The sequence below is a fragment of the Blennius ocellaris genome (assembly GCF_963422515.1).
Source record: "Blennius ocellaris genome assembly, chromosome: 20".
In the NCBI taxonomy this organism is placed as follows: domain Eukaryota; kingdom Metazoa; phylum Chordata; class Actinopteri; order Blenniiformes; family Blenniidae; genus Blennius; species Blennius ocellaris.
In genome coordinates, this window is record NC_137669.1 from 20,617,604 (window position 1) to 20,687,938 (window position 70,335).

A 70,335-nucleotide genomic window follows, 5' to 3' on the forward strand; every position below is an offset into this window, starting at 1 on the left:
ACCGCCCCACTTCTGCAGCAGGCCTAGTCTCTCCGTCTCAGTCCCCACCTCCGTCTCAGTCCCACCTCCGTCACACACTCACCTCCGTCACACACTCGCATCTCCGGCCTGATTTAAAGCATTCGCAGAGGCTAAAATCTCGCCGCCCTGCGTCTCCCGACGAGACCAGCCGCCCCTCAACGTGCAGAATTCGCCCTACATTTCTCAACACACACTCGTCTGGAGAGCGAGACTGCGGCGTTTCACTATGGAGGGTGGAGGAGATGTCTGGATGTCTGGAGATCCCACTCACGCTACACTTACATGTGTGCGTGTCTGTGTGTGGGCGTTTTTCACACATTTATGGGTGTTACATATTATGGCTGTGAAATGTGTACAGTAAATACACGAACGCCTTGCTTGTGTAGAGGCAGTGTGCAAACTAACACCAGTGATAAACCTGTAAGTCCTCTACCTGTTGTGTGTGTGTGTGTGTGTGTGTGTGTCTGTGTGTCTGTGTGTGTGTGTGTGTGTGTGTGTGTGTGTGTGTGTGTGTGTGTGTGTGTGTGTGTGTGTGTGTGTGTGTGTGTGTGTGTGTGTGCGCTCCAGTACACGTACAGCTTATGTAACACCCAGGCATGTTAGAACTTCTCTGCACCTGCTTTGTGTGCTTTGTGTGTGCGTGTGTGTGCACGTGTGTGTGTGTGTGTGTGTGTGGTGTGTGTGTGTGTGTGTGTGTGTGTGTGTGTGTGTGTGTGTGTGTGTGTGTGTGTGTGTGTGTGTGTGTGTGTGTGTGTGCCGCAACCAGCCATCTCTCTATCATTGACCAAACTCGCCATCTGTGCCTGTAAGCTATAGAAACAGCACGTTGCACTGCTACACAGCAACCATTAGTGTCTTACGAAACCACAACGGGAACACTGCCGTGTGTGTGTGTGTGTGTGTGTGTGTGTGTGTGTGTGTGTGTGTGTTTGTGTGGTGTGTGTGTATATGGGTCACTCTCTCAGGATTTGGACTAACTCACTCACTGGGGCTTTCACTGATGGCAACAAGCACGATGACCTCACCGCAGCACGCGGTCATTGGCCTGCGGACCCCGAGCCTCTTGGCCAATCACACGCTGCTCTGTGACGTAGAGCACGGAGGGGACGTTCTGATTGGCTGCGGGGGGCGGGACTACGGCTGCTGCGTCGCTTCGCGTCTCCCTGATTGGCCGGAGACGGCGAGGCTCTGGGAGTTGTAGTTTTCTGGGGATTTTTTATTTTTTTTCGACTCCTGTTGAAACTACATTCAACCTGTGGCTTAACGTCGATCCTCGCGGGGATTCATACTGACTCTTAAATAGCACAGTCAGCAAATTACTTTTGCTGAAGCGGTTTGACGAGAGCGGGGCGAAGTTAAACGACAAGAGATTGTTTATGCGCGGATATTATATTCATCTTTCACTAAATGGCGTCACGCCGCCGCTATTAAACAGGTGTAAGCGCGCGCGGAGGCGCACACGGCCCCTCCTCCGTTTCTGTGGTTGCAGACAAATGAAGAAGGGATGAAAGGAGCATAAAGAGAGACGGGCAGACGGAGGAGGAGGAGAGGGAGCCTTCGTCCCCGTCCTGCGTGCCTGTAGGAAGTCGCAGTCAAGCCCACAGAGCGGCTCCATTGGCCGCCGCGGCCTCGCTCTCCGAACAGCTGTTCACTGTTTTCCCACACCGCGATTGGCCGGCGCGCGCCGCCACTCAAGCCCGCCTTGACGCCCGGCCCCGCCCCCTCGGCCCCTGCGCGCCATCCCATTGGCTACTGTACGCAGACGTGCCTCGCGATTGGCCGCGCCGGCTGGTTGTCAAGGCTTCGGGGCTTCATTCACCATTTTGCGACTGTAGAGTAGAATTGTCCAGGGCACTAGTTTTTTCCTCCCTCACGTCGCTTCGGCCGGAGGAGCATGAGCCGCCGCTGACTGTCCGCCTGCGGACGACTGGCCCTCCTGCCGGACGAGAGCCGGGCGGACCGAGACGCAGGAGCCCGGCGGGGGGAGCGACAGCCGCTCCCGGTGAGTAGACGAGCCTCACCAGCCGCCTTCCTGCAGCACTGCAGCGGGGCTTGTTGTGCCTCCCGAGCCGCCGGCCTGGTTCCTGTTTACCGTGGCCGTGAGCGGTTGTCATCGTCCGGGGGCCGAGCGGCGGACTGTCCCCGCGTCGGTGTCCCGCGGAGGGCGGCATCCGCTGTGTGTGTGTGTGTAAGTGTGTGTGTGAGTGTGTGTGTGTGTGTGTGAGTGTGTGTGGGGGAGAGAAAAGGGAGCGGTGCGGTTCACACACAGCTACAAAACTTTTCCACTAGAAATAAATCCAACGCCATTAACTGCCACCGGACTTCCCACAGCGATTCTCGCGTTGAAACGTGGACGAAGTCCCGGTGTGACATCCCTCCTCTTCCTCACATTTTCTTATTCTTTCTCTCTTTCTTTCTATTTTTTTTTATGAATCAACGTGGCTGTTCGCAAGGTTTTTGATGCGTATTTTGCGGCTCTCCGGGGCCTCCTCCGTGTATTGACACTTTGCGCCTCTCGTAACGCGGTTTACAACCGTGTACAAAAAAAGAAAAGAAAAAGAAAGAAAGACGGGACGTCCGCGGCCAATGCCAGCTTTTAACCCGGGCGGCTTCAAGCCGGGTCACCCGCCGACCGTCACTCCCGGACGGGACGGAACGATCCACTTTTGTGCGCAGTTTCTCCCGGGTCGTTGCCCAAAGTTGCGATGTCGCGTGCGCTCGGACAATTACGCACAAGTTTACGCTGCACGGAGGAGATTTTAGTGTTAAACGTGCGGCCGGACGCGTCGTTTCTCCCCCCCCCCCTCCACCCACCCCGTCACCACCACCACCACCGGTTCCCCGGGAGTTGCAGGATCCTCCAGCGGCCTTGCTGCGTTCAGCCGCGGCCTGGTCGCCGCACGGCCTGCTGGTGTTGTGGAGTAAAACTGGTAGTAAACTGGTACTACGAGGGCTCGACACGGTCCCACCCGGCTCACCGTCCCTCATCGGCCTTTTGTCCTTAATCAAGTTTAACAGCTGTTGTTTTTTACATTTTATTTATTTATTTATCCTGTGTGTGTGTATCGGTGTGTGTGTGTGTGTATTTATACACCCAGCGGCCCGTCCTCAGTGCAGCTCCATAGTAATCCTGTTATAAAGTTTTAAAGAGCTGCTCCTCGAATAACAAAACTTTCGACGCGTGTATCGGCCGATTACACGTCAGGGAGGTTATCTTCACGTCTCCACGTCGATTCTCGTGGGTCCACCGAGCTTATGTATGGAACTGGAAATACAACATTTATTGGACTTGGAAGAATCGTGTGTATTGTGGTTGAAACAAGGAACTTCTCTTTTCTCTATTTTTTATTTTTGTATTTCTTCATTTCAGACGTGTGCACTGATGTACCCTATATCCATATGCTCCATATACACACGTGCATCTGCATATCCTTATATAAACCCCTTGGTGATAATATGCATAATTGAATTCATATTTTATGAAAATGCATTCAGACAAACTGGATTACCGATATTCAAGTATACCAACACATACTTCATATATCTAGTTATCTTAGGCTCTTCAATAGTCACATTTTATAATTCTCTTTCTACTTCTATATACAAAAAAGACAAGGTTGACAACACACATAGACTATAATAAACTCACGTCAGTCACATTTTATTTGTACATGACGAGGCGATAATGACATAGTTCACGCTTGTTTTCCGATTTTAATTCTTGAATGGTGAAACCCGGTTTAAATGATTTCAGTGTCTATAGGTTCCCAGTAATCCACTTTAAGTTGCATCATGACACGTTTTAGTGAGCCAGCCACAGTTCCACTGTACTTTGTCTTCATAGGTGAAGTTATTATTCCTGTGTGCTATTTGCTCCTCCGCCGGGTCGTGACAGTAGGTCTGACCTGCATGTTTGATTTGGCAGCAGAGTTTCAGGCCAGATGCCCTTCCTTACGCGACCCGAGTGGTTCGGGAGGTCACGGCTTTATTCACAGATCCCCAACGGTACTCGTCGATGACGGTATTCAAACTGGGGAACTTTTGTTTGAAGTCATTATTACTAAAAATGATCGTTATTGCTTGAATTTAAAAAACAAAAAAAAGGCGAGATAGCAATTATAGTGTAATGCACATACAACAGTTTTATTATCACACAAGTGACGTGAAATGAACATTGAGTTTTAGATGACAAATAGCAATTAAACAAACGGTCACAGTAGAAAAACTCACAAGACCATATCTGCTCGCCTGCAGTTTACCACGTGTTCATCTCGGCTTCTAAAATGGAGCAAATGCTACTCTGCAAATAAAATATGATTGCACTTGTTACACTGTGCTTTATGTATACTTTATGATCGCTGAATGTGAAACACAAGAGGCACAGGTCCTACTTGAGCCGGGATACGGTGCTTCCTCGCCCCATATTTCACCGCCAGGCGCGTGCATTGCATCAGTTTTGCCTTTAAGCAGTCGTCGTACGGCCCATGACTGTGACACCAGCTGTTGTACACAGCGCACGACTGAGTAAACACATGTACGCATACCTCTATCGTGACCAAGTAGGGTCAGCTGCCAAATTATTTTATGTTTGCTGCCCTACGCTTGTCTGTCCTAAATGGGGATTTGCGTAGTGTCACAATGATGGCTATGAGCTCCCCGGCTCTCTATGCGCACTATCAACTATCACCGTGTGTGCGTGTGCGTGTGTGTGTGCGCGTGTGCGCGTGTGTGTGCGTGTGTGTGTGTGTGTGTGTGTGTGTGAGCGTGTGGCCTTGAGACAGGCTCCACTCATCTCGCAAAATGGATTTCTCTCCAGCCTTTCTGATGTGGCAGATATTAAAAGGGCTTGAATGAATGCAAGCCTTCGCAGACGAGCAGGAAAGGAGTAGACGCTTGCAGACAAGAGGAAGAAAGAGACTGGTGGGAGGACGGCGGATGTAGAGAGACGCGGACAGACAGGCGAACATGCAAGTTAACTGACAGCCAGGCAGCCGGTGACAAGTAGACATGCCTCGTGGAAGGTTGACAGACGTCAAGACAGAACATTTTGACAGTGAGTATCACTGCTGGAGTGAGAAATCCCCCCCCCCCCCCCCACCACACACACACACACACACACACACACACACACACACACACACACACACACACACACACACACACACACAAAGACGACAAAGCATCCAAGAGTTGTGTGGAGTCTCTCTCTTACATCTTTCTGGCTCCGTGTTGGAGACGAAATGAGGCAGAGCTCCACCCGAGGCGAGGCCCACACCTATCAGCCACACAGTCAACACGCCAGTCGAATGGCGACCGGCGTCGGCGAGAACGCTCCGTTTTCGCTCGCTAAATGAAAGGCCAAAGGGGTGCGAAAGTGTCCGGTGTGGAAACGGCAAATATTCTGAATGACCCTGGCGCGGCGCGGAGCTCCAGCGAGTGATCCTGGTGTGGAATAACAAGTGCTCTCAACAACTTTGCTCTCTCTCTGGGCGACGGCAGAATAAGAGGGGGCAGCAGGGAGGTGAGAGGCAAAAATGTATAAAAAAAAATCAATAGTGGAGAAAGAACGCGGGCAGGGAGCGAAAGTCTGGCAGTGGCAGAGAGATGGAGGAATGAAGTAACGGGAAGTTAGGTAAATGGGCTTCCACAGGAAATGGAGTTTGTAGGGGCGGATTGACTCCACTTTGAAATACGTAGATAAAGGTAGCCACAGAGAGGGAGAGAGAGAGAGACAGAGAGAGAGAGAGGGAGGGTTTCAGTATGTGAGCAAAGAAGGAATTCCCCCGCCTCTACTGCCCCGGCCAAGAAGTAGTGTGTGTGAGCGTGTGTGTGTGTGTGTGTGTGTGAGTGTGTGCAAAAAAGGCTTGTCTGGGCAAATTGCTGAGCACTTCTCACTATTTCCATGCTGTGTTGTAAGGCTGCATTGTGTTTACCCTACAATACGGCCTCCTGTTTTTAATATGTACCTGGTATGGATGCAGGCCTTGTGTAACGTGAGTGGAAGTTATGTAATGAATTAATGTGTAATGAAATTGTGGATGAGTCATGTTACTTACTACTCCCGTGGTGTGGTGGATGGTTTGGGAGGGAACACCTACCATGGACTGATGTTTAACTCCTCATTGTTTTGTTTTGTTATTTATTTATAGGTTGTGATCACACGCCCCTCCTCTGCTGTGCTTTCATTTTGAATTACCGTCACGCCACTTGAATATCTTCATAGAATTTCGGGTTGAACTCAGTCGGTCGCTTTTCTTACCAGTGCAACGCAATTAGTCGCTGTTGTTGTGCAGTGATTAGAGCTTGTTGCAGGCCTGAATGCGTTTGGCCACTTGACTAACCCACACTCCCGTTTGCTTCACTTTCAGAGTCTCTGGAATAAGGTGGACATGACAGGATGAGAAAACAGAGGCCCTGAAAATAAAGACAACTGAAGATAACGGACAGGAGGGGGAAGCAGATGAAAAAAAACGAGGCAGAGCAAGAGAGAGGAACGCTAAAGAGAATCCCTCGGATAAATACATACAGTTGTTGAGGGGTGGGGGGGGGAGAAAAACGCAAAGTAAATGAAAAGATGAAGCCGATAAAGAAGCAGGGCCGGCGCTCTCCTCCATCCACCCGGGCCAAAGGGGGTAAGCGGCGTGGAGGAGGAGACGCCTCGGATGGAGGAGAGAGAAGAGACTCGGATGAGAACAGAGAAAGCAGCCGATCCCCACAAAACTCCTCCTATTCATCAAATTCACACTCGGAGTCCTCTCAGGTGGAATCGCTGGTGAGAGACTCCTCGGAGGGGGAGGGTCTGCACCGAGAGAGCCTGTCGGAGTCGATTGTGATGGATTCTGGGAAGCTGTCGTCGTCCTCAGATGACAGACTGTGCAGGCCGGTGGTGAGCGGCAGCAGCCACTGTGACAGCGGCGGCAGCAGCTCGAGCAACAGCAGCACGCCGAGCGCCAACAACAGTCCGAACCCTGCCGCCAGCCGAAAAACCGCCACCTTCAAGGCCCGTGTTCCTAAGAAGAAGTATACATCTGAACACTGCTCGTCTACTACTGCTGGTAACCATAGCAACCCTGCCTCCTGCACGCCCCCTCCTCTTCCTCTGAGCGGCGGCGTCCTCAACCAGGGGTCAACGGGTCCAGGAACTGACATCAGCATCTCACATTCTGATGGCAACAGCCAGAATAGGAGCCTGATGGATGACTTCCACAACAGGACAACTGGCAGGGAGGGGCCTCAGGGATCACCAGGACCCCCCACCCTGTCACTGGGAGGGGAGAGGGAGAGGCCGGGAGCAGGTGAAGGGGGTGCAGATGCAGAGCGGATATCACCGAGTCTGCCCCGCTGCTCCTCAACGGACACCGCCAGCGAGTACTCGGCCGACCTGGAGGTGGTGGGCGACACGCACGCGCTCGCGCAGATGTCCGCTCACATGGTCCCCAGTCTCCCCGACGCACTGTCCGACGCCCTGGCCAAAGGTTTGAAGAATCAGCGCGTCTTGGCTCGCCAGCTCAAGAGAAGGAGTGACGAGGAGGGAGGGGGTGAGGAGGGAGGACTGATGGGCCGAGTTCAGACCTGGTGTTCAGGGCTGGCGTGGTCCGCAAGGTCAGCGGCGAATTCGGAAGCCTGGAGGTGCAACTGAATGGCGAAAAGACACTGTGCCGTTATCCGTATCGACACGACAGCCCCCCGGGAGTCGTGGACATTATCCTGGATGCTCCACCACCCGGTGTCCACGGAAATACCTATTGGCACTCGTGTCTGTGTGCCGTTTGGTAATGAGGAGGGTAACGAGGGCCACTGGCAGTGGTATCGAGAGGGTGTGGTGACCCGGGTGGATACACATCCCGCAGTGGCCAACCGCTACCGTGTCCTGCTGACTGAAAACAGACCGCAGTCTATGGAGGAAGAGGACGAAGGCAGAGGTGCTCCTCAGGCTGTATGGGTCTCCCGACAAACGCTCCGGCTCTTGGTACCACCGTGGGACTTGGACTTGCCTTCCGGTGGGGGACAAGAGGGAGAAGAGGGCTCAGGGATAAAGAAAGAGAGCGGGAGGAAAGGGAAGAGATAGATGTGGAGCAGGAGGTGTGTCGCTTGAGCCGGGGAATGACTCCTGGCATGGGGTCAGTGCTAGAGAGAGGGATGCTCTACCCAGGAATGGTCCCCGTCTCCTCCACATCAGTTCACATCACTTCTCCGGTAACTCCAGCTTCAGTCCTCAGTCTGGCTCCCCGGCCGAGAGTGGGAGATTGAAAAAGACCTGGAGAGAGAGAGGGACCTCCTGCAAAAACAGGAAAGAGAGGAGGGGAAAGAGAGAACAGTGTGAAGCAGCAGCAGCAACCAACAGCAGCAGCAGCAGCACCACCCATACATGCCACTTACCCCCGACGAAGACATGGAGGTGTCCCATTTCAGCATGATCCCGATGGGGGCCATCACCCTCTGGGGCCAAACCCATGACAATTCCTCAACACCGCCATATTGTTTCTAAGCCCCCACATGGCTACCTCAATCCCCACCTGTCTGTGGTGCGGGGCATTGGAATTCCCCCCACTCACCTGCCCTTGAACCCCCACCCCCCCTCCGTCCCCCGTTCTGTTGGGCCTTGACCATGCAGCAGTCATCGCCGCCCCTCAGCTCCCTCCCTCCCTCCCATCTCCTCCTCCAGCACGCCCTCCTCTCGAGTAGAGAAGGCCTCAGGGGGAGGTGCTTCAGGCGGCGGATCGGCTGGTGGCGGCGGATCCGGATCGGGCTCGACATCGTCTTCGTCACGCTCCCGGACTCCGCTGACGGCCCGCTCAGCAGAAGTACAAGAAGGGCGACGTGGTGTGCACGGCCAACAGGCATCCGCAAGAAGTTCAATGGAAAGCAGTGGAGGAGGCTGTGCTCTCGGGAGGGCTGCTCCAAAGAGTCCCAGCGGAGAGGATACTGCTCCAGACACCTCTCCATGAGGACCAAGGAGATGGAAGCCAGTGGGGGCGGCCGTGAAAGGGGGGGAGCCAGCAGCACGGGGACCCTGACGCCCTCTGACCTCCGGCTGAGCGGCGGCAGGGCCAGCTCGGAGTTCGACTGGGACGAGACGTCCCGGGAAAGCAGCGAGGCCAGCAGCCGCGGGGGAGACTCTCGGCCTCGCCTGGTCCTGCCGTCGCTGCTGCCGCAGGATCTCTCTCGCTTCGATTTTGACGAGTGCGAGGCAGGCGACGATGCTGGTGTCCCTGGGGGGCTCTCGTTCCGGCACGCCATCATTCTCCCCCATCTCTAACCAGTCGCCTTTCTCCCCCCACCCCTTCGCCATCGCCCTCTCCTCTCTTTGGCTTCCGCCCTGCTAATTTCAGCCCCATTACTGCTCCGTCTCCACTTACCCCGCGGCGCCCCCGGCAACTCAGTGGCACCAAGATGGGCACGGCGGGTGCCGAGAGGGAGCGTCACCTGTCGGGCATCGTGCCCACTTTTCCTACCAATCTTACATTCACGGTCCCTATGAGCCCGAGTAAGAGAAAGCTCGACTCTCACCCGCCCCCCCCACTGCCTGCAGTCCAGGACTAATCAGACCAAACCCGACCAGCAGCAGCTGGTGAGCATCGGCGGTGGGCTGGTGGGCGACCCCAGCACTGGGCCACAACCCTGCTGCCTTCAGAGTTCTCTCCCCTCAGAGTCAGCCCACAACCCCATCCTCGCTGTCCTTCTCCCGCCCTCGCAGCGCCACCAGCAGGCCCCCGTCCTCCGCCGCCTCCACGCCTCCACCCATGCTCGTCTCCCCCCACGCCCCCTTCACCTCTCTACCCCAGGATCCTTCCCCGCGCCGCATCGTGCCTCTCCGCGACTCCCCCGTCATCGTCCGCAACCCCGACGTCCTCTGGCCAAGTTCTCGGACGGCCCGTTGGGCAGGAGAGAGAGGAGCCGGTCGAGGGAGCACAGCCAGCCACAGCACGCCGCCCTGCAGGCCTGCAGGCTCCCCGTTCCCATCAACGGGGCCACCACCAACGGAGCGGTTCTCCTACGTAACCCCACATCCACGCTCGTCCTCGTCACCTCCAGTTCGGTAAGGAATCATCTGTTGTCATGAGTATCTTGCAATTATACATCGTATTGATCGATGTACGGTAATGTAACTTCGTGTTGTTCAGGTCAGAATTTGTGGAAGATTACTCTTTTTTTTTTGCATAATCAAATATACTTCTTCATAACCCGCTGGGGTGATTTGGCGCAATAAATAGTTTTTACTTAGTACTTTACAGTGGATATCTTTTTATATGGAACCAAACAACCCAATTCAACTGCAAAATTTCAAATGCTATTTCACTGTGTCTTGCGCAGTCCCTGACTCCAGCCACGGCGGGCCACGCCGCCCTCTCCAGCTCCTCCACTCCCGGGTCCATGTCGGCCTCGCTCGGCTCGGTCTTGTCCTCGTCCGGTTCCGGGGGCAGGGAGAGGGAGAGAAAACCGGAGGGGCACCTGGACGCCTCCGGAGGGGCGCTGCCGCAGCCGGTGGCCTGTCACCCCACGCCGACGGCCCTGCTGCCGCTCATACTGCCGGCCGAGTCGCCCCACCCGGCTCCACGCAAGCAAATCATCATGGGACGCCCGGGGACAGGTAGGGACCTTCGCCGAACCAACCAAAGCGAGGCAGTGCAAGCTGTCTTATCCACCCCAGTACTCGTTCTCCCCACACTCATTATCTCCCTCGGGGTTACGGCGCTTTAACTGTGACTCGTGTACACCTCGCTATTGTTTGCTCACAACTCCCCAAAAAATATTGTTCAATTTCCTTGCTGAAGTTTTCAGAATTAAGATGATGATTTTCCACTGCTTTGGGCTGCATACAGAGAACTCGCTTGTTTTCCAACAAACGCTGTTTGTTTTGCCGACTGCACACATGAAAAACAGTCACTTTATGAAATCAGCTGCAGTGGACGAGATGGGGGTGAGGTCATTGCTCTTCGAGCGTTTTATGTTAAACAAAAAAAAACAAAAAAAAACGAGGACTCGCAGATGAAGTTCTTGGAATTTATTGAATATTCAAACTCAAACCCGCCTCAGGCCTCACGTGTAGATCTTGCTTTGTTTTTGGGAAACGCAGTGTGATCACCGTTTTGCGGGTTATTCGAGTTGACAGCGAACAGAAGCGACAATCCAACAGCTTGGTGGGATGGAAGAAAATTGGACGGTGAGAAGTAGAGGCGTTCGGGGTTTATCATATACGGCGCGCTTGTTTCCATGCCAACTTCTTGTTATCACGCTCCGAGCTCGCTCGCTCGCGACTTTTACTTTAAATGTATGAATAACAAGAAGACGGCTTTCAGTTTCAGTGCATGATTCCCCCCCCCGTTGTGGTCTTTAAATCTGAAGCTTGTACGTGTTGCAGGACTTTGTCTTTGGTTTCATGGTTGATACAGACATGTGAGGTAGATATATGGGGCTTATATGTGTCTGCAGGGAACAAATACGCGGTATAATAATTGTGGTTTGAAGTCAGAACACGAAATTAGCCGGTTCACCTCTGGATTCCTGATGTGAGTATTTCACTGCGTAAGGATCTGACTGGGTCGGGACGATAAATATGACTTTTTAAATGTGAAACGTTATTTCCGAGGTGTGAATACCAAACGCTCGGATATATATCAGCCGCTCAGGCAACCACCCAGACATACTGCTCGCTGTGTGTAATCTGTGACTCAGTGTGTGTAGTGTCAGAGCTATCGAGAGTGCTTGTGTGTGAGTGCTCAGGGGGGGTGTCGCCCTTTGTGTGTGTTTGAGTGTGTGTGAGAGACAGAGAGAGAGAGAGAGGGAGAGGGAGAGAGAGACAGTGCGATCAAGGGTGTTTCACTAAACTAAAAGGGCGAGAATATTGACATGTCTAGACATGTAAGACGAAGCTGAGAACAAGCGAGCAGAGTGCAACAAGGACATTCATGGCTTCGCCGTCTCTCTCACACACACACACACACGTACGGTTATTTTCCCGTACCCTACAGGAACATTACATTGATTTATTTTCTACAGGAAACCTTCAGCCTTAACTGTTTCTCATTTAACTTTTTTTTTTTTTTTTTTATCAAAGTCAAGTCTCACTTCGTTTGTCCTGTCTCTTGTCTTCCTCCGACGTCGTTCCGACGTCGTTAACTTCAAGATTGTTCCCACGGCAGCGTCTGTTTTCATTGGTCAGTGTGCATTATCAAGTTGATATCCCCGCCAATATATAGAAAGAGAAAGCCACACACACACACACACACACACACACACACACACACACACACCACACACACACACACACACTGGTGTTCCAGACAATCAACAACCTCAGACGGGGCGTTAAGGGCAAGTCCGGCGTGATGTGAATGTGTTTCATTGCTCTCAGCAGTAAAGAGGAGTAATCGTATTGCTGGCGCGTTGTCATGGATACGCCGCTTCCGACCGGTAGAATTAGTGCAGTAAAGCGTTCAGGCCTGAGCTGATTACCGGCGCTCGCCTTTTCTTTTCCCCCGTCAGCCTCTCGCGACCCTCCAGCGGCGCCCGCTAACAGCCACCTGCCTCTGCGGCGTAACAACCCCCCCCCCCCCCCCCCCACCCCTCGCCATACATTTTTAAAAACACCTCGAGTCACAGCGAGCCCAGAAACAAACACGCAGGCAGAAGGCGGCGCGCCCCACGGCTGAGTTCGCTCCTAAATATAGCCCGGCTCCAGCGCCGCTGCATTAACATCACAAGTTTCATTACGGCACCATTGGAGTACATCTGCAACCTTCAGCGGCGGAGAAGGAGGGATCAGGGCCCTTCCAGAGCTCAGGTCGCAGGAGGGGCTATTAGAGAACTCTGTGGGGTGCCGACGTCTGCAGTTATGTCGGGTTTTTTTCCTGCTTTATCTGCGCCGCCTCGCCCCCCCCCCCCCGTCACTCTCTGCACTCCCGAGTAAACCAATGGAGACGCAGTAGGAACTCCTCGCCTCTCCGGGTCGTCAGCAGGTCCTTCAACACTTCACATTCTCTCACACTTGTTTATTTGGAGAGCTAAATGTTGGGTCAGCTTGCCTCCAGGCCATCTCTTCTTTCATGAACAGTGATTTTCCAGCTCACCTGGGGGGGGGGGGGCATAAGGAAGTGCACTTCAGGAGGCGGCACCATCAAGAGAAATACATGTAAAAAAAAATAATAGTAATATGGATTTTTATTACCATATTTTATTCATTAAAAAGAAAAATGTGTTGCAAAAGCTTCTTCGAACCACAAACTCTTACAACCAGGTTCATCTTGTGTTTGTAGATTTGTGGATCATGAAGTTTGATGCTCCACCGCCACAGTGTTTTCTTTTACAAAGGAAATGAGAACTAACAAGTGTCTTCGAAGGACACCGCTATAGCAAGCTATATTTACTGGAAAAATAAATAAATAAATAAAAATCTGATTTTTTAATGGTAAATATATTAATGTAAGTAAGGCAGGAAAAAGTTCCGCCAGTTTACGATCAAATGGTGCTGCACGGTGAAAACTGAAGGTTTTGAAGCTGCGACGAGTGTTTTGGCCGCCTGATGGTGTGACTCAAATACAAAGTTGTGTTTTACTGTCATGAACCTACAAGTCATCTCTTTCAAAAATGTGGCACTTCAATGCATTTGAAAGCCTTCGAGTAACAGCTGAGGCTCCATTACGCATTATTTATACCTCTCACACACACACACACACACACACACACACACACACACGCACACACAGACACACACTCACAGTCCTTTAGCAATCAGTACATTGAATTCAGCATTTTTATTGTTAATTTGAAAAGAAAAAGTTCAGTTTTCAACAGAAAACGATTAAATGAGTCTGAACTGGAGGAAATCTTGTGTTGTCTTTGAAGAACAATCAAAACTTTATAGCTTTTAAAACCCTCCACATATTGCAGACAGACCAAATTAGTATAAAATCAAGCACCCAGTGGTGTGACAACGTGTGAATGAGTGCCTTTAAGCTGGAGCTCCTCATGCAAACATCGGTGCGACCTGTAAGCAGCGAGCAGTGCAAAGGTCCCGGCGCAGTGATAACATGCATGTGACGGCGAGAACCGGCGTTCCAGCGAGTCCACGAGCAGCTGCAGTGCGTCCAGGAGCGTTCTCCAGCAGGATCTGGACCTCCACTCCAGCTTCACTATATATAGGCCGTTTTAAATACTTTATTATAAGATTATTAATGGCGACGGGGAAACTGGTCATTTCAGCGCTGCGGCACTGGGATTGAGCTCACGGTCCGGGCTGGACCTCAGCCGGGAGGAGCTCGGTGCTCAAAATGTTTATAGCTCGGCCTCATGGGGCGGTAATCTTTATCACAGAGAGAAATATTTAACTCTTTCACTGGCCGTGACTTGTGACGACATGAACGTACCGTTCTCACCGTCATTGTGTGGATTATTCAAGTTGTCCTCACGCGTATCAGCTGATAAATACGTCGTCCTGTTCCATACAGAATGAACTGCCGGCTGCGCGAAACGCCAAAATACTACTACGGGGAATCAGACCGGTTGTATTTGCGTTTTTCCTCCGTCACGTTGAACCGGTTTCTGCTGGTTCACCATGAGCACACATGCTTTTATTCACACTGAGAGGAAAAAACAAGGCACCATCTGGGATCTCTGGTGTTTTTGCCATGAGCGTGTGATGCGGCTCATCGTTTTTTTTTTTTTTGCTCCCCGCTACATTTATTTACCTCAAAATTACAAAAGACTACATTTATTTACCTCAAAATTACAAAAGACTTTTCCAGTTTCCTTCATGATGTCAAAGAAGCTCCATGAGCTGCTACACTAGTGGCCGATATCATTTCCCAACGTGACTTCCTGGTGTTTTTCCAGGAAGGCGTTTGTGACGTCGTGGAGACTCCGGGCTACATTTTGCAAGCGTTTAGTATAATTATTACATATTGCTGGTTCAGTGTGTCTCTGTCCAGTTCCTCCTACATTTTGAAACTTACACTGGAAAAAAAAAGTAATTCTCAGTAATTTCCACAAACACAAGCATGATTTGTTGAGTTAATGTGATTTAATCACGTCACACGTTTCCGTCAATTCATATTAAGTCGATCGAATCACATTTATTCACGCTATCGGAACAACTTGTATTAGAATGAACCATTCAGCAACAAGAAACTCAATATGCTCATGTTACTCCAACATATTTCTGATATGTAAACTGAAAAACTGCATAGTTCTTAAAGACTGACCTTCTAAAAGCGGACAAGTAAAGTTATGGTCAGTTCAACGAGCCGGGATCTTTCAACAATAATCTTTATTATTGTTCCTGCCTTTTATATGTGAAATTCCCAACGTCTGAGACGGGAGCGTTCCGAAATCACACTAGGAAAAAGTATTGAGTGAGCTCAAGTTTGTTTTTTTGGATCTCTCTCTCTCTCTCGCTCTCTCTCTCTCTCTCTCTCTCTCTCTCTCTCTCGCTCTCTCTCTCGCTCTCTCTCTCTCTCTCCTCTCTCTCCTCTCTCTCTCTCTCTCTCTCTCTCTCGCTCTCTCTCTCGCTCTCTCTCTCTCTCTCTCTCTCTCTCTCGCTCTCTCTCTCTCTCACTGGGAACTTCCCATTACCTCAGCCAACAGCTGTGTTACTCTTGCTTCCGGGAAATGGGAACTTTACCACTTCCCAGTTACTCGTGAATGCACTGTTACACACGGAGGACAAACAAATTGTGTGTGCGTGTGTGTGTGTGTGTGTGTGTGTGTGTGTGTGTGTGTGTGTGTGTGTGTGTGTGTGTGTGTGTGTGTGTGTGTGTGTGTGTGTGTCAGAGGTTGTTGTACAAGTGGCCACACAGAGTGTCTTTGTACTCTGCTGTCTTGCCGGAGCCGCCCGGCGGGCGGCGGCGGCGGCGTGACACTCGTGCGGCGAGCGTTCTGGAGCCTCCGTGGCGTAAACAACAATAATTCCCGTCGTCGACGCCACGTGACCTTTCAACATCCCAGAATCGCCCCGGAGGGCGGCGTCCTCACACCGCAAGCGTACGTGGACGTGGTTTTCCCCGAGCCGAGGTGGTTTTCCGTGTAGTTTTTTTTTTTTTTTTGCGTAAGTGCTTGAGCTGGCTGACAGTCACACAGGCCTTCACATGCTGCCAGAGGGCAGAACGCTGCCTTCTGTCTGCAGCTCGCGATACTGGGAGAGATAAACATGATGACATTTCACTTTTTTCTTTTTTTTTCACTCTCCCTCTCTCCTTCCCTTCCCACAGTTTGGACCAACGTGGAGCCTCGCTCGGTGCCCGTGTTTCCCTGGCACTTCGCTCGTCCCTTTCCTGGAGCCCAGCCAATCAGGAGCGGCCGCCCAGCCTGCCGACGGCCAGCAGCTTGTCAATCAGAGTAAAGGTAAAAATGATCCCCCCACCCCGGATCCTCCACCCTCCGGACGTGACATCACGAATTTCCTCCCCCAGTGTCTGGAACGACTTATATAAACAATATAACGAGTGTGTGTGTGTGTGGGGGGGGGGGGGGGGGGGTGTCCGGGGCCGCGTTCACGACTGACGGCTGCCAAAACACTCGAGAACAAACCGGCGGCCGGGCCGGTGTTTCCCAAAACTGTCGCAACAGAATTGCAAATGGCAACAGTTGGTGTTCACACCAATTTAATTCCAGCAACATTGTTGATCACACCACCGCTGACATGGCGGCGAAGTGTGTTCATCCACTGAATCCGGCTGGTTCGGACAGTCGGGGAGCGAAAAAGCAAATTAGAAGACGCGGTGTTCGTCTCGCTCGTGTGTGAATGGCTGAATGTGAATGACATTATAAGGGACACTATAAGGGAGGAGGCTGCTAAATGCAGTAGATAAACAAACAAATAAAAAACGACCACATGATGAGCATGCAAACTGTAAAGAACAGCCCCTTAATCCCAACTCGGACCAGGGACTTTCTTGTTCTGAGGCAAGAGAATTATTAACCTCTCCACCTCTTTTCCTGTTGGGACCGACGTGTGTCAGGTCTTCATATACAGCCTGCAACCATTTTCCATTCGTTCAGTTTCCATTATATTAATTTCTGAAAGTCTTGAGAGTTTTTAATCCTCAGTTTATTCATGTTTTAATGATCATTCTTTCCCCCCCCCCCCCAAAAAAAAACAAACAATCGTCACAAGGAAGAAAGCATGCTGGGAATCTTTCCCTCATCCACACAGATCTCAGGTCTTTTTAATGTCAAAAGGCGTTTCAGCTGCTCCCTGGTGTGGTCGCACATCCTGATCCGCACGCTTGACTTGACTCGAGTGAGGATTTCATAACGTTTGCATGTTGTTAAAGATGTTTGTAAAAGATACCCAGTTTTTGGTATTTTTCCATCTGCTTTAAAAAAAAAAAGAAAAGATGGCTGCTCAGTATTAGTGGAAGGATTAAAATGAATCTCCGATCAGCCAGTTTGACTCGATGCTACAATGAGCCGTGTGACCAAAATAAACACGAGGAGAAAAAAAAAACAGCTTTATAATGAAGATTTAGAGATGAAAAGCTTCACAGATTTAACCACTAAACCCTCCTCTTTTCTCAGCGTCTTTGTCCTCGGTAGATTCTACCATGTTAGACTGTATTCAGAGCTCGTCTCGCCTCCCACAGCGAGTTGGCCACGGCGCCGGCCGGCGACACGCCGCACGCCGAGTCGCCTCGTGTTCACACATCCGGCGTCGTTACCGACGTCCACGGAGACTTTCACTGACCGCCACCAAAAACCTTCTTCTCGTTTGTTTTTGTTTTTTTTCGTCTGTTTTTCCAGAGCCTCGCTGTGGCGTGGCGCTGGTGAGCGATGGCCGCGCCGGCCCCCCGGACCTGGAGAGGGGCTCGCCGTCGTGCCCTCCCCCGACCAATGACAATCCTCCTGCGGAAAGGGGCGGGGCAGACAGCGAGACGGAGAGCGACACGGACGACCCGTAAGTACAAAGTGTCCAAATGTGGAGAAAAAAAACAGTCGAAAGAAAAGGCGGAATTTAAATTCCAGCGAGGAGGGCTGCGTCGACCACGTGGTGAAACGAGGCTCAGGCAGGCAGCCGGACAACTGTTGATCCAGTTCGCCGCTTGTTTACACGCCAGCGGAGCAATTTATAGCCGCCTGCTGTTCGCACGCGGAGCCACTGACGTGAAACCGTGGTAAACTTTTATGTGCTCGCTTTTTTAGTTTGTTCGGCCTCTCCGTCTGCTCAGATGTAAAGTTTCGAGTCTCGTCTAGAACCGTCGTGATGTTTTATAGCTAAAGTAAAATGTATATGCGTATATAGAAGTCGGGACAAGCGGGGACTCCAAATGGTGTCGACTCATTTCAAGCAAAACGCTTCTTACATTATGTTGACTTCCTCTGTGCAGCTCTGGCTATGAGTCATTAGAGAGCAGGTAGTAACTGTAGTTCATGTTAAAATGCAGTTTGAAGATGCTGCTTCAAACTGGCTGCTTATAAAAAAAAAACAACAAAAAAAGAACTCTCAAGGATGTCACACTCCAAACAGGTGCACTGAATTCCACCTCTGCAAGCACGATCCAGAAGAAACACACAACTCCGTGTGTGTGTGTGTGTGTGTGTCTGGGTTATTGCTCTTTCAGAGTGACTCAGACAGGCTGTCTGGCTGCCAGTGTGGTTATGAATGTTTCAGGGTCACTCGCTTCACAAAAGGCCGTCGCCAAGCGAAAAGAAACGCATCGGCGGCACCTCAACGCCGCCGCCGATTACACGGGTTATCAGGCAGGCAATCTTTAACGGCAGTGAAATAAATTAAAATAGACGCCGTTGACAGGATGTGGGCTCTGCTTTTTCTGCCCTTTTTCTTCCCCATCAGCCGGTTTATATTCAGACACACTTCTTAATTAATTTGCATTCTTTCTCTATTCATTTTATAACGCAAACAAAAACGTGCCTCACATGAACACATCCACGATATGAAAATAAGAAAAAAAAAACACATCCGACTGAATAGCAGGCGAACTCACTCACACTGTGGAGTTTTTTTTTTTTTCGGTTTTTCTTTCCCTTATTGACGCAGTGATTGTCGTCTTTCGTCCGCGATACCGGCTGGACATCTACCGATGTTTGAAAACTTCTCCACACGGAGCGGAACCCGGGTCAGCAGGAAGAATGCAATTTGGCGGCCGTAGAAACAGCCGCTTCCGTTGGAATCAACTGGATAAATACTGCGTGCTTATCAGACTCGGAGGGCAGCGGCGGCGGAACAGATAGAATAAACTGCAGCCAGTAAATGAAAGAAAATGAGGAACGGAAAGCACAACGATGTGGCTGCTGTTCTCACACACGAGAGGTTTCAGAACACAATGATCCTTTTTATATTGTTAATTACAGGACGGCGTGTTTGCATGTGTTGAAAATGTGTTCTCGCCGGTTCATAGTGTCTCACATGTCCCTCCCCCCCCTCAGATTTTCCCCGGGTGTGGCCAACGATCCAACGCCTTCCTCTGGACCCATGAAGCGACGCACACAGTCCCTCAGTGCCTTGCCCAAGGACGGAGACAGGAAGGTCAGTGCGCGGCGCAGGGAGGAGGGGTAACTTGTGGGGGGCGAGGGTTTTGTGTCTCACACTTCTTCTGTCCCCCCCACCAGAGGGAGAAGGACCACATTCGCCGTCCCATGAACGCGTTCATGATCTTCAGCAAGCGCCACCGGGCGCTGGTGCACCAGCGACACCCCAACCAAGACAACCGCACCGTCAGCAAGATCCTCGGGGAGTGGTGGTACGCTCTGGGGCCCAACGAGAAGCAGCAGTACCACGACCTGGCCTTTCAGGTGCTGTCACCCTCTTCGACTTGCAGACGAATTTAATAATAATGAAAAAAACAAACTACGATCTCAAACAGCCTTGACTCCAGCAAATATGTCGTTTTTAGCCAATCAGAAACCAGCCGATCGGCTACGCTGCTGCCGTTTTCTTGATTTGTGTCTCAAAAAAAAAAAAATGGATTCGAGGCGGCTGATCATAGTTAATCAAAATGTTAAGATAAACATCGACGCTCTAATCCGGAATCTTTCGCTCTGAAGAAGATTTGCAAAGTTCAATAACATTATTGTGCAAATTTCCTTAAATCTGTTTGTCAACATACGTTTTTCATGTTCTGTCCTTATAGATAGAATAGAAAAATGCAATAATTTCCTCTGTACATCAGCCAAATGCGGTTTTAATGCCGTGACTTTGAATAGCTGAACATTGTTCCTTTGTTCTGGGCCACGGTTTATCATTATGGGATGGCGGCGGGCCTTAAAGCCAGCGCCTGCTCTGTGTTGATCATAGGATGTGAATGTGAGTGTGTGTGATTCGCTGCGCCTCCGTTTGCTCTGTGATAAAGCGGCGAAGCCACCGACAGTCAGCTGGAATAAACCTCCAGCCCCAGAATCGGAGCGCTGACTGTAACGACGACGTCAACCGAGACGTAGAAAGCCCCTCGCTCCTGTCTCACCCCCGCCCCCCCTCTCTTCCTCTCTTTCAGGTGAAGGAGGCCCATTTCAGAGCTTATCCCGACTGGAAGTGGTGCAACAAGGACCGGAGGAAGTCTCTGTCGGAGGGCCGCGGGACCCCCAAGGAGTCACGTGAGCGGAGCATGTCAGAGAGCACAGGTCTGTCAATGTCTCATGATTTATTCACTCCTTTTTTTCTATTTCAGGCTCTTTAATGACATAGAATACATTTAGTGCACTGCAATATATTCTAGCATTATAATGCACAATACTTGGACTTACACGTAGCAGAACATTCTTTGACTGTGAGAAATACAAACTGCGTTGTTTTTTAACATTGATTTATTTTCCTCTGCATTTCACCAGATGCTCATTCAGAGTCCCAGGTGGTGGAAGGAAGGGGCGGGGCCTCAGGCTGGCCGGGGGGATCGGAGCGTCGAGGGGGGCTGTTCGGGGGCCAGCACCCCCGGCCCCGAGCCTTTTCCCAGAGCGCGGTGCACACCCTGGAACAGAGGGAGCGGGAGAGAGACCTGGAGAAGGTACCGGGTCGTTAAACCGTAGCTGCAAGGCAGCAAAAAAAAAAAAAAAAATAAAAAACCTGCTTCACATCACAAGCTCACGCCAAGTGGTTACTCACCCAACAATGTACCTTCTCAAGAGAACAACTTTTACATTTTGTTGGCGCATTAATAATACGGTTTGACTTTACTGCTGAAGTTCACTTTGAAGGTTTTCTTTTCTTCTTTTTCTTTATTGAAAAATGCATTCAAAGAGGTTAAAGAACGGCTGAAGGGAACAACAGTATCGACAATATAACAGTGACAGTGGAGCAGACTGCAGGGATTGCTCATGAAAAGGCGGCAGAGTGTGTGTGTGTTCCAGTGTGTGTGTGTGTGTGTGTGTGTGTGTGTGTGTGTGTGTGTGCGTGTGCGTGCGCGTGTGTGTGTGTGTTCAGGATGTGTGTCCTTCACACAGCTTCACCTCAACTCAACCACTGGAAGCAAACAGTTCAGAATCAGTTCAAATGGACTCACTTGCTTCTTTATGTGAGGGTTTGAATTGTTTCTACTAAAAAATAAATAAATAAATAAATAAAAGAAGAAGAAGAAGAGAAAACTCTGGGGGAGCTCAGCCTTCAGCTTCAAAGCTTTTACTTTATACTTCTTTGGTTCCTTTGAAGGTACAAGACTCTTTCAGTACAAATCACAGAGGAGTAAAACAGCATCTGGGCTCTCCGAGGCTTCAATAATGACTGTGTATTATTATTATTATTATTGTTGTTAGTTTCCATCCACCCATCTTCTATACCTCTTTATCCTGCTCAGGGTCGCTGGAGCCAATCCCAGCTTACCACGGCCAAGAGCACGATAAAAGAAAACCCCCGCACACACGAAAAGAACATGCGAACCCCTTACAGAAAGACTCCAGCCGCCATCTGAACCCGTGACATTCCCGCTCTGACCGCTGTTGCGTTTTTCTTTTTCGTTTGTTTGAACTGAAGCTTTGATCCTGACACGATCTGAGCAGTTGAGGGTTAAAGGTCCCCCTCGGGGACTTGTGGGATTCGAACTTGCAACTTATTACAAGTTGGCTTGCAATAAAAAAGCAAATTCTTCCTCCATTTTTAAATTTTTTTTTCATTTGTCATCATTTAATCTTGTATCCACGCTGACCTCATTGGTCTTGTACTCCCCCCCCCGCTCTGTCAGGAGGATGGGGCGAGTTTGTTTCGCCCCCAGCCCCCGTCTCAGTCGCTGTACCCGGGCGGAGTCTGCGAGGACGTGACCAGCGACGAGGAGCGCATGGTCATCTGCGAGGAGGAAGGCGACGACGATGTCATGGGTGAGTTGGGGGGGGGGCGCCGCAGGGCGGTCACGGCGACCGGCTCATCGGTACCACGGCGACGGTTTCACTTCCCGCCTCCGTCGGCGCGTCTTCCAAAGAACGACCTTGTCACTGGCCGCGTCAGCAAAAACACCCAAATCACCAAAAATAATGTTGATATTTAGAGCAACAGTTTCACACCATTTATAATTTCATGGCGATTTGATGGCCTTTCCCTAAGTAAATGTGGACGCACACCATTATATACAATCATTATGATACGCTGTGTGTTTATCTCTGTCTGGTCAAAAGCCGTTGAAACAAAAACCTGTTTTTTTTTTGTTTTTTTTCCAGAGGATTCATGCCCCGAAGGCTCCATCGACCTCAAGTGTAAAGAGAGAGTGACGGACAGCGATGAGGACGAGCCAGACGGACAGGTCGGTGACGTGAAAAGAAATTTTTGAAAGGAAAAAAAAAACAAAACACTTTTTCTTTGTGGTTTTCATTTTAAGAGGCAAACCTATGTACTGGACACGAAAGTGTTTTTGTCATGAGTGTGTAGAAAGTCCTCTACACTCTGGAGGGTCTCGGTGTCGTGCTGTGACCTCGACTCCTAAGACATTTGTTTGTTTATTTTCAATTTTGACTATTTGCTTGGTGATTTGTCTGGATCGGAGCCGTTTTTTTTGGATCATTGATCTGATGTTTGACACTCCTGTTCTCAGGCCTCGGTGCTGTTGTGATGCAGAACTCGGCACAGGAGCTTAATTTTAGATGAATTGTTTCCCCTCGGGAGAAATCGGCCTTATAGAACAAGATCGTAGTTGTAATGAGCCACGTGCAGACCTCGAACCTCGATTCAACATTTTTGGGCAGATTTGATCGTAAAACATTTATGACTAAACATTATTTTGTTGAATGTTTTTCATGTCCGTGTTGTTCATTCGTCTCCCTCACAGTGTGTAAAGGCCTTAGGATTTATTAAGTGAGCTGTACTGAAAAGAAAAAAACAAACTGTGGGGTTTACAGATAAGGCATCGTGTTTTCATTTGTGTTAAAGCTTTAAAACCTGCAGGTTTTTCCCACAATGAAGCCGTTTCTTCATAAAGGAAAGATGAACTTCGCATTGTAACGTCTCCTCTTTGATCTGTGTGTCTCTGTCTCCCCTCCAGCATGGCTTCAAGCCAGTGGCTCGCTCCTCTCTCTCCTCCTCTCCCTCCATCCCTCAGTCCGACTCCACATCTTCTAAAGGGACTGGAGGCGGAGGTGGCGGAGGAGGAGGAGGAGGAGGAGGTGCTGCTGCTGAAGACGGGTCTGAGAAGAAAAGGAGGAGAGGACTGGATGGAAGAGAGGAGGGCGGTGAGGGAGGGCTGAAGAAAGAGGAAACGGTGACGAACGGCGGAGGAGGTGGGCCGGGCGTCTCCTCTCTGTCCGTCGCTCAGCAGGGCTTAACGCAGCTCGGCGGCGTCCGCATGGCCTCCACAATGGTGACCAACGTTGTTCGCCCCGTCGCCAGCACGCCCGTCCCCATCGCCAGCAAGCCCGCGGAAGGCGCCGTCGCCCTCAGCTCCCTGCCACAGGACCAGAAAGCCACTCTCCTGATCGGAGGAGGCGGAGCCCAGCAGCTGCCGATCGCAGCAGGTGGTGGGTACCTGTCGTCCTCCTCCCCCGGCGCCGTCGGTGTCACCCCAGTGGGGGGCGGCGGCGGCGGCGGCCTGGTCACTAGTCTAGTTCTGGGAGGGTCCTTCCCTGCCGCGCAGCCGGTGCAGCTCCTCACCCCGCAGCCGCAGACCCCCCTCCCCGTCCTCCAGCCGCAGCTCCACCCGTCCGCCGCCACCTCCGCCCTCGCGCCCGCCGTCTGCCCCAAGCCGCTAGCGCAGGTCCAGTACGTCCTGCCCGCCGAGGGCCCCTCGGCCCCACAGCTCGCTCACCAGCAGATCCTCTCCCCGCCCATCAATGCCGCCCTGGCCAATGGCGTGCACCCGGGGGCAGGAGCCCGAGGCGGCCCCGGGACCAGAGGTGAGACCGAGAGCAGCGATTGGCCGGGGGGGAGGGGGGGGGGTTTCTTCTCGGTGACAAGTGACGCATTTCTTTGAGCCGTAGCTTCTCCTCTGAGTTCGGTAGCTCTGATTGGATTACGTAAGATGCATGATTGACAAGAGGAACGCTGTTGACTGGAGTTATGGGAGCCCGCCGCCCACCCGCCGCTCTCCCTTCGTAAGCGCGTGAAGCCGCGGGACTCTGTTCCACCTTGTCATCAGCGAGGAGTTTCTCTCCGATCAGTCTTTGAAATGTTCTCGGTGTGTCTCCACCCGCCGCCGCTCCTCCGCCGGCTTCACCTCCTCCTTTGACTCCATTCGTCTGTTCCTCACACTGACTGATGTGACTCTCTCTCCCTCTCTCCCTCTCTCGCTCATTAGTCCAAACTCAGTCGCCTGTCTCGCAGAGCAAGATGTTGGTTCCCATGGCAACAGTGAGAACAGGGTCTACTCCTCCTCATCCCTCCATCTCCCTCGTGGCTCCGCCTCTTCCTGTGCAAAACGGCCCTGCAACAGGAAACAAGGTGAGTCCAAGTTACTCCAGCACATCCCAACAACAGGACCAGGTTGCAGGTGTTTACAGTGAAAAGATGTAAACAAACTATATGTGTGTGTGTGTGTGTGTGTGTGTGTGTGTGTTAACGTTCACGGACAGACAGGTGAGGTAGGGAGGTTACGCCGCAGCAGACTGTATGACAGGAGGTCGCTGAAGTGAAAGGAATAGTTCATGTTTAGGCTTTCTACGATGTGCAGCAGATCTGAGGAACTCCTAAGTAAAGTAAAGTAAAGTGCCTTGACCTGTCGTGACTCAGTAACACGTTCACTCCAGCTTAAATGCAGATTTTTTCAGTCGGACCGTCAAGTGGCAGACTCACGAACCTGAAAGTTTCTCTTTCAGAACGTTTCTGTCTGATGTAAACGTTGTTCAGTGATGTGACTGTTTGTCGAACCAGTAAAATGATATTTTATTTGCTAGGGTCCATTTTCTGGTTCAACATTCGAGTGAATCGAGTGAAAATGAGTCGTAGTTACAGCTCTACTGCTCCGCTGACCATTTATTTCGACGGCTCTCCAAATCCTCAAGAACATAAAACCACACTTGATATTTTTAAGTTGACCTCACTGGAGACGTAACACAGCGCAGAGGAAAATTGGGGGCGTTTTCAGTCGGTGGTGAGACATTCATTTTGTTTATGTTTTTTTTTTATTTTTTTTTATTTGTTTTTTTATTTGCCTGCCCACACAGATCATCCAGATTGCTCCCATGCCTGTGGTGCAGACCAACGTACATCCAGGCGGCGCAGCGGCGGTGCACCCTGGGAGTCCCTTTCCAGTTTCCGTGGCAACGGTGATGGCTCCCGGAGCGGCGCCCCCGCAGACCGTTCTCCTGACCTCCCCTCCTGCCAGGTCACTACTCACACAGCAACCGACGCCGCCCCCGAACGGCGACCGTGTGTTCTGATGCGTCGGGCCGTCGGGGGGGGGGGGGCTCCTTTAGCTCCTTTAGCTCCTTTAGAAACGACGTCACATTTAAATATTGCGTCGGCCAAAGTGTTGCCGTCGCTACCGAGGACGAGTGGGCAGCGGAACCGAAAGCAGAGGCAGACGAAGATGTAATGAACAAAATGCGATCGCCAAGAATAACATTTGGTCACACACACACACACACACACACACACAGAGTAGGGAGGTTAGTGAGGTGAAACTAACAGCAGTGAAGGAGCAATCAAGTGAGACGCAATGAGGGTGGAGCTGAGGTCAAAGAAGGACAGGGTGAAACCTTAACCTGTTCAAACCCTGGTGACCCAACCTCAAACATGAACAAGAACAACAACATGACAAACTGGAGCAGCCGGGAGGGAATAAACCAGACGGGGCAGCACACTGGGAAAACACGCGGCGGCATACAGAAACAACACAAACGCCTTGACGATTAATGTGTAGCAAGTGGAAATGAAGGAAGTCAATGATTTGCATAGTAAATGGGATCAAGAGACGGAAATTGGCAGCGAGTCAGTTTACTGACAGTTTCTAAGAGGAACCCGTGATGAAACGCAGCCAATAGAAGTGAAGGTAGTGACTGTAGAAGCATCGATATAGAGCAGGCCGTCGGTGCTAAACAAGGCGTATTCTGACTCCACCCATTGTCGGAGTATTTCAGACTCATAGATTTGAGTGACTCATATGCAATACAAATTTCGTAATCTCAAGTCTCTCGTCCCTCAGGATCACCTACGTTCAGTCCGGTCCGGGAGTCACCGCGGCGTCGCCGCAGCCTCCGGGCCCCGCGTACCTCCCGTCGTCCCTGGCAACGCTGGGCTTCACCGCCATTGCCCCCGCGGGCCAAACCCTGGTTCAGCCGCTCGTAGGTCAGCAGCCGCTGCTCGCTCCGGCTCCGCCCCCGAGCCAGTCGCAGTCCCCGCCGGGCCAGACCGCGGCCACGCCGGCTCGTCAGGTAACGCAGGTCCACGGCAATTTAAATTTCTGACTTTAAAGATGTTTAAAGTCGGGAAATTAGGGGACTGAATGACAGTAATGATCTTAAGAGGGATTATCCGATTGAATTAGATTGACATAAGGAGCCAACCTTCAGACATCCTGTTTTATATGAATCATTTCCTTTCAAAATAAAAAAAAAAAAAAAGTAGGCTACTGCAGCAGAGCCGAGCAGCAGCTGACTAATGTGTGTGTTTTTGCAGTCTTGGGTCGGTAAACACGGGCAGAGAGAAAGTTCAGACAAACACTGCAGATTTTTCCTAATTTCACAATATAATCTGTGCAGCGATCAAATCTCTGCACGCTTTGTTTTCATCTGCAATTCCACTTCCTCTTTTCTTCTTCTCGCAGGTCCTAACTGCCATCTATCCTGCGCCGACCGTCACGCTGGCCACCGGCGTCGTGTCCGTGACGTCCGTGCCGCCGCCGGCGGCGCCAGACGTGGCGAACCCCCCCTCTCCCGTGGCGTTGGGGCTGCAGGGCTCGGCGGTGGTCACCCCTCCGGTGGAGGTGAAACGCGAGAGCCAGGCGGAAGACGGCGCTCAGGAGACGTCGAACTGTTTGAGCTCCTCGGCGGCGTCCTGCAACAGCGGCGGTGGGGCTGTTAAAGGTAACGGCTCCGGTGGCCCGGTTGACGGTTCACATCCCGAGATCAACTGCGATCATCGTTAAAATGTCAACTTCACTGCCCGAGGGCCAAATTCTGACCGCTGATTAAATAAAAAGGACTGACGACGTCCATGTGTGGGAGAGTTTACATTGAAATACACTGTAATTCGGTGTAAATTAAATTGATAACCGGTTCGCTTTTGCTTTACTTATATTACTAACGATTTATTAATATTTGGAAGTTGCCCCAGACTGATCTAGAGTCAGAAAACGTCCCATCGTGCCATGTTGGGAGGAATCGAGAGCAGCTGGGGAAAAAAAAACCCACAGAGAGGAAGAACATGTAAACTCAACGCAGCAATGCCTCACTCAAAACTATTGATAGCCATTAAAAAAACTATAATAGTATGAAAACAGCAATGTCCTCCGTCCTGTGGTGTGTAACGAGAAGAAGACGTTTCACAATCATTCTGGTTTCCTGTTAATGTTTCCACAAATAGAATGTGACGAAGCTGGTCCTGTATTTGCTCTGGGCAAATATTAAGAAAAAAACACTCTTTTTCATGTTGTATTGATTTGTGTCTCTTTTAGTGAAAAAAGAGGAAGAAGTTATTCTGCACATCAAAGAAGAGAACATGAGGGACGGACATTGTAAAGAGAATCCGGGCGAGGAGGAGAAAGAGGCGGCGGAGGGCAGCGACAAGAAGAGAGGGGAGAGGCAGGACCACGGCAAAGAGGTGAAGAATGAAGTTAGTTTTGAACTTTCAGGTCTGACTTTTTATTTCTTTAGTGACAGATTGCAAAATCTGTGACATTTACAACTTCTTACTTTCAGTTAATTTAACGTCAAATCGGCAGGACAGAATAGAATAGAATCAAAGCCTTTATCATCATTGTAATATGTATATATTATATATATATGTGTATAGCAGAAATATTCCAGATTATAGAGCAGTCATTGTACATAAAGGAGGCGGTCTGGTTGCAGAAGCGTTGCCATCGCCACACAACAGGAGAGGTGCTAAAAACGTCCCCTCACACACAAACAAGCTTGTCCTGAAGTGACTTCACACTCCAGCTGCAGCCTCTTATAACTTTGATCATAAAGAAAGAAAGAAATTTAAAAAAAAAAATTTGCTCCCACTCTCTTTCCCCAAGGCGGGCCCTTCGCCGCCGGCCTCGGGCCTGGACCCCCCTCCCCCGCCCCCGGCGGAGAGGGACCCCCCGACGTCCTCGAAGAAGATCAAGTTCCGACCGCCGCCGCTCAAGAAGACCCCCGACTCTCACGACAAGTAAGTGTGAGGCTGCGAGGGAATATACCCGGCAACCTCAACACGAGGCGGCACTGTAATGTTGTGCAGGGTGACCCCCTAGGGGGCGCTCTCCGGGGGGCACCCACTGGGTCACACTTGGTCACAACCGACTGTTTTACTATTTCTTTGAAAAGCTTTTTAACCCTCTGATGCATGAATTATGAAAACCTTATTTTTATTCTTCCGAGGACATGAAAAAACTTTTTTTTTTTTCGACGATCCTCAAAAGTTGGCTTGTCGAACTGAAACTTGAGCCAAGTCATGAATTGTCACGTCGTCCTTACCGCATCCTCGGCCGGGACAAAACTTTTTTATTTTTATTTTAATGAAATTAAAGCAGAGCAGAATCAGTCTGCCGGCTCCTTCTGGCTAAAACAACAATGCTCTCTTCATTTTAACACTCTACATCCTCTCAAGCTGAGCTCGCTCCGACAACAGGAGCTCATCTTATGGGATTTTTAGCGGCGAGCAGCTTGAAGACGAGCACCCCGGACAGGCCTCTATGAACAAACTCTTTTATTTATTTATTTATTTTTTAATACCAACGTCCTGTTGCATTGCGAGCTCGCAGCCAAATCCTCCAGCTTCACAAACGGATGGCGCAAACTCTTGTTTAGCGAACGTGAGTGGGCAGAGGTGCTTCGCCTCGATAGTCCTTATTCACACTGCAGGAGAGGAACGACGGAAAATGTTTTCAGAGGCCATTTCCCTCCTCTCTCTCTTTCTTTTTCTTTTAAAACTCCCGCGCCTCTTTAGCGCAGGACTGATGCTGTGTTTTCCCCTGCGCTCAGGGTTTTATCGGAAACCTACTTCGAGGAGCGTTTCGCCGAGCTCCCGGAGTTCAACCCGGAGGAGGTGCTCCCCTCGCCCACCCTGCAGAGCCTGGCCACCTCGCCCAGGGCCATCCTGGGCAGCTACCGCAAGAAGAGGCGCAACTCCACCGGTGAGTCGGGTCAACTAATTATCGCTAACACATTAAACTGCCAGAGTGAAATCAATCAAATATCAAATTTTAAAAAAGAATTGGATATATTTTCACATAATTAGTTCTAAAAAACAGGTTTGTTCTCTTTGAACTCAATGAATCTTTGTTTTTTTATATATATTTGTAGCTGCATAAAATGCATTTATAATGTGACATTAGAAAATAGCACCTGAATAAAAGTTATTAGTAAGAGAGGCTTATTGTTTTAATTCTCACCTGTCCTGAGGAGTCGGTGGAGACGATGTGGAAGGAAAGAACTTGTCTGGAAGCTGAACCACGAAGTCAGATCTGAGATTAAAACGCTGTCTTCATGGTTCTATATTATCTTTCTTCATCTCTGTTGTTGTTAATCTTTTTTTTTTTTTACTTTATTTTCCTTTTTCTTTTCAATGATGTAACATGAACAATATATTAACACAGAAAGGTATATATATGTTCAACTCTCCCCCCATATTAACCCACAGAATATTAAATAAGACCAAAATGACAAACAAATTGATAAGTGAAAATTGTACTTTTACAATTGTTTTGAATCTTTATTTCTCTCGATACTGGGGTTGCCTCTTTTTTTCTCATTCTTGCAGGTTCTTCACCAAACATAAATAGTGAGATAACTACAAAAGGATTTACATTATCAACAGTATGATTAAAATAATACCAATAATGACACTAGAAGCAAACCAATAAAATAAACAGACTTATACAGTCCTGTAACAGTTAAGATATTATGAAGTAATGCACAGCTTTACTGATTTCATTTACTTTATTCGCCATTTCTACACCTAAAACCTCTGTTGTTAATCTTTCTGTGGTTGTTTTTACTGCAACCGGATCTAAAATGTGTTGAGTTTGTAGAACTGGTGGAAAGTCCTTCTTCTCCTCGTCACTCCTGTCTGCTTCCCTCCCTTCCTCTTGCTGTCGTCCGCCCGCCCCCCCCCCCCCCCCCCCCCCCCCCCAGAGCTGGAGCAGTCCGCTGAAGACCCCGGCTCCCCCAGGAGGAAGACCCGCCGCCTGTCCAGCTGCAGCTCGGAGCCCAACACCCCAAAGAGCGCCGCCAAGTGTGAGGGGGAAATCTTCACCTTCGACAGAGCCGGTAGGACGGACGCAGTCGCCGCACGCCATTGACCATCATTCATCTTCTGACTAACGCCACGTTTACACGCATTTAAAGAAACAAAACGGGGATGTTTCGCTGCGTTTGGGCGAATTTACACATAAATGCAGCTACGAATCACCAAAAACTATGATTCCCGAAAACCTGCTTCTTGCTATACTGCCCCCTACAGGTTTGGCATGCTCACAGCAGCGCTGAACCAGCTGTATCTGCTGGTCATGTAAATTATTATTATTATTTAATTATTATTTTTTGTAAGGTAGAGGAGGAAATGTGGGTTTTACTAAAAAACCCAGGTACGTGTAAAGGTGGCCAAAATGAAGAAACCCCCCCAAAAAAAGGCACATTAACTTCATTTAAATAGTTTCAACCTGAAACCTTTTCTGATTATTTTGGCTTCTGTCTGCTACTGTGACTCAATGTATGTTGTTGTAACTGTATATTTCCATACACTTTTTTCTTTTGTTTTCCTGTTACATTTATATAGTTCCACTTGTGTCTTTGTGCCGTCTGCGTAACGTTTCCTCCGAGGCACTTTTCCCCTGCACACACACACACACACACACAGTGCCGGAGCTCCGGGTGAAACATTTTGCTCTCGCAGGTCCAGAAGCCGACGTTCCTCCGGGGGAACTGGACCGGGTTCCCTACTCGTCTCTGCGTCGAACGCTGGACCAGCGTCGGGCCCTGGTCATGCAGTTGTTTCAGGAACACGGCTTCTTCCCCTCAGGTGAGCAACTTTATCCAACATGGACAGAGAATCTAGCGGAATAAGTCACTTTATAAGAAGCCCAAGTTGTTTTAAGTAGCGTGCATGCTAATTGTAACACAGACAAACTGTCATTAAATAGAATTTTTTTAAAAACTCAAGAGGAATTATTGAATGCAAAGCGGAAACTACAACATTTAAAAAAAAATATTAAAACAAAGCGACTTCTCCCGCCTCCAGCTCAGGCCACGGCGGCCTTCCAGGCTCGCTACTCGGACACGTTCCCCACCAAGGTGTGCCTGCAGCTGAAGATCCGCGAGGTCCGTCAGAAGATCATGCAGACGGCCACGCCGGGAACTCTGGAGTCCGGCGGGCTGCTGGACGTCGGCGCCGCCGCCGCCCCCTCCCACGGCTCCTCCTTCAATCAGTCGGCCCGGGAGGACGGAGGGGCGGAGCAGCAGGGGGACAAAGAGGAGCCGAAGAGCGAAGGATCGTAGGCTAAGAGGGGATGACGCAGCGGAGAAAGCGAGGGGAGGAGAGAGAGAGAGAGAGAGAGATGGAGAGAGCAGGGTGTGAACAGTACCAAGGGACAACTCCGGGTCGTCGTTCTGGCACTAGTCCACACCAGACCTGGGCAGAAATATGTGGAAATGAAGTTACAAATACTCAAACTACTCAAGAGGCGCCTGGATCTTCTACAATCAGGAAAAAAAAAGAAGAAGAAGAAAAAAAAAAAAGGAAAAGAAGCCTCGAACGTGGTGAAAACACACGCTGAGTCATGATGAGTCATGTGCTTCTCCGTCGTACTGTTTCCCTTTTAATTTCCAATCTCCTCGATATTTTATAGCGAACACGTTTGCCCAGGTCTCCTCTCAGCACATTTGTACAGTAGTTTGTAGTTTGACACGACACAGACGCTGTGGTACACACTCTTTATCTCTCCCACACACACACACACACACACACATATACACACCTACCAAATCAGACTGTTACTCTTGGTTGGTCGCCGCCCCCCCCCCCCCCACCCCCCCCCCAGGAGCCGCGACCAAGGAGCACCCCACACACACACACACACACACACACACATTAAAAAAAAAGGCACTTTTGTCACTTAATTGTGCAGATGCAGTTTGCTGTCGCCAGCCCTCACACGCCATGGACTTGACCTCCTTTCTTCGCCCTGCCACTCCTCAGCACAGTGGACCCGCAACCCCAACGACCTCCACTGATATTCCACAGCCCCTCGATGCTGCAAGACAGACAGCACACACACACACACACACACACACACACACACACATGCAGTCGACCCCGGTCAGACCAAGCCATCGGCCCGCGCAGTCTTTTAGTGATTGTAGTGTGAAGAGACACTGAAAGCGAAGAATCCAGCCGCTCCCGCCCGACGTTAGAGGACGACGCGGGAGCCGGGACGTCGTGTGACCAATATATTTGCACCTTCAGTTATTTGCCATGATGAAAAGACTTGAGTCCTCACTTGACGGGGGGGGGGCTGGTGATAAATGTCTGTATGTCTGTGGGGCTCCGCCCCCCCTCCCCCTCCCCCCCCCACCCTGAAAGCCTGCGTCAGCAGGCACCGTAAAGAGATTATGTTAAAGAGACTATTGATTGTGAGGCTTTTGGAGAGTCGGAGCGAGGAGGAGGAGGAGGAGGAGGAGGAAGAGGAAACCGGATGCCGCGAGATTCGTACTCCAATAATAGGAAGGGTTAAGTGTCGCACACAAGGACAATAATCGCCCCGACGACAGAGAGGAAAAGTCAAAATTGAATCAAACTTCTCTTAACCCCCCCCCCGTCCCCCCACCATGGATATGATGTTGCTTTCTCTCGTTATCGTTGCCGTATCCCAGTTTGACCGTGGCCTGTTTTTTCTCTCTCGTGGCTCTTATTGTGTTTCTCCTCCAGTATACAGAAGAAAAAAAAAAAAGAAAAATCACAACAAAAAAAATGTTTTAAACAAAAAAAAACTCTGGACAAAAGAAGGGGACAAAATCAGTCTGCGGCCCCACCTTTCACTTTTAATCGTACCCGGGGGGCAGTTGTGCCGCACCCAACCCCCCCACCCCCTCACCCCCTCCCCTGACGATTCCTCACCAGACACAGAAGAAGTGGGGGAGCAGAGGCGTTCTGTTGTTTTGTAAAACGTTGAAATCAGGTGTTTGCACAATTTGTGCGGCCCTTCTTGTCTGGGGCCGCCACAAGTTCAATCAGGAACGTATTGTTTTTAGGGATTGTTTTAAGTTTTAAAAATAATAACCTTGTTCCGTATGTCATCAACAACCCCCCCCCCCCCCCCTTCCCCCCTCCCCCCTACCTCCCCCCTCCCCCCTACCTCCCCCCTCTACCACCAACCCTCGTCCTTCCTGCTTTCCTCCTCCACCCCTCTTTCGAATGCACTTCTCCCTCCCTCCTCCCTCCCTCCTCCCCCCCCCCCATCCCTCCCTCCCCACAAGTGTTGTTAGAAAGTGCCCTTAAGCACTGGTCCCGGGTCAAGCGCTATGTAGCTCAGGATGGTTCTGGTTAGGGTTAGTTCAGGGAAAGCAGATCCTAGACCAGCCCTGGAGGGCAGTCTCTGGAGCCCTCCCCTCTTCCCTCTCTTCTCGACACTTTATCCTTTCCCATCAAATGGTGCAATAGGACATTTATTTTTATTTTATTTTTTTGGGGGGGTGGGGGGGGGGGGGGGTTGTCTTTGTTTTTCTTCTTTCGGGTCAAGGCTCCGTGCCATAGATATTAAATCCAGTGCAGTCAGTCAGTGAGAGGAATGAGCTGTTGTGATACTATCTTTAAACTATGGTATAAAAACGAAACAAAACAAAACAAAAAAAAAAAGAATCACACAATTATTGTTCTTGTTGAAGAGATAGAGAGTATAACTTACTAAAAGTCAAAGACAATTTTTGAAAATAGCACTTTTTTGGCTCTTTGCTTCCTTGGTGAAGAGTGTGGGGGGGGAGGGGGTAGTTGATATTATGGGTATCGCTTTTATTTCTCTGTATACAGTTGGATGTGTGAAAAAAAAATATATATACTGGTATTTCCATATATGTGCATTTAGGTCTGTGCTTGGGTGTGTGTGTATGTTTTGGCACATGCAGGTAGCGAGTCCACATGACAACCTCTTGTTTCACCACACAGCAACATTATCAATAGTATATTTTTCATTGTAATCTACATTCTATATTCTACGCTAGAGACAGTATTTTTATAGTCATCATGACTATTGTGTCCGCCATCTTGACTGTTATTGAACCCAATTGATTCAGGATATATATAAAATATATATTCAGGATATACAGCATATAGAAATATATATAGATATCTATATATATATGTAAACACACAGGTAATAGAAGACTATCAGTTGACATCACTTTGGGGCTAGGGCTGTAAAATGTCTGCCTGCATGCATGTGCAATCACATGCACGCGTGCTCACACCCACTCAGACAAATGTGCATACACACACACACACACGTATGCGTGTACACTGTATGATTGTGCTTCAAAATAAACTGTCCTTACTTTGGAGAAGGAATTTTAGGATGAGCGAAGTGAGTGTTATCTCATAAAGCAGGCATGTTGACCATGTGCAATATTTCTAAACAAAAAAAAACAACAAAAAAAACAACTAAATATTGAAAATATTAAAGATCTAACACAAAGTGGGTCTCGTGTCTTTGGGTTTCTATTTCTCGGATCTGAGTTTACCTTTGTGAGTGGCACAAGTGAGAGAGACGGGGAGAAAGAGAAGCGACTTGCCAAGTCATTCTTGAATAAATTTGGTCACCTTGACCTGATCAGGTGAGTCCCGACAATCCCTGGAACATACAGCGTGTACTCCTGCTGTGGCCTTTATCGAGCATATCAGTGTTAAGAGTGCTTATTGGATTAGAGCAGCCTTTCAGATTCAGGTCATATTGGGTAAGGGGGTGGGTTAAGGTAAGAAGACCTGGTCAAAGAGCTTCTTGTACAATAAACACACACAGCGAGAAACAGCCGGAGCCAATGACTGCCTGCCCACCTCCAAATCCCCCCCCCCAACCCACCCAACAAACACTATGAGAAGCACAGTGTAGAAACATTGCATTTAAAGTGAGCTACCTTGAAGATTTAAATATTACAATGGTGAAATAGTACGGATATAGAAAAGCTCATTAGATTTTTATGATTATGTCAACATGTGCAGCTCATCCAGAACACTGCAGCCTGAGTCGCCACCAACACATCGAGGGTGGAGCACATTACACCTGAGCTCCACTTTCTGCACCGACTGCCTGCGTGCCTTCTTGTCTGTCAAGCGTTGAGTGATATCGGGCCTAAATACCTCCCAGATTTAGTTGTAGAATGTGAAACATCCAAACCCTCGAGGTCCTCAGGAAGAAGTTTACCTAAGAGTTCCACAGACTTAGAAGGAACAAGGCGAAGCAGCTTTTTTTCCCTCCATTACCTGTGGAACAAACTTCCTGAACACCTGACACATTCCACTCTTTTCAATCAGGACTTGATTTGCTCGGGATTTCTTTTTTACTTTATTTTCTTTTAATGTCGTTTCTAATCCATTTGTTTCGATGTTTTGCATAATCTTAAAGATTAAGATTCTCAATTGCCTTGCTTTAATATATTTCCTTAATTGGTTTGTGTCTGAATGATGCTACAGGAATTAATTTGGCTTGCCATGTGTTAAGATTTTGAATGAGTGACTCTTAAGTATGTTTTTAAACAGATTATAAATTTATATATGTATAAAAAAAAAATACATGCCCTGTTAAAGCAAGAAAAAATTTCAATTTGTCCGTAAATGTAAACACTGGATGATTTATGTGGTGATATTAATTTCCTATTGAATCGCTACAGTTTTCAGATTAATTCTTGTACTTCATTGCTTCTCTGGTTGGCCTACATCCTCTGTTAAGTAATGTTAAATTTGTAGTTCATTTATTTTGTGAAGTCCAGGGCGGCGGACGCGGGGAGCAGCAACCACGAACTACATCTCCCAGGTGCCCTTGCGCGCGGGCTGTTTCTAGGTGTCTAGCAACAGCTACCAGCCCAGACAGCCGGCGGCCACCGGAGCGCGATTCTTCGGCGTGTTTTCCCACGATTAATCCCCGCCCGGTATTCATTTTTAATAAGTCGCTTGGCTGAAAACGGTGAAAACACAACCCTGAGCCCTGCACAGAGATATGAGCGGCAGCGGGCGGCCCAGGACCAGCTCGTTTGCTGAGCCGCCAGGTGTTCCAGGAGCCGCCGCTGCGTCCACCGGATCAGCCGCTGCCGTGGGGAGCAGCACAGGAAAGTCCGGGGTCCCGCAGGCCTCCGGCAGCAGCTCGTCGGGATGCTCCAACCTTAAGCTAGCGAGTAAGTCCTACAATACCGCTTCATATTTTCAGGGCCGTGTCCCCTTGTTATATGTCATTGTGTGCGTTCAACCTAAAAAAATATGGGCCCGCGTTTAAAGCCCCAGCCCGCAGGAAAGTGGCTTTTTTTCCCCCCACCGGAGTGACGGCTAATGGACCTGCTAGCGTGCTAACGTTAGCCACTTGTTTTATGCGTTGCGAGTTCTCGGTCCGGCCGTTGGACGCGTTCCACCCCGTGTGGTGCCCCGGCAGCTCCGCTCGCTAGTCCGACCCGCCGTGACTTTCACTCTCTAAGGCGAATCATAATAATTTATTATCTTTTCTGCGTCGGTTGACGCTCGGGTTAATTTGACTGGCCGGCGTGAGCGACCGCTTCCACATCGGCTCCGCGGTGCTTTTGTGGCCAAGCTGGACTCGGGAGTAACTCGACGTGAGTGCTTCGTGGACGGGCTTTTCTCCTTTGTTGGCTGCTCGGCCAGAGCCGGAGCGACTCGCATTCTGGCACCCCGAGACGAGGGTCAGGGCAGCGGCAAAGTTGCCGATTCACCAAGGTCACCTGTGGGGCGAAACGCTTTAGCAGCAGGTGGCCGATGGATGGAGGATGCGAGTGATGCACGTCCAGCCCCGGAGCTCGGCTGCCTGCTGGGTGTCAAGCGGTGGGTTTTACCTGTCTGATACCGAATTATAGCTTGTGTGTTTTAGCACAGGCGTGAGCAGTGTGTGTGTGTGTGTGTGTGTGCGCACCTGAGCTAATGCAAACCTGATCATCTATTAGCAGGCGGTTGCTTGTGTCTTTTATATCAGAGCCTGAATAGGAGGGCATCTCCAGTTCGAGGCAGCCACGATTCTCTGCTTGACATCCTCAAACTCCCAAATTCTGCTTTTTGCCTGCGAGAAATATTCCCATGATCAACTGACAGTTTGTGATACCTTATAATTTCTGTGTGGTTTGCATGTTTCGTCTGTCTTTTCCTTCCGACATTTAAGAAACATCCATTTAAGGTTAGTATTTGACTCTAAAATTGTAATTTAGCATGAATGGGAGTGTGTGCGCGCGAGACCTTTAAATTTAAACTTTAAAGTTTGTCTTTGTTGCGGCGCAGAGTATATGTGATGCGCACGTCTATACTTTCACAAAACCAATGACTACAATTTCAACATTAAGCTAGTTTGTATTGATGATCCCAAAAAGCAGAGAAATGTCAAAAAAAGACTTCTATAGTTGTTGAATTATGCATGTTTTTAGAAACTCCTCCAGAAAGCACGGCTATTAGTCTAGTTTGATAAGAACGAGGAAGCTTTCATGGCAGCATCACTCACATCTCAGCTCAGACTATTTGGAATTTTTAAAAAACAAATTTTTTAAAATCTTTTCTTTGAAATTCATACAATTTGCTTGGTCGTTTGTTGGGCCAGTGTGGAGCCGGTTTTGGTCCTCAGACCTTATGTTTGACACCCCCCGATGGACCAGCTCCACTAACCCTCAGATGGACCAAACGGTGTAGAAGGCGGATGATTAAAAACACCACTTTAAGGCTGCTGTGCTGCCATACCGGCCAGAGATCGGTTATTGCACACAGATGCCTTTTCATGAAATGTTGAGAGCATTTAAGTAATCCTCTCGTCATGACATGAAACACTCATCGTGTTCTAATCTCATGTTTCAGCAAGAGCAGTGTTTGAGGATAACGTTGTTGTTTTTTTGCTTCATACAGGGGACATTTCTAAGGATGTGTTCGGGGTCAGGCTCATTTCGTTGATGGTCACGTGGTATCACATCCTGCAAAAGTCCTATTTTAGACATAAAAATAAGCAAATACTCTGATTTGGACATTTGTTGTGCCAATACTAATACATTTATGGCAGTGCTGTTTGTATTTTCACCATTTTGATATTTGACTACAGATTACCTTTAAACTAGAAAATTAGCGCAAGTTAAAGAATTCTAATGTTTGTAAAGAAAATAAAGCATTATTAAATTTTTTTATTTTTTTTAAACTGTGCATGCACCATTTAATGAATTTCAAATTTCTCTTCACTAAAGCAGATGGTGCAATACCCCATAGAGCAACGTTCACAAACTCGGGGTGTATTTCTTCCCCCCTTGCGAAGGTGTACATGTTGTGATGTCACCAAGGCAAAAACGGCGAGATAAACAAAAGTCCCGTTTCCTTTTAATATGGCGACAAACCTCCTCTGCCGACCAGCAGAAGCCGCCTCGCCTCTGCGTCTCACCAGTTCAGGGCCAGTTTCAACAACAATCCACTTGCTCCGTGGTAGCGACAGTGTTTCTGTGGACGTCCTGGTGTTGGAGGGGTGACTGAACCAGGTCAGTCTTCATGGTGTAGCTGCAGGTCACAGTCTGACCCGTCACCAGGCCTGGGAGGCTGACCAATCAGCTGCCATCTCGTCCTCGTGCCGATTAAACACGTCCTCATTAACTTCGGCCCCACCAAGAGAGGTTAGGATCAGCGGGTCGCTGGGTCATTGTGAAAATGACTATGTGGTCCAAATATCTGCAGTTAATGAGAGAAGACTTAACATGACATGAGTCTGATGCAGTAAAAATGGATGCATGTGTATTGAGTTTAGACGATAGTTGCTTCTTGTGTCACTGGAATATTTTTAACTGGTGTGTTGTCTTTTACAAATTCGTAATCTCTCGAGTGGACGACGATCTGAGCTGATCTGCATGTGACACATCAGAGTTTGGTAGTGAGTCTTTGTGTAGTGAACTCCTTTTTTACATCTACACATTAAGGGAATGGAGCAGGCGCCTGTAAATCAGACTATTTCTCCACCTCACTCTATAGTAATTGCTGCGGTCACCGTGTCCGGGCAGTCGGTCTGTTACTCACCGTCTGTGGAGCAGCGCCTGCTCTCTGGATGACACCGCCGTCACAGGCACTACGCTAAAGGGATCACTTTGAAATTCACAAGATGAAATGAGTTATACAACATTTCATGAGAGAGAAAAAAAAAAAAAAAGGATCAGAGATGATGTAAAATAGTACACAGGCTGGAACACGAAAAATGTGTCACTGTCGAGTTTGTATTCATTAACATAACGTCGTAATCCAGGTTTTTATCCTCTATTAATGCAGCGGGGTTGAGTGCGTCTGCCCCTCTCATGAATCGGAAAGTTTAACGAGCCATTAAAACTTTCTTTGCGTTTCCGGTGTCTGTTTACACAGCGCGTTGAAAACACAACTTTCTGGAAACCGTTTCCAAGCTAGAAGTTTTTTTCAAAACGGTCCGACTTCGTCATCATGTGAACGGGGAAATGCAACTTTCTGGAAACGTTCAGTCACACTGCTCCTGAATACGCGCTGCTACATTCACAATGATTAAAAGCTCTCGAGGTTTGAACCTGAAGAGCCTAACGAAGGTTACATGTTGTGGGATCATAGAATCAATCGGTTTCTCACGAGTCTGACGAAATGTGATTCAGTGTTTCCTTCACGATTCTATCCAGAACCACACAGAAAAGTTCCTACACTGCAGGAGGAGCTGGTTTTATCCAACCAGCCACCCTCTTTATTGCAGCGGAGTGTGGTTTAAGGCAGGTTACACCCTGAACACTCCTCCAGTCCTGTTCTCCATGCTAACCACTGCGCCACTGTGCCGCCCCGGCTTCTGTCATTTCCAGTGTTTTTTTTCCACCTCTGTAATTGTAATGCTGTTTACTGAGAGCACAACAACTCAAACAATAGATATTTGATAGAAGCCTCACTTCCTCCTGAGGTCGTCCCCACAGAGTAGATGGCCTGGTTAGATTTTAGAGCTGCGTTAAGCTGCATACTAATGAGGTGAACTTAATTCACTTCAAGGTACTTTTGTTTAAAGATGTAGAGTTCGTGTAAGTACAGTTTCCTTTTGAGTATAAAGGCAGGACATTACCATTGAGATATGCTGGTTAATCGGATTAATATGAAGAAATGCTTGTTTTATTTAAATTGCACTGCGTCAGTAGTGGAGCAGTGGAGGACCGGTGTGCTTCCACTTCTGTCAGACTTTTGCCGTGTCAGTCTCGTCATTAAAGTGTCTGGTGGAGATGAATGGATCTGAAGGTGACAGACGTTTTTGGGACTTGAGTTTTTTTTCCTGTAAATGTCTGCTGAAGGACGTGAAGCAGAGTGTCTGAACTGTGAAGCCGTGATAAATCTTTAACTCTGACAAATCTTGGTTCCGAGAGGTTATTGACCTCCGGCGTGCTGCGAGCCGCCTGAGGAAATTCTCCTTCGTGCTGTAAGAAATAAATGGCGGCCGGAGGGGAAGTCTTGATTTCTCCGACGCCCCAGTGAGAGAACGTAAGTGGAGTAGCGGCACCGTGAACGTATCCGTTAACAGAGTGTCCCACTTTTAACCTGCTGCCCAGCGCGTCTGCATTGGTTGCTGGTCCAGAAGGTGAAGCCACGCATGGAGGGAGAGAACCCACTGACCCGGTCACTCTGCACACATCACCGTTTCAGCAGTAATGGATATGGCCAGTGTGCGTATTGAATAACCGCGAGCTGTGTGTGTGTGTGTGTGTGTGTGTGTGTGTGTGTGTGTGTGTGTGTGTGTGTGTGTGTGTGTGTGTGTGTGTGTGTGTGTGTGTGTGTGTGTTTGTGTGGGGATGAGCGCACATGTACCTGCACTCAGTGGCGCCAACAAACTTTTGTAAAAACTACATAGTGCAGTGAGAAAATCACCTGTTTTGACTCCGGGGTGCAGGAGTTTCCTTGTTGTCCCAGCGCATGTGTGGGTTTTGTGTGAAGTAATGTCTGTTTGAACGTATGCATGCTCAAAAGGTCTTTTGTGTCTTATGCCATTAATTAATTATTTATGAATGGGGGAGGGGGGAGTTTTAAAAAGTACTTTAGTTTCTACACCAAATACCCTTCCTGGTGCAACCCCGCTTCCTCCACACACAGGACGTGCCGTCGTTTGGGACGATTTTTAAAAATGGTGTAATTAATTAACGATGAAATTCTTTGGGTGATTTTTAGAATAAATCACTGAGTCTTACCTCCTTACGCTTTTCAAAGGTTCCTGGTATTAAAAGATGACCCAAAGTCTCGCTACACAGATTGCACTTTGTAAAAAAAATTGTTTTATGAGACATTTAGATTTTTTTTTTTTAAAGTTTTATGGCATCAAACTCCAGTCATTAGCCAGCTCCTTCTTCTTCAGCTTGTTTGCAAATGGATTATTTGAGAAAATAATCCTTTTATGGCTGGAGGACGTCACTTAAGACAGCTCACCGGGACGGACTATTTTTGGCTCCTCTCCCAGTTCAATTAGTCACGGTGTCTCGAGCATGAACTCTGCCTGAGTCCTCCGTCCTCGGAGGCTTTACAGTTGACATCCATTCACCAGGCTTTCTGTCATTAACCTGAATCTCCACGCAGCCGGTGGAGCGGCGGCCCAGATGTTGGGCCCGCGCTGCGAGAACCGGTCCCGGCTTTATTAATGTCCTGGCCGTTTTGTGGAGTCGGTTCCATGTCGGTGCTTCTTTCAGAGCGGAAGCTTGTAGGTTTCTCGCAGTAAAGCAATTATCAGTTTTCTGAGCAGCAACACTTCACGACTTCTTCTCCCGGCCTCACGTTAAACCTGTTGGCGCTCGTTTCCTAGGAGACAGCGGGAAGGTGACGACAGTCGTGGCCACGCCGGGCCAGGGACCGGACCGCCCTCAAGAAGTGTCCTACACAGACATCAAGGTGAGCAAAGAAAGTCAAACTGAAAGAAAACTAAATCTCGCAACACTTTACGACTTTTCTTTTCACTCGAGTTTTCATTTTCCACATCTCTCTCCCACTTTCCCACTCAGCTGTCCTCCATTCATTGTCCCTCCAGCGTCGTCATTTCTTATCCAAATCCAGATTTTGAAGGTTAAATCATCTTTTGCAGTTCAAAACCGTTTATTGCGAGAGGGATGCTTTGGTACAGTAAGAGCGAAGCCTGTAGAAATATTAAGTGGGCACAGAGCAGCCAGCAGCACAATACTGCTGCATGTCGTAGGCTGATGGAGGAATGAAAACCCCTCTGGAGATCCTTCAGCTCCACAGACAAATGTGTGATAACGTCCCCCAGCAGTCACAACGTGTAGCAGCGGCACTAAGTAAGTGGTCAAAGGTTAATTAAACAGGAGTCTCCCTGATAGTAAAGAGTAACTCCAGTCTGTAAGTTACAAATGTAGAGACTAGCCGATCTTAGCCATTTATTTATTTAATCCTCCAGTAAAACTGACATCACAGCATAAAATGAGCACAGTACCTCCGGCTGCAGTCGGTCGATACCAGTGGCTCCACAGTTGTCGTCGCCGGCTCTACGATTTATGATTTATTTCCCAGCATTCCCTCTGTTGGCCGGACGTTTGCTTGCTTTGCTTCTGTCAGTGGAGATAAATGACAGGTGTTGTTCTGTATTGTAAACCTGATTGTAGCAAATGCTTGATGACAACAAACTGTATAAATGCTATTAACTCATTTATAAAATCTAAGAAGTGTGTCATGTCCTGAACCTTAAATCTAAAATCTAAAGTAAAATGCTGCGTGTGAAGCTGTTCAGCGGTAAATTAATCTTCTCTTTTGTGAAATACCGCCTTTTGTTGGCAGCGTACAGTAGATGGGCACATTGTTTTACTCTGCCGTCACTGTTTGTACTCGTATCCAAGTCGAAAGGTTAAAACCCAAACAAGTTCTCCACCAGACGGAGTCCGTGTTGACGCGTCTTTAGCGGCCGGCTGTTCTGTATCACAGCCGACGTTGGTGTTCGTTGCTGTACAAGCTGTCACCGAAGACCTTCATTTAAAAAAAAAAAGAAAATTCCACAAAGCTCCTTTTCGAAGGGGTATTCGAGTACAACTCTACAGTTTGTTTCTGTTAAATCAGTATTAAGACTGCAGCTCAGACACTGACCGTGATCATTTGTGATGATCAGCTTGTCTGCAAATCTGAATTAAACAGAAAAATCCTCTTTTCCCTGGCAGGTCATCGGCAATGGCTCGTTCGGTGTGGTGTACCAAGCTCGCCTCATCGACAGCCAGGAGATGGTGGCCATCAAGAAGGTTCTGCAGGATAAGAGGTTCAAGGTGGGGCGGTGATTCCCAGTCACACAACACTGTCATTTGTTGATTTTCATGTCATGTGCAGGGATTTTTCTTTCTCCTCTTTTTTTATTTGTTTTTATAAAACATCCGTCGTCTTATGTCTTGCCAGAACCGGGAACTACAGATCATGAGGAAGCTGGATCACTGCAACATTGTCCGACTACGTTATTTCTTCTACTCCAGTGGAGAGAAGGTGCTGGTTCCTGTTTTGTCCTCGTAAAGTTGTGGCATTTATTCCAGTAAAAACATCCTTCTGATTCAGCATAAAGCAAAAAATACCCGTTTCACAAAAAGAGAAATGATCTTTAACAAATATAGAAGCTGCTTTATGCAGCAGTAGATACTTGCTGGAGTTTGTGACGAGATTTCATGAGATTTGTTTGGTATCGTCACGTCTGTACATTTTATCCTCGTGTCTCTTTTCCCTCCTCAGAAAGATGAAGTGTACCTGAACCTGGTGCTGGACTTCGTCCCTGAGACGGTCTACAGGGTCGCCAGACATTTCAACAAGGCCAAGAGCATCATTCCTATCATATATGTGAAGGTGACATTCTTCTCTCCGCCTTCTAATACAAACAGCGGAATTTCCTAAAGCTCTCACAGGACGATGTCTTTCCCTGGAACCATGTGGTGTTTTTCTTCTGGAGCAGAAAAAAGTCAAACGAAAACTAATTCATAGACTTTCTGAATTAGATTATTTCTTTCCCATGAGAGTTTCTAGAGTTGTTATTAAACTGTGAATAAAATGACTTTACACGTTTTCCTCTCTTTTAAACTTAAAGTAAAAGATCAGCCTGATTATCAAACATATAATATTTTTAAAATTAAATTAACTTTTAAGTACCTGTACTTGGCTACTTTAAAAAGTACGTGCACAGGTTTAATACAACAGTTATACTGAAGCTCTCGGATGTTTTCTGGTTCTGTGTAGTTTTGTAAACCCGCCTCACGAGTTTGGCGCCAGCTGCCGTTGCTCCTCTTCCTCACTGCCATTCAAAGCATTTCAGATGCAGAATGTTAAAAGTCTTTAAACGGCTTGTGAACAACGACCTCTGGCGCCAATACCTGGTTTCAATTGTTCATTGTGCGCACAAGAAATCCGCCGGCTCGTTCAGGCGTCTGTGGATCCGTGACGTCCCGAGAGTCTTGTATTTGGACCGACGTAATGTCGGGAACGTGACCGCGTGGCGCTGATCCTCGGCGCCTCGCCGCTCTCCTCCTCAGGTGTACATGTACCAGTTGTTTCGCAGTCTGGCCTACATCCATTCCCAGGGCGTGTGTCACAGAGACATCAAGCCTCAAAACCTGCTCGTCGACCCGGAATCCGCCATCCTGAAACTGTGCGACTTCGGCAGGTGAGCACGGGAGACGCTCCGTAACCACGACTGTGCCGAAACGCTGTCGTCCAGCTCTTGTCCCCCCCCGCCCCCTGACGAACCTGCCGGGTGCGATTTCTCCCACAGCGCCAAGCAGCTCGTCCGCGGCGAACCCAACGTGTCGTACATCTGCTCGCGGTACTACCGCGCCCCCGAGCTCATCTTCGGCGCCACGGACTACACGGCGAACATCGACATCTGGTCGGCCGGCTGCGTCCTGGCGGAGCTGCTGCTCGGGCAGCCCATCTTCCCCGGAGACAGCGGGGTGGACCAACTCGTAGAGATCATCAAGGTGAGGAGCAGCCGGGACACTTCTGACGGTCCGTGTCCAATTAAAAGAGAAAAATCTACTGCTTGTGTCTGCGCTCGCTCATTTTCAATGAGTAAAAGAAGATTTGAGACTAAATTAAGAATGGAGTGGTGGTGTAGGTTTCCTCTTTTTTGTTGGCACTTTGTATTCCCCATGAGTGTTTGTACCTGGGCGTCTTCCGAATGAAGCTCATGCCGTCTCTCGTGTCCGTTTTCAGGTGTTGGGAACGCCGACGAGGGAACAGATCCGAGAGATGAATCCAAACTACACAGAATTCAAGTTCCCACAAATCAAAGCGCATCCTTGGACCAAGGTGACGTGTCTCCTGGGGACGAATGCCAGCAGCACAGTCGATACTGTCTGAAGGCTGCTGTCTGGAGAACACCTTGAAATGACTTGAGGACATATTTTAGCTTTCTTTTGCGGACTTGTGCGCGAATATGAAGAGTTGCAGTAGTACAGACTCGACCACCTGCCTCTTCTCCTTCAGCACATCCACGAATCAATCATGTATTCTGTGTGTCATTTTATGAGCATGAAGCACATTGTCACACTCTTTTAGAGTATTAAAATTGACATTTCTTCATGGGAACTGGTCTCATACTGTAGAGTCTGAGAACTTTATGGACTCTTCAGATGTGAAAGCCACAAAAGATTTTGAACAGTCAGGGCAGAAGTGTCTTAATGGTTTTCTGTGTTAATGAACCGCATCCAGCCAGTGGAAGCGGCTCTTTACTGTCAGTTTCCACGTAGAAAGCAGGAGTTGAGGCTCCATGAGGCCTTGTGGCAGTAGAAGTTTCCCTCAGTCCCTGAACTTGTGTGTCGTGTGTGGCGTTATTGGGACTCACTGAGCCTCCGCTTGCTCCCCCAGGTGTTTAAACCTCGCACCCCACCGGAGGCCATCGCTCTCTGCTCCCGGCTGCTGGAGTACACGCCGGCCTCGCGCCTCTCCCCGCTAGAGGCCTGCTCGCACGCCTTCTTCGACGAGCTGCGCCAGCCGAACACGCGGCTGCCCAGCGGCCGAGATCTGCCCATGCTCTTCAACTTCAGCACCACAGGTACGAAGTCCTTCCCGTCAGGACAGTTTTGCGTATGATTTCTATACGACTTGCTTTTGCAGTTTTCTGTTGTCGGATTGAATTTTTCCCCTGCACGATTCCTCCACGTGCTGTTTACCGACGTCGTCGTCGCTGTCGTTCTCTCGCTCTGTGATCGGTGCTCATAAAAGCTCTCTGGTTATTCCCGGCAGAGCTGTCAATCCAACCTCAGCTGAACTCGACTCTCATTCCTCCTCACGCCCGCTCGCATTCAGCTGCTTCCGCCCACGGTCAGAAACTTTTTTTATTTTAAATATCATTTGCAAAGTTTGGTGTTTTTTTTTTTTTTGTTTGTTTTTTGTGTGATCAGAAATGCTTTTAAAGAAAAGTAGCGTTTGAAATCCCTGAACGTGTTGCAGCCATACATTTATACATACTAACCCATACTTTCATCATCAACCCAGGCACACGGAGAACATGCAAACTTCACACTTTTATTTTAACTGCAGCTATTTTCATGTGAAATGTTCACATCTGAAGCTGTAAATTGAATGTTTCGGTTCGATGTTGAAGACATTTTCAAGGATCAATTTAGTTTTGTTGCCATTTCAAAGTCATAAATAAGCACAAAGATTCTATTTACCCATGATGAAATTATTTTTTTTACAATTGAAAGTTTAAACAATCTCAAAGTGGGATGATCGTCTCACTGGATGTCCTCAAAATATAATCACAACGTTGCTGTCTCGCTCTGTTATGTCCTCTATTATTACCTGAAAAGTCTCCCAGAACTGTTAATATTCTAGAAAAGTAAAGTCCATGAATTACCATGCATATTTTTCTGTCTAAAATTTAGAAACTCCTTTAAAAATGCTGGAATGAGGTTGAATTTGATCGAAAAGTCACGACTTCAGAAAAACAAACGAACACGTCAATGTCTGTTTTCTGCCACAAGATGGCAGTATCACCACTGAACAGAGTGAAACGTGAGTTTTTAATGCAGAGAAAGAAAGGTTTGTGTCTGACGCCTCTCGTCTCCTCCGCAGATGGAACCGGTTCAGACTCCTCTCAGCACAGTTCAGTACCCGGATCTCTCAACAGCATCTGAAGCAGCTTCTCACCCGTCTGCCTGCAAGCCTCCACCTCCACACGCACACACACACACACACACACACACACACTCCGCAGTTTTCCTCCATGCTGCTTGCTCTACTCTTTGATGCTCCTTTTTTTTTTTTTTTTTTGTACATTAAACTGCATCGAACAAACCGTTAGCTCTTTAGCCGCTGCGGTGGAAAATACAGCAGGAGACACACACACACACACACACACACACACACACACAGTCATCCCGCTGCTGCTCAGGTGGTTTGAGAAGGTTCAATAGTGGGGGCTGGTCCTCTGTAATATAACCTTTTTTTTTTTTTTTTTTTTTTTTTTTTTAAATCAACTTTTATTTTCTCTCCCTTTTTTTTTTTTTTTTTTTGCTTCATTATATTTGTGTTTATTTATTTGACTTGTTGAAATCATCATGTCGTCACACAATATTTTTTTGGGTCTCTCTTCCAAATATTTTTTTTTAAACCTCTCCAGTGTTTTTAACTCCCCCGTTAATAAGGGGCTGACTGCACACTGCCTGACACCGACTGGAGCTGGGCCCGTGGCGGTCCACTCAGTAATACAAGAGTTTTACTTAACTCAGGTTTCGGAGTGCAGATTCAGACGCTGGTGGTTTTAAATCAAGCTTCTGTCTCTTTCGTGGCAAACCGATATTCGATATAGAGATCTCGAAGCCGGTAACCGGTATCGGTGGCACCTGAAAAACGAAAACAAGCAAAAAAAAAAAGTTTCTAATCTCAGAGGCGTTCCTGCTAAAAGCTCGCCTTCGCTTGTAAATTAACCTAGAAGGATCTTGATTTTCCTTCGGGTGTATTTACACTGCAGTGGCCTGAAACCGTTAAGACTTGAGGCGAGTATTGTTTTGTTGATTTGCATTTTGAGGTGGCCGGAAAAAACGGAGGAATGCTGAGAATAAAGAAAAAAAAAAAGTTCTATTCAAGATTTCAACATTCATTTGTTGTCTTTGACATCACAAATTAAGAGAGAAATTTCCTGCTGTGATTTGTCCCGAATGGGGCGCGACGTAATCCAGTCACGCCTCCGGTGTACTCTGGGGGGCAGCGTCGAGTCGCTCTAGATTTCGTCTGGGTTTTCGGAGGTCCGGCTCTCGGTTGGTGGCTGCGGCGGTCCCAGTGGGAATGTACCGCTGCGTCGTGTGGAGGAGCTTCAACCATTCAGTTCCATGTTCCTTCTACTGCTTCGTTAAAAGACTCGACACGCCACCTGGGGGTGCAGATCCGTATTGCAAGACTAAACCGTTCTGGAAAACTTAGGCTGAGTTGAATTGGCTGATTCGGTGAGGTGGTGTTGATTTGTATACCCTGACCCCCCCCCCCCTCCCCTATCGCGAGCTGCCGACTCAGCTCGAAATGAGTTTTCTCCTCGACAACAGGTCAGGCTGGAACCGAACGAGGACCCGAGGCTCTTTTGTCAGCTTTTACTAGTGGTTTTATATTTTTATTTGCATTTTTTTGGGGGGGGCTGATGTTGAAATGTCAAAACGCTTTTTCTTTTTTTTTTTTCCCCTCCATCTCCTCGTGTGTTTTTTGTAACTATAAATGTCAGTGGTGAGACCTAGAGAAATAATTAGGCTTCTTTAGCGATAGAGGAAACGGATTAAACGTGCTTCTAGATGGCTGGACTGTGGTGTTGCTGCTCAGTGATCAGTGGCTTCGTGTTTTCCATCCGACCTGCCGGGTCCGTCGTGTCCACCGGGGGTGATGCCGCGGCCACGCCCCCCCCCCCCCCCCCCCCCCCCAACCTAAACCAAAGTTCACACTCTGATCCCCAAAAAAAAACAGGCCCGAAAGAACCATTCAAACCCGCGAGGTCAGCGTGGCGAAGCGTCCTCGTATTTATGTTTTCAATACAATCACCTTTCGTTTCAGATGTACTTCCTGTGCATTTAGTTAAAAAAACGCGTGTCGCGGAAATAAATCCACGCTTGGCGCAGCGGAGAACGTTTCCTTCCAGCGAGTGAAGTCGAATCGAAGCCAAACTCGAGCCCCGATTTCGTAAAACGTGCTGAAGACTGCAAAAAGCTGCTATCGGATAACGTGGCTTCCTTCACATTAACTTGAAACTCTGATATCAGACCTGAATGGAGGGTGGGTAGCACACACACACACACACACACACACACACACTTACTTTCTCAGATCTCTCTGCAGCCATAATTACTATCAGGTATCTTCCACTCGTATGCAGTTTTTTTTCGGCAGTCGTGCAGAATCGGCACGACGTGGAGTCGAACCGCCGTTTGGCTTTAACACACATTCACTCGCTCGCAAACGCCGGAGGTGAAACGTGCCGCCGCGCGAAAGTTTCAGTGGCGAAGATGAGAAATAGAAAGGAGCTCAACGCACCGAGGCATCCCGCATCCCAAATGAAGAGTTAGACGGAAGCGTTGACGCCATATTTTCAGAATCAAGTGCACTTTCAGCTGCTTTGTAGAATGGAGAGGCGTGGAAACGCTGCTTCTGTGCGACGGCGACAGTTTGGCTTCAACGGGCTGCGACTTATCCATCGTTACGTCATTACGTCAACCACAAGCTTTGGTTTTGCAACTACAAGCTTCCTGAGATCAGACTTTCATCCATTTAATTCCTCTTTGATCGAAGCGTCATAAAGAAACGTCTGATTGGAGGGTTTTTTTCTCCCAAGTATTGCTGATTTGCGAGTCGGCTGAGAGGAAAAACCTTTAAATTTAGATTTCTACCAAAAAAAAAAAAAGAAAAAATTCTCATTTGCTGCCCATTTTTCCATGTCGAGCTTCCAAAATCTGTAATCTGTAGAATATGATGTGATCACCGTCTGATAGGACTTGTTGTTGTCGGTGCAGAAAATGACGTTTGAAATTTAGGGTAATTGTGGGTGTTTTTTTTTTTTATTATTATTAAATGGCTGAAATTGTAGAGTCATTTTTAAAGGTTTAACAAATGTCAAAAGTTCAAGATATAAATTGTTCACTGCTTCCCCTTTACAACTTTTAAAATGTGCTTGTTCACACATATTCACGTCCAGAACACGAGGCTGGTGTGTGTGTGTGTTTTTTTTTTTCTTTTGTTTTGTTTTTTTTTGTTTTTTTTTAAGAGCTCTTTCTAATTCTCATGTAAATGTTGATGGATTAGAAAACAAACTCCTGCCCTGATGTTAATGTAGAAAAGCTGAGTGAATGTTTGTCCCCGTGTTCATTAAACTCAGCAGAAGGCGAAGAATTTCCTGTGCGTTTTATTTATTCGTGGAGCAAAAGGGGAGGTGAAATGATGTGTGTGTGTGCCTGCGTGTGTGTGTGTGTGTGTGTGTTCCCACCCTGCAGTGTTTTAGGTTTAGTTCCGCCAACAATAGAGATTTCTTGTGCAGACCACTTGAAAGTTTGAAGTATATTTGATACTCCGGTGCCCTGCCTCCTCCGCCTGCTGCTTTTTACCTGCAGCCACGTTTTGATTTTATCTTTTTTTTTTTTTTTTTTCCTCCCCTTCTTCTTCCTCCAAAGCGAGTTCTGATGTTTTAATCGCCTCTTCACATTCACAATGGTTTTATACGAGCCGAGCGGTTTTCACTCGCTCTTCCTTTTCCTGGGGTTTTCCCTCTCAGCCTGCCGGTGTTACGGCCAGTTCTGTGTGACTGCTAAAGAATGCACCCCTTCAGGAAATCAAACATCAGAATGAAATGTACAACGTGCATGACTCAACTCCATAATTTGAGCTAATTTCTGAACACGTTTGCAGATAATTACTTATTTAAATCCCATTTTTTCAGAGGTGCAGTTTTGACCACGACGGCGTCCAGACGGTCAAATAGTATTGGAAATGAACTGTTAATTGAAATACAAGCTTTTCCTCTTTAAACTGCCTCTAGTTTTGCATATTTTCTATTAAAAAAAACCCTGAAATTGATATTTGGCTCAAACAAAAGCAGTACATAATATAATCTCTGAATTCAGGGGGCAGTCTTCAGCAGCCGTACATAATTCAGCGTAACACCGGCTGCGTGGGGTCCAGGCAGCATGTTGGATTTCCCGGGCAGGCGGCGTGGCGTCGGCGCCGTTCACACTCAGAGCCGTCAGCCCGTCTGTGGCCATGAAACAGTGTGAACCCTGCCTGACCGGGGGAAGCCTCCAACAAGACTGACCGGACCCCCCCCCTTGGAAGTTTGAGATGAAGCCATTGTATTTCCCCTCCCTTTTCTCTGATCGCACGTGTAAATATCACTGATTTTTATTTTTCCTCTTTTTACTTTTTATTACAGAGTTGTTTATATCTGATTTCCCCTCATCCTGTCGACGGAGCCGTCTTAGTTTGTGCATTCTTGTAAATAGGTTTCTTTTTTTCACGACCCAAAATGTAAATACTGCAAAAGAGAAAAGGAAAAAAAACAAACAAAAAGAAAGAAAAAAAAAAAGCCTACTCCTCATGTTTGTTGATGATCTTTCTCTCTCTTCCTCTCTCTGTCCTACACAAACTGTAAAGCAGCTTTTATGTTTGCTCCCTCCTTTGTTCAGTCCTGAAACCATCAGTGTTGAATATTTTAAAAGCTTCTCTTTATACCCCCCCCCCCCCCCCCCCCCACACGCACACACACACACACGTTACATTCATCAAACAAACGTTGAGTTTAAATCTGGCCTCGTCTGCACTCGGCACTGCCTCCGACCTGCTCGTACAATGATTCACAGAATAATACACGATGCATGTAGTTTGTCCGGTAAAAGATCAACCAGTTTCCGTCTGTATCGCAGAAACTGGGACTTCGTGCTCGTCCATCGTCTGAACACTCGGCTGTGTGATGACCGTACCTCTTTTATTTAAACAAGATGTCAGCTTTTTTTGTTGTTGACGTCATTGTATTTGTTGTGGTTCATTCTGACCTCTGGTGGGGGAGGAGAGAGGAGGGAGGGGGGGAGGAGGAGAGAGAAAGAAACAAACCTGTCCGTCTCTGTTCTGTGTGTGTACGATATGGCCTCATTTACTGTAATAAAGTGATGAAACTGTGCTCAGGAGAGTCACGAGTCGTTTCTCCTCCCTTGAATCCTGTCGTCACCCTCGTCCTGCCAGCATCCGCTTAAATAGATTGTAGTCAGTTACTTCTTTGAACTGCATGTGACTCCAACTACGAATGAAGGTCGTCTTCTATGAGTTCATAAAATGTCCAATTTAGTTTCTGATTTGCAAATATTGAAAAAAAACTAACAAACACTAGGCCGTGTTGGAGAGCCTAAAAAGTGCAATATGATTTTATTTGATATGTACAATAAAATGCTAACCTCAGAGCATACAAAGCTTCAGGCGACTTGTGATCTTTTACACACTGATGTTTGTGCAATGTACTAACTTTTCTACAATCTGGGCTGTATATTGGTTGCTTGTCGATCCAATCCAGAGTTGAGATGCCAGCTGACTTTGGGGAATATCTACCGCAAGGCAAACACAGAGACTTTCATGCTTACAGACAATTCAGGATTATCAAGTAGCCTCAAATGCATGTTTTTCCAACTGCGGGTGGAAACTGGAGCACGCACACACATAGGGAGAAAGATAAAGACTAGTATTTGAAACCTATGACCTTGCTGTGAGGCGAGAGCGCTAACCACTGTGTGGCCTTCATCAGTACGTCAAAGGGCAAATCCAGACAGAGAAGCACCATATTAACACCTATAAATAATTTAGAGCCGCCGATTGGGCTCAAATACACTATTTTGAACAGTGGGAATAAACCGACATGTGCTCAGGAAGAACACGCAAACTACACACCGAAAGAAACGTGGTCCGGACTCGGACCTACGACAAGGTTTTGTCTGCAGTTCCGCTCCGGGCCACCGGGGGCGCTGCGCTCCATTTTGCTTCTGGTCGTTCAAGCCGACCCCGGAGCTTCCGGTTATTAAAAAAAACAAAACGACAAAAGGAGTGCAGGCGGAGTCCGAACTCGAAGGTAAGAAACCGTCCGATAAACGACATATTTACTTTAAGTAAACAGTTCTAACGCACCCGGGTGTTTTCTAACGTATATCGCTAATCAAATATCTTCTCTTTTCACCGCAACGCCGCTGTTGTCATAGATAACGTGAGTGTTTAATGTAGCATTAGCTAACGGTGTTAGCAAGGCGGCGCCGGCTGAGAGAAGGCCTGAGAGGACGAGGAGGATCAGATCCACTAAACTGATGGTTCTCACCACGTTTATCGAACACTTTCAACCGTATTGATGGCTGTGGACCCAAAGAGATACTCCCAATATCCTGTTAACGTCCATTCCAGCTGTTGTGTGTGGCTAGCCGTGTACAGCCTTGAAGCTATAAAAGCTAAGTCAACAGTCAGTTTATCGTTGTTGTTTATGATAACTGTAACACTCAAGGCCTTCCCATGATAAGGACAGTGGGTCAAATGTGAAAGACTGCAACTGGATAGTTATTGAGTGTTAAATAGTTTATGTGTAAAGGGAGGTGTAGACTATGACAGAGTCGTGTGGTTCAGCTTGGCCCAATAGTGTCTATTATTCATGATTCAGTGTTTTTCCAAAGATGTTATTCCCCTTGTTTTCCCTTAAAGCTTCGGTAAGACGTGGTGGAGTTATTGTAAGTCTGGGTGTCAGTCCGTGAAAGAGGAATATGTCGTCGATATGTTTACTTCGATTTGTTTGCCACAAATACAGTCACAGTTTCCTATAAACTGGGATTGTCACACACTTTCAGCCTAGTAGCAGGTATTAGTTCCTCACTTGTACAACAAACTTCCGGAACACCTAAAGGAGCTTGCAATACTCGCTTGTTTTAAATCAGGGCTTAAAACTATTATTTGCTCAGGCTTTCCATTTTATTACCTTTATCTTATGTGTTTATATATAAGTTACTCTACCAGAATCCACACAGGGGAAAATGTAGGACCCTGTTTAGTTGTTAATATGTCTCTAATACTCTGTCAGGACCTTTCTGAAGGAAATGCGTCATTACACTCATACAAACAAACATGTATTTCCAGCATTGAAATTCTGCGGAACACACCCTGGTTTGTTGACACCTTGACGGTCCTGGAAACTCCCGAGAATTCCCGAAATATTGTGTACACAGGATCACGTTTGTACCCTCAATCTCGGGAGAGCTCAATTCGCACTGGATAAACGATTAACGATCAGTTTCACAACATTTAAGACTATTTATATGGCCTGAATACTCTTTCTGGCTGAATTGGTCAAATGTTGTTGATATTTTCGTCTGAGCTGCCGCAGCACCATCTTTAATATCCCAGAAACCCGTGTGTACAAGTTTCTGAAGATGACATCTGTTAACGAAACACAGTTTGGTGGCAGCAAATTCTGTTTGTTTGTAAACATATCAATTTTGGTGTGATAGATTTAGTCAACTCTGGGTTGGAAATTTGTGTAAATGAGTGGTAATGGTCTTGTTTTCGTGTATAGGGTTAGTAGTTACTAATTACGAGTTAGTTAGTAATTTCTGTAGCATTCAGCAACTATACAACCTCGTCATCACACAGTTCATTAAATCCTGTTCAGTCTGAGAGCTACTTATAAGGATACAGAGTAAAATGAATTGCTTCTTGTCACAAAGTTTAAATAATGTTTTTGGTACAGACAAGTATTTTTAAAACATGATAAACACAGGTTTATTACCAGGATTTTGTTCTTAAACAACACTTTATTACCCGGGGCAATTATCTTGTAGAAATGTCAGGCGGGATATTGTGAGTGTTTACAGAACATTTGGTTTAATCCCTTTATTACAGTGAGAGGAGAGAGAAATGACAACAGAACTCTGCAGTCAGTCTGCACAGGCTCATATGTCAGTGGGTGTATTTATTGTTACGTAGTGTAAAATCTCAAGGTCTTAAATAATGTTTTAAGTTATGAATTGTTCTTGATATGTGGATAAAAGTTGCATAGATCTGCCTTTAAGTTAGATATTTTATTGTGTTGATTCAGAATTTTTAGATACTTTTAAATGACCATCCGATAGTTTCTCATACTTGCTAATGCTTCCTTCACTTTTCCTGAAGATCTTTCAGAAAACGCTGGTCGTTCCACTAAACAAACAACATTATAATGGTTTTTCTGTCTGCAGGTCGAAGCTGGGGGCCATGGCTCGTGGGCAGCAGAAGATCCAATCCCAGCAGAAGAACGCCAAGAAGGCAGCAGAGAAGAAGAAGTCTCAGGGCGCCGACCAGAAGACCGCAGCGAAGGCCGCGCTGGTCCACACCTGCCCTGTGTGCCGGGTGAGTGCGACCCACAGTCCTTTTGTTGCTGGGAGGTTCGTGGTCGACGTCAACACGTCGGCTTTGTGTCGAGACAGTGGAGAGAATTAACAAGCTTGCCAAATGTATTGAACACCCAGTCACACCCAGCAAAACCTGTCGACCGTGTGAGTCGTGTCACTGTGATCAGATTTGAGCTTGCGTAACATACACCAATCAGCCATAACAATATGACCAATGTTTTGTAGTTCTCCCCAAAAGAGACAAATGTCTGCTACTTGAGTGATATTGCCAGTAAATACTTAAAAGATCGTCAAACCTCAGTGTTTTCGGGGTCAATGCTGAAAATACAAGTCGTCTTCAGTTGACCTGTTTTCAAGTAAAAACCAAACACTTTTCTTGCGTTTTCTGTGTCCGTTTCCACGACGACGGTGCTCGGAAACACTGGAATTTTCTGGAAAACTTTTTGAAATGCTCCGTCTCCATGGAAATGGGAGGAAGCTCGGCTTTTCTGAAACGCTGCTACTATCAATGCGCACCACCGTTGGAGTAAACGGTTCTTCAGAGTGTCCATATTCTCCTGGGACTTGATAGTTTGATTGTAGTTGACAGTCGCCGTGACAATAATCCACTTCCACCACGCATCTGTGTGTCGTTTCATCACAAATACAAGCAACAGCCCCCAACTCGTGGCCTCACATTCTAACTACATTATTTTCAGTGTTTCCGCCTTTTCCAGGTAAATAGACATAATTTACAAAACGGAACTTTTCTGAAACAAATATGTTGGGTTTTTTTTGTTAGTTTTTTTAACTGTTGTCATGTAAACGTGACCTTAGTCTCCTGGGACATCTATTTTTTGAGCGATGACCACTGCCGACCAGGAAGACTCCACACCAGAGCCAGTTCGACCCCGTCGTCCTCTAATTTGCTGAAATCTATTCACTTTTCACATATTTTCAGATTAACAGATCCATGTTAGAAGTTAAACGTTCTCTTGCTGCCTGATCTGTCCCTCAAGCCTGTAGTTATAATATTATGGCTGATCGCTGTATATTCTGAGGCAGCTGCAAGGAAACCAGGGTTAATTGTTACGACGGTTTGTCAATTTGCAACAACAAAAAAACATCAAATGGATTTTCAATGGAAAGTTGGAAATATCTTTATAGTTGAATGTTTCTGGATTCAGCCAGCAGTCGCTGGTGGAGCTAAAACTGGGAGCTCGCCTTGATTTGGCTTCTTCTCTGGAAGAAGTGGCTGAGGACAGATGACAACACTGCCACCTACAGGCAGGACTTTTGTTTCTTTGACGAAGGTAGCTGGTTTCTTTCAAGTTGCACAAAACACGGTACTGTTGGATGTTTTAGGACGGCAGTGAAAGAGAAAAGCAGCCCACATTCAACTGATTTATTTACATGTATATTCTATTTGTAGCTGCCATTGATCAATGATTTACTCAGATTATTGATAAAGAAAACGATACTATGACCTGTTTCAACTGGGGTTTTTTTCCAGGTTTGTGTTTATCGTATTGAATACAGTCCTTAGACACTCATACACATGCTAAAATCTCTACTGCATTTTATTTTCTCAATGCTGTCAGATAAAAATCTGTTGTATTCACAGAAAATATAACAAGCTCGCTGTCTTTTCTCTTCCAGACACAGATGCCCGACCCCAAAACCTTCAAGCAACACTTTGAGAGCAAACACCCTAAGTCTCCGATGCCTCCCGAGCTGGCTGATGTTCAGGCATGAAGCGCTGCAGCCTGGACCTGATCCTGGTAAGAGGAACCTCCACTCTTATTTCTGTCACTCTTTGACTAGTTTCCCCCCCTTAAACATTAAAAATTCACATTTTTTTAAGCTTAATGTGAGACTATTCTCAGGTCAGTGTTTGGTGCCACTGAACCAGCCTCATAAAATACGTCCCGAGTGTCGCCTGGTTTTTAAAAAGCTCAATTCTTCTATTTAAAGTTGTGGAAAAGATCCCAGGTTACGCTGGTGAGCGGCCGAAGGCAGAAACAATCCTATCACGGCAGTTTAGAGTCGCTAACCCCAGATAACGTGTTTTTTGAACAGCCAGAAAACATGAAGTGTTCAGCCGCCTGCAGCAGGTGTTACAAAAAGGTTGATTCTATAAGCTTTTCGGACTTGTTGAAGCTTGATGCCGTCTAAAACTAAAACAAATATGGAACCTGTCGTTTCCAGATCCACATTGACCACGAAGTAAACGTTGACTCACGGCCTGAAGGATGTTGACGACGAACACTGGGACCCGTCGGTATTCACAGACAGCGGGAGGGGGGGGCGGGGGTGTGTATGTGCCGTGCGTGTGTGTGTGTGTGTGTGTGTGCGTAAGAGAAAACAGTAATGACGGGGCAGACGTACACCAGCAGCCCGCTTTTATATTTATTGTGTACAACGACCTTGGCTTTGAAACGGCACGGCGGATTGCTAGCGCTGAATTAATCTCGCGACTAACGACGGGGAGGGTTTGTCTCTGAAAAGCTTGCGAGAAATTGAAGGAAGGCGCGAATGGCGGCGTCTCCGGGTGGAGACGATGCGTTCACGTCTCCCTGGACGCCGATGTTTTCACGCCCTCTTAGAAAACCAAGGTGCAGGACCATTGGCTGTTAAATATAAGACCAAAACTCATCGTGTGATTCCATTTTATTTTTGAAGTATATCAGTTCCGTTTCGCCTCCTCCGCTGCTCCGCAGGTTTCCACACTCAGAAACAACAGTACCTCACGTTAGACCACACAGCATCTCCCTCTTGGTTGCGTTTAAAACAAAAAAACAACAAAACTCCCATCACCTCGGCAATAAACCCACGTTTGTCCCACTTCAGTTAAACCAGGAAGAGATGTGTAACGCAGACCCCCGTTTTCCATTCTCACTACTCTTAACAGCGCCACGCTGTGCTCAGTGATGCTTTCAGTGGAAAACGTCGGAGGCTCTGATTTGATTTACTGCCAAAATGATTCATTCCTTTTTGGTTCTTTATGTTCACTAGCAGATGAAAATCTAACCAATTTGCTTTCACTGTGTTTTTGTTTACTCTTTTCAATAAATTGAACCATGTATTTAATGTGACTGGTCTTTTCTGATGATTTTGTGGTAAATGTCTCGCCGCTCTTAATGGAAGAGAATATACGAGTGGATAGGGTGTCTTTTCTTTTTATTATGTGTTAAAATGAGAAATATTTTATTAAAGCACATCATTTACAGTCCGTCTCAAGGTATGATCGTAAACATGTTCTTTAAATTGAATAAAAAGCAATTTGATATTCTTCATGTAGCTCTCAGGTAATAAAGGCATCAGTAATGTTTGTTTCACCACCCAGGATCATTTGCCTTTCAAAACAGAGTTTATAAATTAACTGAAGTCCATTAAAATGTTTTTATTTCCATGTGAAAAGGTGAATTTTGACAGGGTATAATAGTTTTAAAGTACTCTGAAAATACCCCCCCGCCACACAACTGTTGACATTCATCAAAGAAACTGATTTTCCATTATTGAAAATGATTGACAACGCAGAAATCTGATTATAAGATGCCTTTAAAGTGCTGATTTAACTTGATAATCTGATCTGGGATCAGGTTTCTGCAGAGTTCCTGTGTGTTTATAAAAAAATAAAATAGAAAATTGGAAATCCCTCGTGTGTAAGGACTCCTCCCCTCTTATAGGCAGCCGCAGGTCTTCACCACCATGTTGCGATGCTTTTTGAGGATGACGTTGTTGTTGTCGTCGTAGAACAGGACGGAGATGGGGCTGAGCTTGGTGGGGGCGCAGCACGCCTTCGGGACCTCGTCAGGCTTCAGGAGGTGGACCTGGCAGAGCGGAGAGATGGCAGATTGTCATTATCGTCTGGTCGTCGGAGGTTTAGGGCCCCGTCTTGAAGCCTGTCGGCCTCAGACCGTCTCAGACAACCACAATCCAGCTCGACCGGCGCAAAAGCCAAGTTCAACATGGAACAATCATGTACAAGTAATATCATCCATCACCTGTGTGAAAGCAGGACCAAATTTAAACGAAACAAGTTAAAACATGAGAAGGCAGATAAATAGTCGGTACAAAAGAAACTAACAACCGTTTGTCCTAAAGCATTTTGAACCTCAGCAAACATCGAGATAAAGAGCAGGATGAACCCAGAAACCAGGCTACAACTAGGACAAGGCCAGATCCAAAGATTTTCCTCCTTAACTAGCTAAAAAAAATCAAAAATCTTTAACAAATAAGGTTAAAAATGATAAAAATTCATCAAAAACATGTTACGAATCAGACTAAACTGCTGAGGAAGCAGGTTGAATCCAGTTAGGAAACTTTTAAAATCAGGCATTAACTGTGTTAAATTTAATATTAGACAGGTGAGAAACCAGGTTAAACAAGCCCAGGTTACAAAAAAAAGAAAAAGAAACAAATCTGACCACTTGCTGGATGAGGGCGTGGTTGGTGGCGTTCATGCAGGAGCCCAGAGGGTAGAAACACTCTCCGTCACAGTAGTACGCTGAATATCCAGTGGGAGCCAAAACCCAGTCCTGGACAGAAAGAAGGGAAGCCATTAATCAACATAAACACGTCGGATCGTATCAGTCTTGACAATAAGAGTCAAAGGAGAACCGACCTTCCAGCCCAGATCGCTGAAGCTGACGTACAGCTCGTGTTTCTTACAGGGCTGACCTCCGTTGTTCACGGGACTGCGGTCTGAACGCAGAGGAAGAAGGTTTGAACAACTTTTTAGGAGAGAATCTAACAGCATTTGTTAAAGTAAGTCAAGTGACTCAAACTGACTCATCTTTAATCTTATTAATTATTACTATGGACCTGCTGGTTATTATCTGGAGTCTTTCAGATGCTTCTCATGATCATTTAACCCGTCACATTCAGTTAAAGAACAAAACGTGAAAGTGGGACATTTTAAACTTTGGACATTCAAGGTTAAGAGTTTTAAAACATACAATCTTACATTTGTACCATGTATTCATGGGGAAACTGTAAAACGGACCCAAATTGAGCCTGTTAATGTCAATTTATGAGAAGTTTAAAGTGCGAGGCCCTTTGGAACCAGAACGAGTTCCACCGCCGCGGCGCCGCCGTCTTACTGTGGATGCTGGGAACCGGCAGGTCGTATTTTGGTTTCTTCCTGCGGGGGTGCGTCTTGACGGCTCTCGGCGGCCGACACGGGATCTGGTTCTCCCTGAAGAAGGTCACCATGAAGGGCTGCTTGGAGCGGGGGCCCCGGCGACCCACCAGGCCGATCCAGCCCGCAGACAGGGAGCGGTCTGGAGGAGGAGGAGGAGGAGGGGAGGCAACGTGAAGAAAAAAAAAAAAACGGGTGTTGTTCTGCAGAGGTAAAGTGTTTTTTGTGTGTTTGTTTCTTTTGATTCTTCCATCAGTCGCTTTCATTGTGGATAAAGACTGATTGGCCGGCTCACCCTCTTCAGTCTCCACATACAGACGTATCCCCAGGTTGCTGCGCGGGTGGAGCAGCCAGTGGTTGGAGGCCGACGTCACGTCGAAGGCCAGCCAGCCCTCCTGGCCTGCAGGGACCGACTGCATGTCCAGCAGCACCAGCTCCGGCTCTCTGAGGGGGAAACGACACCCAAACAGCTACGAGTCATTTCAAATAACCGCGTTAAACTTTATCTACAAAGAAAACAACAAAATAAATGCATCTAACTTGTAAAAGTTAGCAGTGTGGAGAGTCAAATAATAATCCTGAAAGTTTGGACTCGGACGGACAACGTTCCCCTCTTGGTGGCACCAGAGGAAAAGTTTAGAGGGAGACGAACGTATGTGACTCATCGTCCAGAGCGTGTTGAAAGATTTGTGTCTGGGACGGTGGAAAGAAGTTAAATCGAAGGAAAGAAATGCAGAAAATTAAACCTTTGTTTGAAATCATGAAGGCACAAGAAGTGAACCACGACTCGAGGCTTCCTCTTCGAGCGGGAGGGAAAATGTTACAGGTTCTTCTGCTTGTGTTTCTTCATTATAAGAACTTTTCTGTCCCTCTGACAGCCTGGAAACTTTCACTGTACTTATAATCAACCAAATATGAAACATGTTTACAGGACTTTAGTCATTACTGCTATAATCAAGGTGCCGGCCGGCCGGAAACGGATCAGGAATCACTTGGAATTTCGTCAAAAAACTAGAAGAAACACATCCGTGAAAATCATTTAGAAACCCAGAAACCTCTTCTGAATAAATCAAATAAGTGAAAAAACAAGTGAGGAATCAGTCAAAAGTCGAACTAAGGCAAAAAGTCAGCCAAATAATCTGTCCAAGAATGAATTAGAATTATTAAATTGACCAATTGGCCAAAAAGCAGTCAGAAACAAGTGAGAAGCAACTAGAAAAACAGGTGAAAAAAAACAGACCGGCAAGAGAAATCACTTGTAAAAGCATGTAGAGGAACAAAGCAGAAGAAATCCAGCAGAAAACCACAGAGAAAAAAGGCAAATAATCAGAAAACAGGCTGAAAAACACTTGAGAAGAGGCAACAGACCAGGCTCAACTCAAGTCATTCAAACCCAGGAAGAAAAACAGCTCAGGTAAGTGATAATAAAAAAAAAAAAAATGGCTCAAATCAACGGCACTAAAAGTGCTCAACTGAACCAAAACCCATCGAATCTCGAGTGTAAAATAAGTCAGAAAAGAGTCAAAATGAGATTTAAAGCCAATTAACCTGTAAAACGCCCAGTTAATCTCCGTTAAAGCAGATTTAAACGCCACTGGGACGTCAAACCTCACGAGACGCACGACGGAGCTGTGACTGGGACGTCGCCCACCAGAGAACAGCTGCAAACCCAGCGGGCCGTTAAAAGAACCCACAGGAAGGAGGAGGAGGAGGAGGAGGAGGAGGAGAGTGAAGGGAACCTGTGTCTGTTGTCCCTCTGGATCTCGTAGACGGAGATGTGCAGCGTCCGGTTCGCCCTCTGGCCCATCGTCAGCGTCTTGTAGATCCGAAACTCGGCCGCCGTCACCGTCTCGCCCTGGGGCAGCGGGGTCAGGTCGAAACGGAACTCCTTCCAGTAGGGCCGGGGCTGCAGGAGGTCACGCTCCTGCTCCACTGCACACACACACACACACACACACACACACACACACACACACACACACACACACACACACACACACACACACACACACACACACACACACACACACACACACACACACACACACACACACTGAGATCACACAGCTACACACACTGAAAACACAACTTTTTGACAACGGCCCTTTGTTGCTTTGCGTGTGTGTCTTCATTACAAAAGCAGTCAACTCGTGGCCTTTGATTTTTTTTTTTTTTTTTTTTTTTTGCTTTGACGGCTTCGACCACGTGGAGGAAACCAGTGAGTAACAGAGTCAACAGCGTCTGAGCTCCGAGGGGGAAACGCCGGAGGAGAAAATGTGCTCACGCTGTGTGAATAGTGAAGCATTGAGAGTGAGGAAGAGGAGCAGCGGTGTGAAGGTGTGGGAGGAGACGGGTCAGTGAGAAGAGAAGCGAGGCGGAAGAAGGGTCGAGTCAAAGCAACAGGCTGGGTTCTCTGGCTTGAAGAGTCGAGCACACTCGGAGGCCGTTAGAGCAGAAAACTAGCGTCTGACGACACGGCCGCCGCGTCCAAAACCAAAAGTCAGGCTTAACCCGGGAGGGAATGTGTTCCAAAACCAGACTGGAGCTCAGAAAGTCTTGGAAACGACCACAATCCCAGACCAAGAAATCCAACTGGAACGAAGCAGCTAATCAGCCTTTCTGAGTGAGGAGCCGGAGTGGAACCAGGCTGAGACCTGGAGGGAACTCATGAAGGATCAGACCAAGAGACAGTTAGAATCGGAGCTGAAACCAGGATAAAGACGAGTCAGAAACTCAACTAAACCGAGGACAGGAAGCGGGTAACATACAGGCACGAGTCCGGCTTAAAGAGATTCAGAAAGTAGCTCAAAACCAGGATCAAACTTTAGTCGTAAAAGAAATTAAAACAGACGAACGTCAGTCAGAAACCAGATTAAACCCAAAACAAGAAAAAACCTGCTTATTAAGTAAAGATTAACATTATATAATTCATACTTTGTAGTTTACTGTATATTTTTATTGTTAAACGTGTGTGTTTGCTTGTTTGTGTGTGTGCCATGGACACACACACACACACACACACACACACACACACACACACACACACACACACACACACACACACACACACACACACACACACACACACAGTGCAGTAATTAGAGACACTTAGTGCCCTGAACCACGGCAGCTGCTCAGCACACACACCACTAATTGCAGCCCTGCCGGTATTTTTAGAGTCGCTCCCTCCTCGGCAGTATTTTCATCTCGCTTCGTCCCGTTTGCTTTTTTTTTGTGCATTTTTTTTCCCTCGGTGTGTCAGAGGAGTCTTTAATTCTAACCAGCTGTGTCTTCCCCATTACATATACATAGGAACACACACCCTCTCCTCTTCTATTCAACTTACACGAACGACACACGCTGATTAGATTTACTATTTAAACAGGGACTAAATGTCGTACATCTGCACAGGATCAGCGGAACCATCATGTGCATTCACACATTTCTTTTAAAGTTCACAAAAAATTGCAATACTTAGTTTCTTTTTCTTGCTTTTTTTTGTTATTTGCATGTATGTGATGTGTTTTCCAGTAGATCTGTTGAGACTTAGAGGTCGTATAAAAGGATCATTCTGGGTCACTGTTAAAGGCCGTGAGTCACCCTTGTTTACGTGATTTGGAGGATGAGACGCTGCGTTTCTGACGTGTTGACTGAAAAATTTCAGAGCAGAGCAGAACTGTCCAGAGGGAAACCCTTCATTTAACACTGGATGCAGGTTTATTAAAGAGTCCGACCTGAAAAGGAGGGCTTGACGTTTCCCCTCCCGCGAGCAGAATCACAGGAGGAAGGAAGCCATCAGGAAGATAATGTGTAACTGTGAGATAGGCATCAGTCAGGCTGCGCTGGAGATTGAAGCACAGATGTTGACGGGAACCAACAGAAACAGGCTGAACATATCAGAAGTAAGAAACCAGGTTAGAGCTGTAAAAGGTCCAGTTCAAACAAGTCACATATCAGAAACTCAGGCCCAAAAAAAAACCAGTGAAGAATCGGTTGGAAAGCATTTCACACCCTGGCCACAAACAAATCAGAACCTAAAGATAAAATAAGTAAGAAACGATTCTTCATCCAGTTAAAGAACGACTCAAAACCAAATCAGATCTCGTCCAAAAACCTGAAACCGCTTTGGAGCAAAGCCAGAATCCAGTCGGAACCAAACAAGTAGACGTGCATCCTCACACACACAGCGAGAACCTCCGCCTGAGAAGATTCATCCCTCCATCTCCTCCATCCAGCTGAAGGTGGGGTCACTCACGCTCACATTTAGAGCCGCCATTTAGTCTCAAGGTTTCACTTTTTTGAGGGGGAATTGTGGGAAGAAACACAGAGAACATGCAAACTCCACACGGCGAGGCACAAGCTGCAGTCCAGCACATATAAGAAACAACAAAACAGCGCTGAGGGAGGGTGGCGGCGCATGTTTACGTTGACTTGTAACGTAATCTGCATTCTGTCAGCGTTGCTGGTCTGCATGTTTGTACCTCAGGCTGTCAGTGAGATATTACATGTCTGTGGGACATTTTCCAGTGAAAAGAACCTGCACTGATTTAATGGACTCGTTACATCTGACTCCCAGATGGATGCTGAGGATTTTAATCAGTTAAAAAATCTAGAAAACCTGCAGAGCATCTTCTCATGAGACTCTCTACCTGTGTAGATGTTTCTTTCTGAACAGGCAGAAAAAAAACCAATTGTAGTTTAACTCACTAAACTCATCTTATTTGAAAACAAAATCGTTTGTCCTTTAAGTATTGGTGCTAAAGAACATTCTATTAGCTCGGCGCACGCTGGCTGCAGCAGCGCTGGACAATCAGCCGGGCCAAAATAAAAACCTTCTGATATATTTGAATCATGCTGACAGCAAGAATAAACATTTGCGCAGCAGAGGACTGAAACAAAGTCAAAGTCTTGGCTGCGCTGACCTGTCACGGTCAGTGTCATCAGGTTCGCACATGTGTAATTTAATCCCGCACAATTTGCTGCCAAGCTGCAAAGTCAAAAATTCAGTCATTCAAAACCGATGATAGATGCTCAGAGTCACAGGAGAAGGATTTATTTCTTTCTTTCTGTGCAAAATTTTTCATTTTCAGCTTTCACAGCTGTGCAGAGCAGAGAGAAACTCACAGAAAGAGGAAGAAGCGGCTGATCCACTTCAATCTGATCATTATTAATGATCGGCTAAATGTTTAATCATACTGGTAAATGTTTCATTAGTGGTCAAACTGATGTGTTAAAACATACATTTGTGGTGTTTGAAGAAATTCAAGCCTTCACACCATCAAAACGTACTTCAACATATCAGCGGGCCAGAAATTATATAATAAACATAAAATAAACGAGGATTAGGTATGAAAAAACAATGGAAAACTTATAGAGCTGCACTCAAACAACAGCATTTTATGTTTGTCAAACAGCAACCTGACAACCTCTTTTACAACATGATGTTATTCTGCCACTTTGAACAGAATTTTCACAAATCAAGAAATGTGAGAAAGAATCACAGAAGATTTAAGCCTCAGGAACACAGTGTGGTACAGTGGTGTAGTGGAGGCTTTCCATGTGGAGTTTGTACGTGTTTGAAGTCTCTAAGTTGTGAATTTGAGTGTTGCTTACGTTTTGACAGTTGGATGTTATTTCATATTTCCAGTCGCAGACAATTCAGTGTATATAAATATCTGTTTAAAGCACATTTCTCATTCAAAGTAAATAGAAATTACACCATGATTTACAAACTAGTTGTAATTAGTTGATATTCTTCATTAATTATTGAGATTTTCTCAGTTGAATGTTTAAATGTACAGATAACATAAATGTTGATCACAAGGTGGTGCAGCAGTGGTTATTCTACATGCACTACGTTATCAGTAATACATAATGCACCATGAATATTTTGATTGTTATAATCACACACAATTTATCTCGCTCTCTCAGTTACTGTGTGGAACCTTCTCTTGGGGGGGTCCATGTTCCCCACGGACACTTTAGGCCGCCCAACCTGTACCGGCCTTACTTTTCCACATTTATTCATTTGTTCTGTGGGAAGTGGGGCGTAAACGAGACTGTTCCACTGTAATTTGTGTGTTTTAATGCGACGAGTAAAATTCTATGACTGTAAAAAACTCCTCAGAAATACTAAAGTAATTTAACATTGTTTTCGCGGTTATTTGGGCTGTACCATGTTTTAATTTGGGGGGGGGTACCAATTGCACCAATTGAGCAGTGACACTTGCAAAAGACTTAACAGAGAATCTATGGAGATAGAAAAACATTTTATGTACATATTTTCTTCTACAGTATTTTTTTTTTATTAGATTTATATTTATATACCAGAAATAATCGCGTAAAAATCAATGTCCCCACCCTCTCCATCAAGTGGTTTATTCTATTCTAGCGAATGTCATTAGACGACAGCTGTGTTAAATCTGTACCTTTTTTTTAAATTAAAACATTTACTTTATTATCCAAATAGCGCATTATTGAGGTAAGGTGTCTCTTCGTGGTAATATTGAGTTCTTTCTAGCGGCATTGTGACAGTTTGTCCAACCGAAAGCTCGCTAAAGTTAGTTCGTAACTAACTGAAAGCTAACAATTAGTTAGCATGGTTAACATGTACGAGTTTACCTTTAACAGTCACAATGTGAGTTTTTACTATAATATAAATAACAGTCATAATTCGAGTTCGTATTTGTAAGGGATTGACTGTTATTAACTCAATTATTTATAGCTAAAGCCCTCCATCGTTTTCACAGATTTAATCCCAGATGGGCGTTTCAACAGTGACTGACAGGCAACTGGTGAGTAGTCTTGTAATCTATTACTTCTTTTGTAGAGTAAGATTTTTTTCTTTATCCTGATTTTTCAGGAGGGTTTTAGGTGGTAGATAACTTCAGAGTCCAGTCATTAGTTGTGGGATCCGTTTGTACAAACATTGTGTTTAACCATTGTTTTTTTAAGGAAAGATTTCATGCTGGAACAGTGATCAACTGTCTATGGGGGGGGGGGGGGGGGTCTGCATGCAGGTTGAATTTAGTTAAAGGTAAAATGTGCTTTGCAGTTGCTCTCACGTGGTGAAGTGAGTGTCTGGTGTCATTACCTTCAGACTGGTGCAGCCCAGTGGAGACAAAGTTTACAAAAATATGAAAACGTCTCAGGATCTAAAACGAGGTATTTTGAACTAAACTTGATCAGGTTTAATTGTTAACTTCTCCAGTCCTCTCAGAATTATGTCTATAAGTTGCTGATCAAATAATACATGATTATACAGTCATGATGAACATGGAAGTTAAATATATAAGTTATAAATTGGGTTTGTTTGTATCACATTGTGTTGACTGTTATTTTGTAGAAATCGAGCCATAAGATTACTTCTCAACATATTTTACGAGAACTTTGATGAGCACGCTAAGAGAGTTAAAAACCTGCTGATGTCAGCTTGTCGACTGTCCATCACACCTGAATTGGGATAAAAGTTCTCCGTATAATCGTCGACAGTTTTGTGACTTGCTTCACGGACGTGCGACTCACCCAGGTTGACGAAGCTCATCACCGTGTCGGCCTCGCTGACCACCGTCCCCAGCGGCGGCGTGTGCGTGCTCAGAGTCGGCAGGGCGGCCAGGTTGACCTGGGTCGCCCCGCCTAACCGGCCCACGCCGGGTCCGTTTATGATAATCTCATTGCCTTCGTCCTCGCCGTCCACCGCCATGGCGTGGTAAAGGTCCAGCATGAACAGCGGCGCGGAGGAGGGCGGCCGCAGCGGCGGGTGTGGGCGCGGCCGCCCCGGCAGACCCAGGATGGACAGGATCTCCTTCTGCATCTCCTTCTTCTCCCGCCCGCTGAGCCGGCGGAAGCTGGAGTGGACCACGGCCTCGGCCTGGTGGCTCCACAGCGACAGGGCGAGCAGGAGCAGCAGGGGCAGGAGGAGCAGCGTGCGGCGGTGGAGGACGGAGGACGGCCCGCCGCCGCGCTGCCGGCCCCGGCAGGACGGCGTGCCGGAGGCCTCCGGGTCCATGGCGGCCGCCTGCCTCGGCTTGCTCTCCAAGTCAAAGTCTTCCCTCATTAATTACGACGCGGCAGGTTTTCCCGACTCCTCGGCTGATCGCTCACCGACTCTGACCGGCGGCGGCGCTTGTGCTCGCTCCAGTTTGTCCCCCGCAGACAATTACAGTGCTGCTTTCTGCCCGGCGTGTTTAGAGGAAGGCTGCCTCTGGACTGGACGTGTTTACGGCCTTAAACTGCCTCTGTTTATCTCTCCCTCCCTGCTGGCCTTCCTCTCCCCCTCGTCTACCTTCTGTAATCTCCAAAGGGGAAGGAGAGAAAAAAAACCCTCAGTGGTGCAGCAGAAGAAACAGAGATAATGAGAGTGACAGCATAATTACAAGCTCTCCCTCTGTGTTTTGAATATAGACAAACAATAACCCCGCGGAAGATTACGCCGAGCTTTTGAAGCCGTAAACTCGCAGGATGGAAAAGCGATTTCGGTGATGAGCAGGTGGAGTGAAACCCGAGAGGCGAGCGTCGGGTTTCCCTGCGGCGGCGTGAGGCAGTGGAGGAGTTCACACCTGCAGCCAGTCACCCAAGTTCCTCACAGTGAAGAGGAATCCTTCCTCCGCTCATCTTTCAGCCGTCATCCGTCCGCTCCCCACCCACACGTCTCCGGGGCTCCTCGAGTCTTAATCCAATTTCTAAAAGAGGAAATTGTTTCTCCCCCCCTCCCTCCGACGGTGACCGGTGTGGAGAGGCGAGAGGTTCCCCTGCCGTCCTCCGCTCACTGTGAGCCGCGCTGCCAGTGTGTGGATGAAGCCTCCACCAGGAGGGAGTTCCCCTCCATGCCTCCGCCTCCTCCACCCCTCCCAGTGGTCGCTCCGGGGAGACCTCATCCCTCTCTCCCTCCACCCTTCTATCTTTTCATCCTCTCATGACTGCTTCCTTTCATCGCTGCTCAGCTTGGAGCTCCGGCGGCTCAGGGAGCTAAAACTCCTCCAAACTCACAAACCAGTAAAATCACATCACAGAAAAAACCCCACTTAAAGAGGATGTATAGAATAACCAGTGAGCTGTTAGAAACCTGAAACATTAACACATAATAAAGACTAACATTGTTTTAGGTTCCTGAATGTCTTTTCCTCAGCTTGTTCCACTAAATAGAGTGTGAGCAG

At 47.3% G+C, this 70,335-nt stretch overlaps 4 protein-coding genes across 4 annotated transcripts; 3 read left to right on the forward strand and 1 right to left on the reverse strand.

Annotated features, from left to right (window-relative positions):
• The first annotated feature begins 1,876 nt into the window (after positions 1-1,876).
• On the forward strand, positions 1,877-34,215 carry cica (capicua transcriptional repressor a). The gene is given in 39 exon segments (XM_080516096.1): positions 1,877-2,023; positions 6,390-7,567; positions 7,570-7,755; positions 7,757-8,045; positions 8,048-8,247; positions 8,249-8,321; positions 8,324-8,361; positions 8,363-8,458; positions 8,460-8,594; positions 8,596-8,662; positions 8,665-8,813; positions 8,815-8,853; positions 8,855-9,214; positions 9,216-9,296; positions 9,298-9,561; positions 9,563-9,628; positions 9,630-9,867; positions 9,870-10,060; positions 10,336-10,612; positions 16,227-16,273; positions 16,275-16,359; positions 17,758-17,911; positions 19,402-19,501; positions 19,585-19,767; positions 20,466-20,592; positions 20,800-20,972; positions 22,143-22,275; positions 22,612-22,694; positions 23,430-24,276; positions 24,678-24,820; positions 25,543-25,703; positions 26,523-26,751; positions 27,144-27,402; positions 27,993-28,138; positions 28,560-28,693; positions 29,506-29,657; positions 30,658-30,792; positions 31,418-31,543; positions 31,763-34,215. Coding segments are annotated over 38 exon segments (7,395 nt in total). The 5' UTR covers positions 1,877-2,023; positions 6,390-6,595; the 3' UTR covers positions 32,020-34,215.
• A 2,510-nt stretch (positions 34,216-36,725) lies between these two features.
• gsk3aa (glycogen synthase kinase 3 alpha a) lies at positions 36,726-47,823 on the forward strand (the record flags this gene model as incomplete). The annotated part of the gene is made up of 11 exons (XM_080515679.1): positions 36,726-36,900; positions 42,516-42,601; positions 43,873-43,974; positions 44,102-44,185; positions 44,426-44,536; positions 45,217-45,347; positions 45,456-45,660; positions 45,896-45,991; positions 46,550-46,736; positions 46,928-47,005; positions 47,762-47,823. The coding sequence occupies 11 exons, from the start codon at positions 36,726-36,728 to the stop codon at positions 47,821-47,823; spliced, it is 1,317 nt and encodes a 438-aa protein (XP_080371805.1).
• A 5,900-nt stretch (positions 47,824-53,723) lies between these two features.
• On the forward strand, positions 53,724-59,018 carry LOC308144751 (zinc finger protein 706). Its single transcript, XM_080515954.1, has 4 exons — positions 53,724-53,765; positions 55,906-56,056; positions 57,697-57,818; positions 58,246-59,018. Exons 2-3 carry the CDS (start codon positions 55,922-55,924, stop codon positions 57,790-57,792), a joined length of 231 nt encoding a protein of 76 aa, XP_080372080.1. The 5' UTR covers positions 53,724-53,765; positions 55,906-55,921; the 3' UTR covers positions 57,793-57,818; positions 58,246-59,018.
• A 562-nt stretch (positions 59,019-59,580) lies between these two features.
• On the reverse strand, positions 59,581-69,929 carry bmp8a (bone morphogenetic protein 8a). Its single transcript, XM_080515953.1, has 7 exons — positions 68,705-69,929; positions 62,920-63,112; positions 61,476-61,624; positions 61,143-61,322; positions 60,665-60,744; positions 60,468-60,578; positions 59,581-59,870 (listed from the first exon to the last, which is right to left on the reverse strand). Exons 1-7 carry the CDS (start codon positions 69,234-69,236, stop codon positions 59,721-59,723), a joined length of 1,395 nt encoding a protein of 464 aa, XP_080372079.1. The 5' UTR covers positions 69,237-69,929; the 3' UTR covers positions 59,581-59,720.
• Positions 69,930-70,335: the final 406 nt, after the last annotated feature.

Excerpts from the sequence above, each read along its gene's own strand:
- bmp8a (XM_080515953.1), bottom strand. The coding sequence starts at position 69,236 with ATGAGGGAAGACTTTGACTTGGAGAGCAAGCCGAGGCAGGCGGCCGCC. Across the intron at positions 60,579-60,664 it reads TCAGCGATCTGGGCTGGAAG|GACTGGGTTTTGGCTCCCAC; the intron begins GTCGGTTCTCCT and ends CTTTCTGTCCAG. Across the intron at positions 59,871-60,467 it reads ACGCCCTCATCCAGCAAGTG|GTCCACCTCCTGAAGCCTGA; the intron begins GTCAGATTTGTT and ends CCGCTCTGCCAG.
- LOC308144751 (XM_080515954.1), top strand. The coding sequence starts at position 55,922 with ATGGCTCGTGGGCAGCAGAAGATCCAATCCCAGCAGAAGAACGCCAAG. Across the intron at positions 56,057-57,696 it reads ACACCTGCCCTGTGTGCCGG|ACACAGATGCCCGACCCCAA; the intron begins GTGAGTGCGACC and ends TTTCTCTTCCAG.